The sequence below is a fragment of the Falco punctatus genome (genome assembly GCF_963210335.1).
Source record: "Falco punctatus genome assembly, chromosome: 10".
Classification (NCBI taxonomy): domain Eukaryota; kingdom Metazoa; phylum Chordata; class Aves; order Falconiformes; family Falconidae; genus Falco; species Falco punctatus.
In genome coordinates, this window is record NC_137590.1 from 42,558,141 (window position 1) to 42,629,285 (window position 71,145).

General features: G+C 47.9%; 3 protein-coding genes and 1 long non-coding RNA gene across 4 annotated transcripts; 3 read left to right on the forward strand and 1 right to left on the reverse strand.

Annotated features, from left to right (window-relative positions):
• Positions 1-25,988: 25,988 nt before the first annotated feature.
• Positions 25,989-33,313, forward strand: LOC308071032 (fas-binding factor 1 homolog; the record flags this gene model as incomplete). Its single annotated transcript, XM_080405894.1, has 13 exons — positions 25,989-26,106; positions 26,558-26,638; positions 26,979-27,006; positions 27,712-27,753; positions 28,077-28,167; positions 28,623-28,683; positions 29,215-29,605; positions 30,142-30,222; positions 30,997-31,116; positions 31,973-32,126; positions 32,356-32,489; positions 32,932-33,034; positions 33,175-33,313. Coding segments are annotated over exons 7-13 (873 nt in total), but the record flags the coding sequence as incomplete, so codon positions are not given.
• An 11-nt stretch (positions 33,314-33,324) lies between these two features.
• Positions 33,325-34,645, forward strand: LOC308070413. The gene is made up of 3 exons (XR_013930733.1): positions 33,325-33,570; positions 34,224-34,301; positions 34,598-34,645. It is a non-coding gene; the product is annotated as an uncharacterized lncRNA (long non-coding RNA).
• Positions 34,646-34,655: 10 nt separating this feature from the next.
• LOC308071033 (fas-binding factor 1 homolog) lies at positions 34,656-42,427 on the forward strand (the record flags this gene model as incomplete). Its single annotated transcript, XM_080405895.1, has 16 exons — positions 34,656-34,692; positions 35,405-35,463; positions 36,239-36,283; positions 36,375-36,509; positions 36,712-36,812; positions 37,237-37,443; positions 37,978-38,085; positions 38,393-38,532; positions 38,820-38,938; positions 39,068-39,190; positions 39,547-39,732; positions 40,493-40,669; positions 40,837-40,974; positions 41,076-41,208; positions 41,568-41,686; positions 42,242-42,427. Coding segments are annotated over 16 exons (1,911 nt in total), but the record flags the coding sequence as incomplete, so codon positions are not given.
• A 17,932-nt stretch (positions 42,428-60,359) lies between these two features.
• LOC308070790 (epoxide hydrolase 1-like) lies at positions 60,360-65,102 on the reverse strand. The gene is given in 5 exon segments (XM_080405320.1): positions 60,360-61,545; positions 61,931-62,108; positions 62,112-62,161; positions 62,944-63,124; positions 63,889-65,102. Coding segments are annotated over 5 exon segments (693 nt in total). The 5' UTR covers positions 64,039-65,102; the 3' UTR covers positions 60,360-61,411.
• Positions 65,103-71,145: the final 6,043 nt, after the last annotated feature.

Sequence of the window (71,145 nt, forward strand, 5' to 3'; positions counted from 1 at the left end):
CATAAAGAAACATAAGAATCAAAATGACAAATGGGCTATCCCAACACCAGGAGCTAAATGGGTTTGTTCAGACATCGGAGTAACGCCTTGCCTATCCCTAAACGTGTTTAATCAATCTCAGTTTTGTGTACAGGTGATTATTGTTCCTCGTCTGATCTATCACACCTCTGAGGAGGTGTTACGCCACTTTGAAGGAGTCCTGAATAGACAAAAACGAGAGCCAATTACAGTGGTAACCCTAGCTACACTGCTGATAGCGGGCGGAGTTGGAGCAGGTACAGGCATAGCCTCCCTAGTAAAAGGTCAGGAATTACAAAGTTTGCAGATGGCTGTAGATGAGGATTTAGCAAAAATAGAACAATCTATCCAAAATTTAGCCACTTCAGTAAAGTCTTTATCAGAAGTAGTGCTGCAAAATAGAAGAGGATTAGATCTATTGTTTTTAAAGGAAGGAGGGTTATGTGTAGCTCTTAATGAAGAATGTTGTTCTTTTGCTGACCATACGGGAGTAGTCCAGGACACCATGTCTGAACTCCGGAAAAGGTTAGATCAACGTAAGAAAGATCGTGAGGTGAGCAGGTCATGGTATGAAAACTGGTTTAATGTTTCACCTTGGCTAACTACTTTGTTGTCTGCTTTAGCAGGACCGCTTATTATATTGATTCTGGGACTTATATTTGGGCCTTGTATATTACGCTATATTTTACACTTTATTAGAGAACGATTTGACATAGCTAAATTGCTTATTTTAACTATGAAGTCTAGGGAAAATATAAGAGTGTATCTATTAATGAGGATGAAGATTGTTGCGAATGTGTTATGCCACGTGAAAATTGTGCCTATTGTAATTGTGAGGTATTACCTTGTGAGTGTTATGATAAATGTTGGGATTGTGGAAAAAGGTTTATTTGCAGTGCCGAGAATGAAAGTAGTGTCTAATAAACAATAATAGGATAAAAAGAAAAAGGGGGGATTGTAAGAAACTATGGACTAAGATATTGTTTATTAAGATTTATGTTAAGCATAATGTAAAGACTAGGCGCCAGATATCCAGAATGCCTCTTGTGAAAAATAAGATAACCGCCAGATGTTGCTTGTAAAAGAGAAGATAACCGCCAGACAGAAACAAGACAGACGACCCCATATAAAGATATAGGAGTAAGGGGTTAACACCTCCACTACATCCAGGATGCTGCTTGTAAAAGAGAAGATAACCGCCAGACAGAAACAAGACAGAAGACCCCATATAAAGATATATGAGTAAGGGGTTAACACCTCCACTACTTCATGAACACGAAAGTAAAGTATAAAAAAGGACTGTTTAAACTGCTCAGGGCGGCAGCTGGCGGAGCGCAGACTCCCCTGCCGTCCAGCGCTGTCTTTGCTCATATTCTACTTGCTATAATTAATAAAATTTTAATTGGATTATGATCAATTGTGGTCTCAATTTATAACACATTACATAGCTCTCTCTCTTATCCCAAGGCGTCCAAACCTTACAGTCAGGGCATTCAATTTCTTGTCGCCACCATACATATAATAATTCTTTACACCATATACACTTTAAAACATACAGAGGTTCACATTCACCCCTCGGATGTTCAAGACAATAACCACATACCAACATTTGTAATATACTGAATACAGAAATGTTCTCACATTTCCAGCATAAATGAGTATAACAATTATTAATAACCTTGTAATTATTAATTAAAAGGCCACTTTTCTCCACATTCCAACTTATAAAGCGGCCACCATTTTACAATATTTTATCAATGTTTTTCTATTCACATTTCCACCAGCGGATCCTCCAATATCCCTCCAGTGACTCAAAACACATCCTAACGGGCTTTTCTTTAAAACCCCACCACTCTGTTTTCTTCCCATTTTTCCAGCTTACACTCACAGAACACACTTATCACTTACAGAATTTCTACTTACAAAATGCAACACACAGGTATCTTTCTACAGCAACACCAAGAGCTCACTATTATTATCAAAAATATAGCCAAAATCACAGTAACAATTATCAAAGTCAAATTCCACATTCCATAAATCCGGTAACCAAAATAAGCAACATTGCAGCAAATAAGCTTGAAACAATGAATATTCCATTAACGCCTATACATATTCATTACCTGAACCCGCCTACCCTCGCTTCGTATGCTAATTAGCTTATCAGTCTTTCACGCTTGTGCAGATTCTTCCAAAAATTGTGGGCCGGGGTCTTTAGAATATAACAATTATTAATAACCTTGTAATTATTAATTAAAAGGCCACTTTTCTCCACATTCCAGCTTACACTCACAGAACACACTTACCACTTACAGAATTACTACTTACAAAATGCAACACACAGGTATCTTTCTACAGCAACACCAAGAGCTCACTATTATTATAAAAAATATAGCCAAAATCACAGTAACAATTAGGGTACTGCTTCTCTAATCCCCTGAATTACTATAGTTCTCAGGTCCTGCATATGAGTTCTATGCGCCGGATCCTGATTATCCCAATTAGGTCTTTGGAGTGGCCATTTAATATCTGCTTGGGGTCCCTGGGTTTCCTCGGTAGTAAATAATTGACAAAGGATAGATTGCATCTTATCCCAAGTATAAAGGTTTGGTCCCAAAAATTGATCTAATCTTTCTGCCACTCCGAGTGGGTCCTCAATTAAGTTTCCCATCTCGGTCCTTTTAAAATCTCGTAGGTCAGCCGAATTTAGAGGCACAGAAATATATCCGATCACAGGTTGAGGTCCCCCCATGGGCTTTTCTCTTAGGGGGTATATTTGAGCTGCCCCTTTTTGACTTCCAGTTACGCGTCTAGGAAGAGGGGGAGAGACCCTTGTTCCGACTCTGGTGGGGGAATGGGCGCTCTGGGGACCTCTGCAGGAGCAGGAGGAGGAATGTAAGGAGGGGGGGTTAGAAGGGTTTCGTCTAACTCTCCCTTCTTTTTCTTTTGTTTAGTTTTTTTATTTCATTCAGCGGGTAAAGTCTAGCTCCCGGTTTTTTAGCCACACCTCCACATATTGACTCTCCTCCGGGTTAAGGGGTTTTTTTATTATTAACCCAGAGGTTTAATTGCTGTCTTACCCAATCTTCTTCTGACCCATAGACTGGCCAAAAGACATTTTTTGAAATCTTCTTCCCTCCCCATATCTTAGTACAATATTCTATCACTTTCTGCTTATCTTTCCCTAGGGTTCCAGGGAAATATCTCCAATTGTCCAAGATATATGCCAGAGGGGTATTCTTAGGTACAGTGGGTACCCTTCCCATGGGAGTCGAAGGCTTGCTGCCCTTCGCCCCCATCTTCTGGAATATCCACAAACATACACTCACTCGCTCCCCTTGTTCCTGGCCCAGTCCCTCGCGGGAGATGGGAGACGCAGTACTTAAGAGTCCACACTCGCTTGGTTCAGTATATCGAACCTCTCATTCGTTATATTCCAGGAAACCCAATCCCGCCCGAACGGCAAACCCGCGAACAAATTCGCAATATACTTACGCGTCCTGCGTCTTCGTCCAGACTCCCGTGCACAGAATTTTTATGGGATTTTACCGGTTTCTCCTTTGCTCATTATTCTAGAATTTAGGTTCGTCGGTAAGGTTGGAGTAAGCTGTTGGTCGCGGGGCCGCGAAATGTCGCGGGGCGCCTCCCCGGAGGACCAAAGCCCACTGTTCCTTATCCGAGTCACGGCACCAGAAATTGTTATAAATTGAGACCACAACGGATCATAATCCAATTAAAATTTTATTAATTATAGCAAGTAGAATATGAGCAAAGACAGCGCTGGACGGCAGGGGAGTCTGCGCTCCGCCAACTGCCGCCCTGAGCAGTTTAAACAGTCCTTTTTTATACTTTTTACTTTCGTGTTTATGAAGTAGTGGAGGTGTTAACCCCTTACTCATATATCTTTATATGGGGTTGTCTGTCTTGTTTCTGTCTGGCGGTTATCTTCTCTTTTACAAGCAGCATCCTGGATGTAGTGGAGGTGTTAACCCCTTACTCCTATATCTTTATATGGGGTCGTCTGTCTTGTTTCTGTCTTTCTGTCTGGCGGTTATCTTCTCTTTTACAAGCAGCATCCTGGACATCTGGCGGTTATCTTATTTTTCACAAGAGGCATCCTGGATATCTGGCGCCTAGTCTTTACATTATGCTTAACATAAATCTTAATAAACAATATCCTAGTCCATAGTTTCTTACACTGTTGGATGAAGCATGGAGGGTGTTTAGTAATAGAGAAGAAGAATATCGGCGGGGACAAAGGAAATTGATAGCTGCCATTCAAGAAAAAGGGGAACGGAGAGGTGGCAGGCGAGATTCGTCTCGATTAGAAAAGGATCAGTGCGCTATATGCAGGGGCTTTGGTCATTGGAAAAGGGAATGTCCAGGAACAGGGAAGGGGGTCGGAAAACCTCGGCGAACGTGAAGATAGCCAATGTAATAGAAGACTGACGGGAACCTGGGGAATCTACCCTAGCGGATCCACTGGTTATAATTAAGCTAGGGGAAAAGCAGCAACAAGTGGAGTTTTTGATAGATACAGGAGCAACATATTCGGTTTTGAATCAAGCCTTAATGCCTTTAGGAGATGATTACGTTGTAGCACAGGGAGCAACTGGTCAAAGTGAAAAGGCGTATTTTTGCGAACCTTTAAAGTATAAATTGGGAAAACAATGGGGTATCCACAAGTTCTTATACATGCCCAACTCCCCAAAGGCACTTTTGGGGAGAGATTTGTTGGAACAATTAGGAGCAAAGATCACGTTTGAAAAAGGGGAAATTACTCTGGAGGTAAAGGATCGACAATATACACAGGCATTAAGTCTAGTCCTAACTAGTCTCCCCTCGGAAGGGAAAATTGATGAGGAAATTCTGAACCAAGTGTATCCAGGAGTCTGGGCTACTGATGTGCCTGGAAGAGCGAAAAATGCTCCACCTGTTGAAGTTAAGATAAAGGAAGGTCAACGACCGGTAAGGATTAAACAATATCCTCTAAAGAAAGAGGACAGGGAGGGAATCCGGCCAGTGATAGAAAAATTTTTGCAGCTAGGACTATTAAAGGAATGTGAGTCTGAATTCAATACCCCTATATTACCTATTCAGAAGTACGATGGGTCATATAGGGTGGTTCAAGACTTGCGCGCAGTGAACAGGATTACTGAGGATCTCTACCCAGTCGTGGCAAACCCGTATACCCTACTGACTGCATTGGCACCTGAATTAATCTGGTTTACTGTTCTAGATTTAAGGGATGCTTTCTTTTGCCTCCCTCTCCACGAAGCCAGTCAAAAGTTGTTTGCATTCGAGTGGGAAAATCCTAAAAGTGGTCGAAAGACCCAGCTCACTTGGACGGTGTTGCCGCAAGGATTTAAGAATAGTCCTACCATCTTCGGCAATCAGCTTGCGAGAGACCTGGAATCCTGGGAAGCCCCGTCCGAGAAAGGAAAATCGTTACAGTATGTGGATGACACCCTGATCGCTACCAACACAGAGGAAGATTGTATGGCGTGGACGGTGAGTCTGTTGAATTTCTTAGGGCTTCAAGGATACAGGGTGTCCAAGAAGAAGGCCCAGGTAATGCAGCGTAAAGTGAATTATTTGGGCTATGAGATCAGTGCGGGACAGAGAACTTTGGGGCAGGCCCGCAAAGAGGTGATATGCCAAACTAAAAAACCCCAGACGGTAAAGGAATTGTGAACCTTTCTGGGAATGACAGGGTGGTGTCGATTGTGGATCTACAATTATGGACTGCTTGTTAAACCATTATATGCGCTGACAGCGACTGAGCAGAAACACCTCGAATGGAATAAAGAGGCTGAACAAGCTTTTGAACAACTAAAGAAGGCTCTGATGTCAGCCCCGGCTTTAGGACTCCCGGATGTGGGTAAGCCGTTCCTCCTTTTTTCTCACGAGAAACAGGGCATTGCCCTAGGAATATTGGCACAGGAGCTAGGTCCGTATCGTCGGGCAGTTGGCTACCTCTCTAAACAGTTAGACGCGACTGCAAAGGGCTGGCCTGGATGCCTAAGGGCAGTTGCGGCTGTGATACTAAATATACAGGAAGCCCGAAAATTCACCCTGGGCCAGAAAATGACTGGTTTTGTGTCCCATGCAGTGTCGGCAGTATTGGAAGCAAAGGGTGGACACTGGCTATCTCCACAAAGATTCCTGCGATATCAAGCTGTAATAGTGGAACAGGATGATGTGGAAATCGTGGTTACTAACATTGTCAACCCAGCTTCTTTTCTCAGCGGAAACACAGGAGAACCAGTGCATCATGACTGCTTGGAAACTATTGAAGCGACATACGCAAGTCGCCCAGACTTAAAGGATAGCCCCATAGAAAACGGAGAAAACTGGTTCACAGACGGGAGCAGCTATGTCCTGAATGGCAATCGACACGCAGGATACGCCATCACCACCAGTCAAGAGGTAATAGAGTCAGGACCTTTGCCCATGAACACCTCCGCACAAAAGGCAGAAATAATTGCCCTAACTCGAGCCCTGGAGTTGGCTCAGAGCAAAACTGTAAACATTTACACAGACACAAAATATGCCTTTGGAGTTGTACACGCACATGGAGCAATTTGAAAAGAAAGACGTTTATTGAACTCCCAAGGAAAGAATATCAAACATGCAGAAGAAATTCTGAAGTTACTAGAAGCTGTCCAACTCCCTGAGAAAGTGGCAATTATGCATATTAAGGCACACCAGAAAGTGAGCTCAGATTTGGAAAAAGGGAATGAACTGGCAGACAGAGAGGCAAAACAAGTAGCCAAAACAAAAATAAAAGTAGCAGGGGCTTTAATCCCCGATAGGCATATTTCCCTACAAGATAAACCAAAATACACTAGGGAAGATCAGAAACTTATTTCAGACTTAGAAGGATCATATAATAAAGAGGGATGGGCTTATACCCCACAGGGAAAGTTAATTGTCCCCTCATATTTACTGTGGCACTTAATACAGGAAGAACATAGGAAGAGACATTGGGGAATGGAGGCTCTGTATAAACATCTGATAAAAGATATTGTAGCTAGAAACTTATACACCACAGTGAGACAGGTGACTCAACAGTGTGACCTTTGCCTCCAGACTAATCCAAAGAATACTCCCAAATTAGAAATGGGCCAGATTGGAAAGGGTAATGGGCCTGGACAACAATGGCAGGTTGATTTCACAGAACTTCCAAGAAAAGGGGGGTACCGATATTTGCTGGTATTAACTGATACCTTTTCAGGTTGGCCAGAAGCATTCCCAACCAGAACTGCCAAGGCTCGGGAGGTAACTAAAATACTAATACAAGAAATAATACCGCGTTTTGGGGTTCCAGCAACCATATCCTCTGACAGAGGACCACACTTTGTTTCAAAAATAGTGCAACAAACCAGCCACCATTTAGGTATAGATTGGCAACTTCACACCCCATATCGCCCTCAGTCGAGTGGCCAAGTGGAGAAAATGAACCACTTAATCAAACAGCAAATTGTAAAGTTGGGACAAGAAGCAAACTCGCCATGGCCTCAGTCTCTCCCTTTAGCCCTTTTGTGTATACGGACAAGACCGAGGGCGAGGGAAGGACTGAGCCCTTTTGAAATTCTGTATGGACGCCCCTATGGAATACAAAAGGGGACATCAATGCAAATTGGGGATGAAATTATGACTTCCTATATGGTGGCATTGAGCAAGCAGCTCAATAAAACTGGAAAACATGTAACTGGGACCCGAGGAAGGGGTCTGGATGGGCCTGTACATGATATCCAACCTGGAGATTATGTATATGTAAAGTCTCTTGCAGAAAAAACCTTGAAACCACAGTGGGAAGGACCATACCAAGTACTCCTCACCTCCTTCACAGCAGTCAAAATTAAAGAACAGAATGCCTGGATTCATCATACCCGTGTAAAGAAGTCGCCACAAAAGCTTTGGACATCAGAAATTCAAGGGCCATTAAAGCTCAAGCTAAAAAGATAGGATGTGGGTTAAATTTAATATGATTCTGATAATTTCACAGGTGATAGACACAGCGGCCTGGCGAGAGAACTGGTATGTTCAGGCGATTCAAAACATCACCAAAATTTTAAATAAGACAGATTGTTGGATCTGTACCCAAATGCCAAGACATTCTGGTTATGAGATACCGTTAATAGGCATCCCACTGCCAGTTCCCCTGACGAACCGCCAAGACGGCTCCTTTTGGGGAAATACAATCTGGAGCACAGACCCTCAGGTTAAGTGGGGACGAGAATTAAAAATCACTGTCGAAGAGACCAGCACACTGGGGGATAACTGCCTGGTAAGTTCGGGAAAAGGACTGTTCGTGGGAGAACACCCAAATTGTAACCGAAGTCATACATTAAATATGACAGGTAGAGATTTGGGATTTTTGAAATTGAACTATACCGGTCTCCCGACCCCACGAGGGACAGGGTGGTATTGGTTGTGCGGCACAATGGCTCGTAAAGTCTTGCCCATAGGATGGCGAGGAGCATGCACTCTGGGAGGTCTGGTCCCCAATATTACTATCATTGACGGGTCAACACGACCCCCCATAAGGAAAAAACAGAACATCGTAAATAACCCCCTCATAAACAGACCAACGAGTTTCCACAGTTTTGCGCGATGGTTCATTCCGTTTTTAGGGGTTAGTGAGTTGGAAAAGGCAATAATAAACATCTCAGCTATAATAGAAACAGTGGAAAATAGGACAGTTGATGCTCTCCTGGCACTTCAGAAGGAAGTTACTGACTTATCAAAAATAGTGTCACAGAATTGTATGGCTTTAGATTTTCTATTAGCCTTCCAAGGAGGGGTATGCACTGTGATCAATGTAGATTGTTGCATGTATGCAGATCAAAGCGGGCGAATTACAGAGGACCTCCAAGAAATTAGGAAACAAGTAAATATTCTACATAAAGTGACACAAGATAACACTTCTTGGGGCTTTTCTGAATTATGGGAGAAATTGACATCCTGGTTGCCCAATCTAACATGGTTAAAACAATTATTTGTAATGATCATTGTGATTGTCTTTCTACTTTTAATTATTGGTATAGCTATCCGTTGTGGATTTTGGTGGCTTAAGGGAACTGGAAATTCCTATAGTGAATGGAAGAGAAATCAACTGCGACAAAAATTAGAATCTAATCAATACTTCGAGTCTGAGTAAAAGAATTTACTAATTTCTTTGAAAAGGGGGGACTGAGAGAGAAGGGGTTAAGAGACAGAGTAAAGTTTAACGATTATTATGATAGTCTGCTTAGCTGTTTAGGGTAATGATAGTCTGCTTGGCCGTTTAGGGTAAAGTTTTAACGATTATAATAGTCTGCTTAGCTGTTTGCCAGATCTTACATGGTTTGTTTGGGTGTTGTGATAAGGTATACGGGAGTAAAGAGCCTTATGACCTTATAAGTCCAGCTTTATGACCATATAAGTCAAAAGAACAATTACAACCTTGCAAGAACAAGCCAAAGCCAGTTCTGCGGTTTGGACAAAAACCAGGACGCTACTGAGCCTGCGCCAGATGTGGGGGTAACTAGCAAGACTCGCCTGCCTTCATCCTCAGGACCCCTGACGACCACCACCAGGGGACACTGCGCAAACTCAGTCGAGAAAAAAATATGGAAATAGCTCGCAGAACTAATTTTAATACGAAGCGGGGATAGGTAATGCATATGTATAGGCGCATTACAACACATTATGAATATGTAATGAGATGCCTTATAAAAACAGAGCAAGTTTTCGTGTCAGGCGCACACGGTTTTGGCAGGACTAACCCACCCACCCCCACCCCACCCCCCGTGCTGCCCAGCGCTGAATAAACATACCTACTTTACAATCTTACAGATTGTGGAGTCTGCTTTCCGCGCGTCAGTCTCAGAACAAATCTGAATACTTAAGGAATTAAAACAGATGAGTCGGCCAAAGGAAAATTTAAACATACTTACTTTAACAATGCCAAGGTGTTATTACTAAAGTGCAAGCACTTTGACAGCAGGTATCTTACGAGTGCTGTGCAAAGTGACACAGAAAAGCCTCAAGAAAAATCTACTAGAGTTTGGGTCAATACACTAAATCCCAGCACAATGGTTCAAGGGTAAGGGCACTTTAAAACAGAGTGTGTCCTGAATCACGTTAGGAAGAAGACAAAGAACATATCCTGCTGGGAAGATCATTCATGATTAGGAAAACTCGATCAGGCTACTATAAATTTGTCCCGGGTTAGAAAAGGCCAAGAATCTTTCAAAGGACACTACAAAAAAATAACATTTAAGACAAAAGGCAGTGTAGCAGCAAACGGAATTAAAAGGAGTCCTGGAAAGTAAATCTTTCAGTAATAAGCAAGCAAGGCTAATAACAATCTAGGGCATAGAAAAGATTAGCTCAGCACCAGGATGCACAGCAGACAGGAGAGCAAATTAGTTCCCTCTTACCAAAATGTAAATGGAGGGGGGGGGGGGGGAGGAATTCAGTACTTAGTGTTTCTCTTTATTTTTCCTGCATCTAATTTTTAACTGTTAAGAGAAATAACACAAAAGCTTTATTTTTGCTAATGCCAGGCAACCAGAATCTGGAATTTAAATTAATCCTTTACACACTGCCATCTGGGGATCATTTCTACCAGATCCAACAAGGATACAAGGGATAGGACAAGAGGAAATGGCCTCAGGTTGCCCCAGGGGAGGTTTAGATTGGACATTAGGAAAAAATTCTTCACTGAAAGGGTTGTCAAGGACTGGAACCAGCTGCCCAGGGAAGTTTCAGGGTGGCCTCACCATCCCTGGAGGCATTTCAAAGATGTGTAGATGTGGTGCTCAAGGACACAGTTTAGTGATGGACTTGGCAGTGTCAGGTTAATGGCTGGACTCAATGATCTTAAAGGACTTTTCCAACCTAAATGATTCTATGATTCTATGCTGTTCAAAACGACCTACAGTCTTCCTTCAAAAAAGAGGGGGTATACTGCTGTTTCAATTGTACTGGGTAGGGGTAATCCAGCCTCACAGCACTCTTTAAATTAAAGTTTACAAGCACCGAGATATTCCCCAGTGACTGCACTTTAGCTAGTTTGATATTAAGCTATACATTTTTCTTAACGTGATTAGCAGCATATCTCAAGCTATGTTTGAACATATTCTTAGGTGAATGGGAGATACTACCAGCTTTTCATTAGACAGAACACATGAGTATTTTAAAAAGCCAAGTTCTAACAGAATACACAGCACAAGCATGTGTTTCTGCCAAGATATTTTCTATTAAGCAAATCAAATGCATATGTTCGTTCTCTCCCTCTTCTGTCCATACTTAAAATCCCGGCAAATTTGCAGAACAGCGCAAAGAGCAAGGTGTTAGAACTTACAGAGAAGTCCCACAACTGCTCTCGCACACGCAAAGCTACGTGCTTACCTTTGCACTCCCATTTGTTACACAACACACTTTGGTGCCTGGGAATTTGATTGATTTAGATTCGCCCTGACAGAAGGAAGCCTTTTTTTTTAACCGTTTGACCTTGTTTCACTTCTAACTGGAAGATCAGTCCTGCCAGGAAGGAGAGGTGAAACCTCACGACAGCTAGAGGGTGAATAATCTCTCTTCAAACTCTCAAACTCTGCGTATGAAGTTTCCTTTACAATTTGTACTCCACCGGGCTATTAAAGATGTACGAAAAGCACAGCAAGAAATCAAGCCGCCCGTCAGTACAGAAGGTGCCAGCAGCTCCTCCTCGTTTCGCGAAAATCCAGCCCTCACACTGAGGCTGCGAGACCAAATCCTGTGCAGCTGGAAGCAGCAGCGAGCCCTGGCCCCGGGGAAGGGCAGCTCAGCACCCTGCAAGGACGAGGCGCATCGCTCCGCTCCCCGCCACCCCGGGATGCCACACAGCCCCGACGCCGGGCAGCGGCGGCAGCACGGGCTCGCTGACGGTAACGGCGACCCTCCTGCCTCCCCCGAACGCGTAACGAGAGGCGAAAGCACCGTCCGGGCCGGCGGGCAAAGCACCTGGAGCCGCATCTCCCACCCCGGCAGGCCCGCCACCCGCCGGGCCGCCACCCCCCTCGCACCCAGACGGGGGGCGAGCCCCGGGAAGGGACATGTCGCACCGGGACGTCGCGCAGCCCCGCCGAGCGCCGAGGCCGGCCGGGGCTGGCAGTGACCGTCTCCTCGGGACCTGATGCTGCCGTCGAACGGCCGGATCCCATCGCCCGCCGTGCAACGGATCGAGCACCCGCACGGCCGAGGGACCAGGCACGCGTCTCTGCGGGGACGGGAGCTGGGGGGCAAACCCACAAAGCTAGCACAGCTCGTCGCGACAGGAAAATACTTTATACACCTGGAAAAACCGTTTACGATGACCTTTAGTCACACTTAATCCTCACTGGGTCTTACGAGCCTCGTCCCCATTTAAAGGCACAGCGGTCTTAACTTTCACTCAAGTGTTCATGCACAGTTCAAGTCATTTCTGTTTGGTCCCATTAACCAACTGGTTCTCCTTGAGCTTACCTTATGCCCCAGCTTGACCCATGGCGTCTGTTCCCCCTCCCGAGGCCGTGTGCTGCCAAGCGCCTGCAACACGCTCTGTCCTCCGGACCCTCTCCTGTGCTTCGCTGCAGACACATCTTTTCTCTACGTCGCCACTTAAGGCGCAGAGCTGCCTTCTGCTGACCACCGATGTGCAAGCCGTCGGTCCGCAGCGCCTCCCGGGGCGCCGGGGGCTGCCTGCGGCGCGGCGCGGCGCGGGGCCGGGGGCGGCTCTGCGGGGGCTGCCTGCGGCTGAGGCGGAGCCGCGAGTGCGGAGCCGCAGCGCAGCCCCCGGGCTCGCCCCCTGCGGAGGGCTGCCCGCTCCCTTCCCTGCGCGCTCCCCGGCGCTCGCCGCCTCGCTCCGGCCTCTCCCGGAAAGGGGGTCCGGTCTCCGGCTGGCAAACGCCTGCCCCGAGCCGGGCACGGCCAGCGCCGCCGTCGCAGGAGCGTGCCGGGGCGAGGGGCGGCGGCGAAACGTCTCGAACCTCGGCAGCGACAGCCCCGACCGCGCGGAGACCCGGCAGCGAGCCCGGGCCCCCCGCGGGAGGCGGCTCCGGCTGACCGGCACCTTCACGCCGCACTCGCGGCCTCTGCCGCGGCCGTTCCCGTCCTCCGCAACCGCTCGGGGGGCGCCCGTCACCCGCAGCTCCCCCGGCTCGCCCGCGCCGCTCCCGCAGCCGCCCCCGGGCAGGGCGGGGGGTGACGGCGGAGCCCTCCCCGGCTGCCGTGCGGGGTCTGCGGCCCGGGCACAGCGGCCCCGCCGGCGCACCCCGCAGCGAGCGCACCGCGGCGCGGGGGGGCGGGGGGCGGCCACCGGGTTCCAGCCGCCGGCTGTCCCCGAGGGAGGGGCGGGCGGGGTCGCTCCAGCCCGCGGCACCGCCTGCCGGACCGCCCGCCGGCCGGGAGGGGTGTCCCCCCGCCCCGGGTGGCCCCCCGCCCCCCGAGCCGCCCCCCTCTCGCAGCCCGGGCTGCTGCCGAGCTCCTCTGCCGAGAGCCCGAGGGAGATCGCTGCCCCCCGGGGCCCGGTGCCCACCCGGGGCTGGAAAAGCGCAGCCCGCTGCAGCGTGCTTACAGGCACCGGGGGCTGGGGGCTGCCTCTGCCTGCCTGTGCGGGTATGCACACCGCATAACCTAGCGCTGACCCGAACTGCATGCACACGTGTGTGCGGTGGGCATGCCCGCTCGGCACGCGTGTGCCCACTGGAACACACTTCCTTGGCCGCAGCCGGGGCGGGGGCTGCAGCAGCCTCCCCTCTCTCCTGGGCTGGTACTGTAATAAGTAACTCAAGGTAATTTGCTGATCGACCAAGGCAAGCAAGAGGAACGAACCCGTTGTGGTGGTCTTAAGAACTTCCTGTTTAACAAGAAGAGACATGTCCACAATGTGATCTTGCTACACCAAACATGGGAACGTCCTGTCTGGCAAGAAACCACCACAACAGAAGCAGCAGAGGGGCTACTGAGGGTGTCAGAAGTGACCTCGGGGAAGAGAAAAAGAGCTGCTCAGCTTGCTTGAATTTGCGCGCCGTTGGTGGAGCAGGAGACTCCCCGGCCGCCCAGCGCTGTTTTGCTTACTTGTCGCTTGCTTTAATAAATCACATTTTCTAATTGGCCAGTCTCTGGCATTTCATTGGACAGCTAAACTATAACAATTTTGGTGCCGTGACTCGGATAAGGGCAATCTGGCCTGAGGTCCGTGGCAGGGGAGGCGCCCCGCTGGATAAGCGGCCCTTGTCGGGGTGCTTCTACGCCAAATCCTTTACCGACGAACCTCAAATGTGACAGTGAGCAAATAAAACCGGTTACCCCGTAATCTTTGTGCACGAAGCCCGAATGAAGACGCAGGACGCGTGAGTATAGGCCAGTTAACCGTTCGGTTGGGGTTGGGTATCCTGAAGCGGGCTTGTGTGAGACGCCCAGGGAGGGCGAAGTGAGTGCGGACCCTCAGTAGTGCGGTTTCCAGACCCCGCGAGGGGCTGCGCCACGAACCAGGGGAAGCGAGTGCGTGAGTGAAAGAAGGCGCCTCGGAAGACGGGACAGAGGAAAAGCAAAGCCCTGTGATCCCATGGGTGGTTCTGGGGTCCAGATTAGGCTCCCACAGATACCACCGGAGAGTCCGCTAGGAGTAACGATAAAATTTTGGGATGCGTACCCTTCTAGGCAGGGTAAGAGTAAAGTAAGATTGATACACTACTGTATGGAAGTTTGAGGTGGGAAACAAATTAGGGGCAACCACCTCTACTGACCGGTCTTCGGGGCATCTGAAGACTGGATATGCCAGGCTTTGAATATATATGTGAATTCAAAAGACCCCTTTTGCCTGGAGGAAAGTGAGTATGCTTCCTTATGGGTAGGGTCTGAAACTAGGGCCCTCGTGTTCCCGTTAAAAGAAAACAAGGGGGGAAAAAGAAGAAGAATAGAAGTGAGGATGAGATCCCTACCTCTCCCCCTCCGTATACACCTCCACCGCCCTCCTCCCCCCCAGCTCTTACCACCTCCCTCACTCCCCTCCCGCTGCTATCTAGACCCTGTGAAAGTGTTAAAGTATTGGGGCGAGTTTGTACAAAGCCCCGTACCCCCTCGAAGGTGCGGCTGAGTCACGCTGGATGCACGGCAGGGTGTTTGCTGTTTGCCTGCGAAGGCTGATATGTAATAACACAGACTTAAAGCAACAAGTAGCAGATGTGCATTCAGGGTAAGAAAGAGTTAAAACAGAAGTGCTGCTGCAGAGGCAGGCTTGTGTAACCTGCAGAGCAGGAAGAGCATCTCCTGCCCCGAATCCTCCTGATGGTGGGGAGGAGGGGGTTGCTGTTGCTGACGATTGAGCAGAAGGACCTGACAATGTCACCCCGAGTGCTGCAGCATTTGCAGCACAACAGGACCGGTAACGGCCCCTCTAGGGCAGGCAGCGGGTCTGAGGAGAGTAAAGGTGAACCTCTGATGGGGAAATTTAGATGTTTGAAAGTCAGTTGTGAATAGGACTGGATAAAGGTTTGAGTTGATTTTTACTAAGGTAATCGTGATGTAGAAAAGTTGGTGAATACAAAACCAACTTATTTGGTGTTAAACTTCAGTGAAAAGAATTTGTTACAGTTGTGGGAGCTGCTGGCCACCAGGAAAATATCCTGAAACCTTTAAAGTACAAACTAAGAAAACAAATAAGAATGCCAAATTCACCAAAATCTTTGTTGGGAAGAGATTTATTAGAACATCTAGACGTTTAAAGAAGGGGAAATGAATCCAAAAGTTAAAAATGATCAATTAACTAAAATGTTGAGCTTATCTTTAATTCAACAGAAAAGTGGAAGAGAAGACCTCCCTGAAGTAAAAGAAATCTTTAACCAGGTATATCTGAAAGTAAATTCCAAGTAAAGGGAAAAATGCTTTCCCTGTTACAGTAAAAATGATAAACAGGAGGCCTGCCTAGTTCAGGTAAAACAATATCCCTTGGTCAGCAAGGCTGTGGGGAATACTGCATAAAAAAAACTAAAATAAAATACACTCTGTAGTAGTTCTACTAATGTAAATCTGTGTTTTACCATGACTGTGACTTGTTATGGGATGCGCAGATGAAACTCTGCATTGACAACAAAGTACAAGGAATAAGGTTGGTCAAGTGCCTCCTACCACAATCAAGGGCAAGACTGGGTTGGCCTCTGTGTTTGCCACCAAGAAGGATCTTGAGCTCTGCTGCTGGCTGCAACCCAGTAGGCGTTGAGCGGTGGGGACATATGCCATGCCAGACCTTGATGTGAGGAATGGCCCCCTCTGTTATAAGAGGGTTGTCCAGGAAAGAAGAACATAAGATGGCCCATTAAGGCACTGATTTGGAAATTGGAAACCGCCTGGCCGACCATGAAGCCATACAAGTAGCAGAAGAGGTAGGAAAGAAGGAATTAACCTTAATACCAGATGGTAAAATCCAAACTGTAAGTACAGATCAAGAGCCAAATTATTCTAAAGAAAACTTAAAGGTAATTCAGGATATGAATGATAAAATAAATAAGTGGACTTATTTGAGGGATGGTCGTATAGTGGTACCATCCAATTTAATATGGACCACAGCCGTAATAGAACATAATAAGATGTATTGGGGAGCTGATAATTTATATAAAAGTCTAAATCAGAAATTGATAGGGCAGAAATTGTTTACTGTAATAAAACAGGTGACTCAGCCAACGTGAAATGTGTTTGAAAATTAGCCAGGGCAACAGTAGCAAGTTGATTTTTCCAGACTCCCAAGAATTGAGGGGGTACTGATATTTATTAAATGAATGGACACCCCAACGTATCATACAGTATTATGGACCTGCAACTTGGAATCCTAATGAACTTATTAACGGCGCTCGAGAACCTATCTACAATCTGAATCATATCATTCGTCTACAGGCTGTCTTGGAAATTATTATTAATCAAACAGCTAAAGCTTTTGATGTTAAATGCAATTTATCAACACAGGATGGTTCTGGACTACCTGCTAGCCAAAGAAAGAGGTGTTTGTGATAAAGTAAATGTTTCCAATTGTTGTTTGAAAAGTGATGACAATGGTGAGGTAGTTAAACAAATCACATCAGAGACAGGGAAGTTAGCCCATGTTCCCATCGGAACTTGGAAAGACGAATATTGACTTGTTTTCCTGGCTTCTCGGGAGCCCCTGGGTAAAACGAATCCTATTTTATTTGTTATGTGGATTAGCCACCTTATTGTTTTTGCCATGTGCTGTTCCATGTTTTATAAGATTAATTCAACACGTTATAACTAACATGCAATTTGCTATTATGGTTTCACCCGATGGCGTTAAACAAATGCGAGTAGTATGACAAAATGTACACACAAAATAACATTTTAATAGCCAACAAGAATTTGGAAACAATTGACTCTTAACAATTCAGATAACAATGTAAGCTGAGTAAAAAAAAAAAATAGAATAGCAACAAAAACAAGCGCCAGGAACGCAAAGACGAGGATATGGAAATGCCTTTTATACTTTTTCACCTCCGCCATAAGTTCTTGACGTGAGACAACAGAAAAACGCACCCTCTGCCTAAACAGCAACAGGAAAAAAAAAAAAAAAAAATATATATAAAATTTTGATCTTCTTTCTAATGAACCATGTTATAAATTGAGACCACAATGGATCATAATCCAATTAAAATTTTATTAATTATAGCAAGTAGAATATGAGCAAAACAGCGCTGGACGACAGGGGAGTCTGCGCTCCGCCAACTGCCGTCCTGAGCAGTTTAAACAGTCCTTTTTTATACTTTTTACTTTCGTGTTTATGAAGTAGTGGAGGTGTTAACCCCTTACTCATATATCTTTATATGGGGTTGTCTGTCTTGTTTCTGTCTGGCGGTTATCTTCTCTTTTACAAGCAGCATCCTGGATGTAGTGGAGGTGTTAACCCCTTACTCCTATATCTTTATATGGGGTCGTCTGTCTTGTTTCTGTCTGGCGGTTATCTTCTCTTTTACAAGCAGCATCCTGGACATCTGGCGGTTATCTTATTTTTCACAAGAGGCATCCTGGATATCTGGTGCCTAGTCTTTACATTATGCTTAACATAAATCTTAATAAACAATATCCTAGTCCATAGTTTCTTACAATCCCCCCTTTTTCTTTTTATCCTATTATTGTTTATTAGACGCTACTTTCATTCTCGGCACTGCAAATAAACCTTTTTCCACAATCCCAACATTTATCATAACACTCACAAGGTAATACGTCACAATTACAATAGGCGTAGTTGGGTAATACATATAATAATAACATACAAAACCAAAACTTAAAAATAACACTTTTTCTTAACACATTCTTTTTTTTTTTTTTTTTTTTTTTTAATGCGTCACTATCATGGCTAGACTATAGGGATTTCGCATGCGCGGTCTTTCCAGATTTTTCCAGCACATTCTGTGGGGCTTTAAAATCGCGCATGCGCATGTTCAAAGGTATACACGGACCATTCGCGTGATCAACAATGGCTACTGCGTGCCCAGATGAAGTCCCAAACCCCTTTCCCGAGCTTACCACTCCGGTAAGTCTGTTAATGGTAACATTCATGGCACTATGGCCAAATGACAGGTCCCAGTTTTCAATGTAAGGTTTTTTCACCACCAGACCACCACGTCACCTGCCAGAGAAGAAAGGTCTAGAGTGGACATTTCGCCCTCTGAACATTCTGTAAGGTGAGTGTTCTCAAAACGTTTAACCTATATGGTTCATTAGAAAGAAGATCAAAATTTTATATATATATTTTTTTTTTTTTTTTTTTCCTGTTGCTGTTTAGGCAGAGGGTGCGTTTTTCTGTTGTCTCACGTCAAGAACTTATGGCGGAGGTGAAAAAGTATAAAAGGCGTTTCCATATCGTCGTCTTTGCGTTCCTGGCGCTTGTTTTTATTGCTATTCTATTTTTTTTTTTACTCAGCTTACATTATTATCTGAATTGTTAAGAGTTAATTGTTTCCAAATTCTTGTTGGCTATTAAAATGTTATTTTGTGTGTACATTTTGTCATACTACTCGCATTTGTTTAACGCCATCGGGTGAAACCATAATAGCAAATTGCATGTTAGTTATAACGTGTTGAGTTAATCTTATAAACATGGAACAACACATGGCAAAAACAATAAGGTGGCTAATCCACATAACAAATAAAATAGGATTCGTTTTACCCAGGGGCTCCCGAGAAGCCAGGAAAACAAGTCAATATTCGTCTTTCCAAGTTCAGACGGGAACATGGGCTAACTTCCCTGTCTCTGATGTGGTTTGTTTAACTACCTCACCATTGTCATCACTTTTCAAACAACAATTGGAGACATTTACTTTACCACAAACACCTCTTTCTTTGGCTAGCAGGTAGTCCAGAACCATCCTGTGTTGATAAATTGCATTTAACATCAAAAGCTTTAGCTGTTTGATTAATAATAATTTCCAAGACAGCCTGTAGACGAATGATATGATTCAGATTGTAGATAGGTTCTCGAGCGCCGTTAATAAGTTCATTAGGATTCCAAGTTGCAGGTTTATAATACTGTATGATACGTTGGGGTGTCCATTCATTTAATAAATATTGGTACCCCCTCAATTCTTGGGAGTCTGGAAAAATCAACTTGCCACTGTTGCCCTGGCTAATTTTCAAACACATTTCACAATGCTGAGTCACCTGTTTTATTACAGTAAACAATTTCTGCCCTATCAATTTCTGATTTAGACTTTTATATAAATTATCAGCTCCCCAATGCATCTTATTATGTTCTATTACGGCTGTGGTCCATATTAAATTGGATGGTACCACTATACGACCATCCCTCAAATAAGTTAGAATAATTTGGCTCCTGATCTGTACTTACAGTTTGGATTTTACCATCTGGTATTAAGGATAATTCCTCTTTTCCTACCTCCTCTGCTACTTGTATGGCTTCATGGTCGGCCAGGCGGTTTCCAATTTCCAAATCAGTGCCTTAATGGGCCATCTTATGTTCTTCTTTCCTGGACAACCCTCTTATAACAGAGGGGGCCATTCCTCACATCAAGGTCTGGCATGGCATATGTCCCCACCGCTCAACGCCTACTGGGTTTCAGCCAGCAGCAGAGCTCAAGATCCTTCTTGGTGGCAAACACAGAGGCCAACCCAGTCTTGCCCTTGATTGTGGTAGGAGGCACTTGACCAGCCTTATTCCTTGTACTTTGTTGTCAATGCAGAGTTTCATCTGCGCATCCCATAACAAGTCACAGTCATGGTAAAACACAGATTTACATTAGTAGAACTACTACAGAGTGTATTTTATTTTAGTTTTTTTTATGCAGTATTCCCCACAGCCTTGCTGACCAAGGGATATTGTTTTACCTGAACTAGGCAGGCCTCCTGTTTATCATTTTTACTGTAACAGGGAAAGCATTTTTCCCTTTACTTGGAATTTACTTTCAGATATACCTGGTTAAAGATTTCTTTTACTTCAGGGAGGTCTTCTCTTCCACTTTTCTGTTGAATTAAAGATAAGCTCAACATTTTAGTTAATTGATCATTTTTAACTTTTGGATTCATTTCCCCTTCTTTAAACGTCTAGATGTTCTAATAAATCTCTTCCCAACAAAGATTTTGGTGAATTTGGCATTCTTATTCGTTTTCTTAGTTTGTACTTTAAAGGTTTCAGGATATTTTCCTGGTGGCCAGCAGCTCCCACAACTGTAACAAATTCTTTTCACTGAAGTTTAACACCAAATAAGTTGGTTTTGTATTCACCAACTTTTCTACATCACGATTACCTTAGTAAAAATCAACTCGAACCTTTATCCAGTCCTATTCACAACTAACTTTCAAACATCTAAATTTCCCCATCAGAGATTCACCTTTACTCTCCTCAGACCCGCTGCCTGCCCTAGAGGGGCCGTTACCGGTCCTGTTGTGCTGCAAATGCTGCAGCACTCGGGGTGACATTGTCAGGTCCTTCTGCTCAATCGTCAGCAACAGCAACCCCCTCCTCCCCACCAGCAGAAGGGTTCGGGGCAGGAGATGCTGTTCCTGCTCTGCTCTGCAGGTTACACAAGCCTGCCTCTGCAGCAGCACTTCTGTTTTAACTCTTTCTTACCCTGAATGCAAATCTGCTGCTTGTTGCTTTAAGTCTGTGTTATTACATATCAGCCTTTGCAGGCAAATAGCAAACACCCTGCCATGCGTCCAGCGTGACTCAGCCGCACCTTCGAGGGGATACGGGGCTTTGTACAAACTCACCCCAATACTTTAACACTTTCACAGGGTTTTTTTACTCTCCACCCCCCCCCGGCTTCAGATCTTACATACATTAGCACAAGTTTTTTTATCTTACAACGTGTTTCATTCTGGTTGCTCCATAGAAGGAACCACAACCTCCCCTCTGATCCTTTTCCATTGCTAATATTAAGGGATCTTGTGGAGCTAGGTTAATACCACACTCTTTTGCCACTCTGGGTGATTCCTCAGAGTGAAAAACATACCAGCATACATTACTTCATCCCATTTTTCCTCTCGCCTTAAAAATAACATTAATTTTAGCAAAACATTATAATTCAGTGTGCCGTTTAAGGGCCATTTTCTCTGTCCCCTAACTTATACAGGGGCCACCACTGATTGCAGTACTTAGCCAAAGTTCTCTTATTCACGCTTCCCCCAGCTGCCCCCCCATTTCCTTCCAGTGACCTTTCTTACTATTATCTCAATTGCTATCCCAGCCACAGAGACTCTAATTTCACTTATAGCTCTCTCTCTTATCCCAAGGCGTCCAAACCTTACAGTCAGGGCGTTCAATTTCTTGTCGCCACCATACATATAATAATTCTTTACACCATATACACTTTAAAACATACAGAGGTTCACATTCACCCCTCGGATGTTCAAGACAATAACCACATACCAACATTTGTAATATACTGAATACAGAAATGTTCTCACATTTCCAGCATAAATGAGTATAACAATTATTAATAACCTTGTAATTATTAATTAAAAGGCCACTTTTCTCCACATTCCAGCTTATAAAGCGGCCACCATTTTACAATATTTTATCAATGTTTTCCTATTCACATTTCCACCAGCGGATCCTCCAATATCCCTCCAGTGACTCAAAACACATCCTAACGGGCTTTTCTTTAAAATCCCACCACTCTGTTTTCTTCCCATTTTTCCAGCTTACACTCACAGAACACACTTATCACTTACAGAATTACTACTTACAAAATGCAACACACAGGTATCTTTCTACAGCAACACCAAGAGCTCACTATTATTATCAAAAATATAGCCAAAATCACAGTAACAATTATCAAAGTCAAATTCCACATTCCATAAATCCGGTAACCAAAATAAGCAACACTGCAGCAAATAAGCTTGAAACAATGAATATTCCATTAACGCCTATACATATTCATTACCTGAACCCGCCTACCCTCGCTTCGTATGCTAATTAGCTTATCAGTCTTTCACGCTTGTGCAGATTCTTCCAAAAATTGTGGGCCGGGGTCTTTAGAATATAACAATTATTAATAACCTTGTAATTATTAATTAAAAGGCCACTTTTCTCCACATTCCAGCTTACACTCACAGAACACACTTATCACTTACAGAATTACTACTTACAAAATGCAACACACAGGTATCTTTCTACAGCAACACCAAGAGCTCACTATTATTATAAAAAATATAGCCAAAATCACAGTAACAATTAGGGTACTGCTTCTCTAATCCCCTGAATTACTATAGTTCTCAGGTCCTGCATATGAGTTCTATGCGCCGGATCCTGATTATCCCAATTAGGTCTTTGGAGTGGCCATTTAATATCTGCTTGGGGTCCCTGGGTTTCCTCGGTAGTAAATAATTGACAAAGGATAGATTGCATCTTATTCCAAGTATAAAGGTTTGGTCCCAGAAATTGATCTAATCTTTCTGCCACTCCGAGTGGGTCCTCAATTAAGTTTCCCATCTCGGTCCTTTTAAAATCTCGTAGGTCAGCCGAATTTAGAGGCACAGAAATATATCCGATCACAGGTTGAGGTCCCCCCATGGGCTTTTCTCTTAGGGGGTATATTTGAGCTGCCCCTTTTTGACTTCCAGTTACGCGTCTAGGAAGAGGGGGAGAGACCCTTGTTCCGACTCTGGTGGGGGAGTGGGCGCTCTGGGGACCTCTGCAGGAGCAGGAGGAGGAATGTAAGGAGGGGGGGTTAGAAGGGTTTCATCTAACTCTCCCTTCTTTTTCTTTTGTTTAGTTTTTTTATTTCATTCAGCGGGTAAAATCTAGCTCCCGGTTTTTTAGCCACACCTCCGCATATTGACTCTCCTCCGGGTTAAGGGTTTTTTTTTATTATTAACCCAGAGGTTTAATTGCTGTCTTACCCAATCTTCTTCTGACCCACAGACTGGCCAAAAGACATTTTTAGAAATCTTCTTCCCTCCCCATATCTTAGTACAATATTCTATCACTTTCTGCTTATCTTTCCCTAGGGTTCCAGGGAAATATCTCCAATTGTCCAAGATATATGCCAGAGGGGTATTCTTAGGTACAGTGGGTACCCTTCCCATGGGAGTCGAAGGCTTGCTGCCCTTCGCCCCCATCTTCTGGAATATCCACAAACATACACTCACTCGCTCCCCTTGTTCCTGGCCCAGTCCCTCGCGGGAGATGGGAAACGCAGTACTTAAGAGTCCACACTCGCTTGGTTCAGTATATCAAACCTCTCACTCGTTATATTCCAGGAAACCCAATCCCGCCCGAACGGCAAACCTTGCGAACAAATTCACAATATACTTACGCGTCCTGCGTCTTCGTCCGGACTCCCGTGCACAGAATTTTTATGGGATTTTACCGGTTTCTCCTTTGCTCATTATTCTAGAATTTAGGTTCGTCGGTAAGGTTGGAGTAAGCTGTTGGTCGCGGGGCCGCGAAATGTCACGGGGCGCCTCCCCGGAGGACCAAAGCCCACTGTTCCTTATCCGAGTCATGGCACCAGAAATTGTTATAAATTGAGACCACAATGGATCATAATCCAATTAAAATTTTATTAATTATAGCAAGTAGAATATGAGCAAAACAGCGCTGGACGACAGGGGAGTCTGCGCTCCGCCAACTGCCGTCCTGAGCAGTTTAAACAGTCCCTTTTTATACTTTTTACTTTCGTGTTTATGAAGTAGTGGAGGTGTTAACCCCTTACTCATATATCTTTATATGGGGTTGTCTGTCTTGTTTCTGTCTGGCGGTTATCTTCTCTTTTACAAGCAGCATCCTGGACATCTGGCGGTTATCTTATTTTTCACAAGAGGCATCCTGGATATCTGGTGCCTAGTCTTTACATTATGCTTTACATAAATCTTAATAAACAATATCCTAGTCCATAGTTTCTTACAAACCATATAGGTTAAACGTTTTGAGAACACTCACCTTACAGAATGTTCAGAGGGCGAAATGTCCACTCTAGACCCTTCTTCTCTGGCAGGTGACATGGTGGTCTGGTGGTAAGAAAACCTTACATTGAAAACTGGGACCTGTCATTTGGCCATAGTGCCATAAATGTTACCATTAACAGACTTACCGGAGTGGTAAGCTCGGGAAATGGGTTTGGGACTTCATCTGGGCACGCAGTAGCCATTGTTGATCACGCGAATGGTCCGTGTATACCTTTGAACATGCGCATGCGCGATTTTAAAGCCCCACAGAATGTGTTGGAAAAATCTGGAAAGACCGCGCATGCGAAATCCCTATAGTCTAGCCATGATAGTGACACATGTTAAAAAAAAAAAAAAAAAGGGAATGTGTTAAGAAAAAGTGTTATTTTTAAGTTTTGGTTTTGTATGTTATTATTATATGTATTACCCAACTATGCCTAATGTAATTGTGACGTATTACCTTGTGAGTGTTACGATAAATGTTGGGATTGTGGAAAAAGGTTTACTTGCAGTGCCGAGAATGAAAGTAGCGTCTAATAAACAATAGGATAAAAAGAAAAAGGGGGGATTGTGAGAAACTATGGACTAGGGTATTGTTTATTAAGATTTATGTTAAGCTCAATAGGATAAAAAGAAAAAGGGGGGATTGTGAGGAACTATGGACTAGGGTATTGTTTATTAAGATTTATGTTAAGCTCAATGTAAAGTTTAGGCAACAAAATATATGAAAACGCTTATGCAAACAGCTACCAGACACTGCTTGTGAAAGATAAGATAACCGCCAGATGTCCAGGAACCGACAGAAACAAGACAGACAACCCCACATAAGGATATATGAGTGAAGGGTCAATACCTCCACTACTTCATGAACACGGGTAAAGATGTATAAAAAGGGACTGTTTGAACTGCTCAGGGCGGCAGTTGGCGGAGCACAGACTCCCCTGCCGTCCAGCGCTGTTTTTGCTCATATTCTACTTGCTATAATTAATAAAATGTTAATTGGATTATGATCCGTTGTGGTCTCAATTTATAACAACGGGGGGCTGCCGGGGTCTCCTGTGCCCAGCCTGCTGTGCTCCACAGGGGGCTGGGCGCTGGGTGCCCCATGGCGGGGCTGGGGGCTGTAATCCCCCGGTGCCTGGCCTGGGGCTGGCTCCTTGTGCTCCCGCTGGTGCCCGGGGGTCTCGAAAGGAGGGCTGGCGTTGCTCCTTGTTGGCGCCAATTAACAACAATTAAACACCAGGCCAGGGCGTTAAAGCCCCGCTTTGTGCCAGGGCACGTGCTGGGGGTGGCCGGGGGCACCGCAGCCGCTCTCAGCCCCTCGTGCGGGGGGTGCAGCGCTGGGGGCACCCCCAGCTCCGGGGGCCCGGCGGGGACTACACATCCCATCGTCCCGCGGGGGGGAGGGGCCGGGCCGGGCCGGGCCGTGCCGGGTGAGCCGCGGCCTTCCGGGGGCGGGTGTCCGGCGTGCTACCGGTGCGGGCTGGGGGGCTGCGGGCTCGGGGGGCTGGGGGTGAGGGGGCTGCGGGTTCGGGGGGCTGCGGGCTCGGCCCTGGGGGGCTGCGGGCTCGGGGTCTGGCGGGCGCTGGCGCGGGGCGCCGGGGTCAGGGGGCAGCGGGCGCCATGGCAACGGGATGCGCAGAGGCGGAGCCGGGGGGCGGTTGAGCGGTAAGTGGGGGGCTCCGCGCCTCCGGGCCGCGCACCCCTCGCCTCCAGCAGCGCTTTGCTTGTCCCAGGTCCCCGCGGGTGCCCCGGACCCAAGGGGGGGTGGGTGGGGGGGTTTCCCTCCCTCTGCCCCTGGCTGCTCCGCAGGCTCTGGGCTAAGCGGGACCCCCCGGGCTGTGCTGGGGTCGGGGGCGGCCGGAACCTTCACCCTCCCTGGTTCCCTGGGGGGGGTGTGATGTCCCCCCCGGGCTGCAGGAGCACGAAGCCGGTTTGGGGAGCGGGGGGGGGGTGTTTTTCAGACTCAAATGGAGCCTTGTTGAGAGGGGCTCGGGGGGTGGGCGCGGCGCGGAGCCAGCCTGGCAGGCTGCAGCCCCCCGAGCCGGAGAGGGACATCTCTGTGGGAGAGGTGCCTCCGGCCGTGGTGGCACATCGGGGAACCCTCCTCTCCCTTCAGGCAGGAGGTTGGTGTGGATGTGACCAGTGGTGCCGGGTCCCCCTGCAACGTGGAAGAAGAATCCGTAAACGGACGCTGATGGTGAGCGTGGCCCTGCGGTGCGGGGCTGAGGCGGGGCTGGGAAATCCGGATCTGATGCTCTGGCAGCTCTGCCTGGAGGCAGAAGTGGTCCCAAGGGCTGGAGGGTCCTGCCCAGCTGGCAGTCGGGAGGGGCTGTGCTCACCCGTGTCTCTGAAGTTGGAAATACCTTTGTAGTTCTGCATTTCACGTGTCATTTCCCAAACAGCACGGGCAGGAGGAGGGCCTCGCTGCTGTTTATGGGATGCTCTGGAGAAACCTGCCTCTGGCTTTAGTGTGTTTTGAGAAAGTCCAGGACAGACTTGCTTCATTTTCTAATGAGGGAATTTTTCTTTCTCCCCAGGCTACAAAACCCAAGAAAAGTTTAAGAGGTACGTACATATGCTGCAGGCTTTCCTTTTGCTGTCCGTAGGTGCTTCGATCTGCTGGGAATGCCTGGGGCAGGGGGGGGGGGACACACTCTCAGGTGGCAGTCCTGGCTACTGAAATGTTTCATGATCCTTGTCTGAAAGCTGCAGATGGTTGAGTGCATCATCATGTCGTTCCTGAACCAGAAATTTTCACCTGCCTCTCACATCAAGCGGATTTGTTTATTGAGGTCCCACATTCCTTTCTTGTGGGCTTTCCCAAATTCAGGGGAGAATATAAGCATTTGTTTCAGTTCTTCCCATCACCTTATCCCTGTTTGGAGGGATACTGTTTGGAGGCCTCTTGCAGCCCCTGATACTGAAGCAGTGCTTTTGGGGTTGCCCAGGGACTCGAGATCCTGCGGGGTGAGAGCTCACAGGTTAAGTGCTGCTTGTGGCCAGTGACTAACTGAATACAAAGCAGCTGGTTCATTTGATAAAGATACCCCATTTCTGGCTAAGTGAAGCTAAATTTTTTATCCACAAAATACTGATCAGGTCCTGGCAGTTCTCTCTAGACTGACAAGGAAGGCCTGACGCTGATGATGCTTAAGACCAAAACTTTATTCTAGCAGATTTCCAAAGAGCAAGCCATACTGAAACTGGGAGCTTTCCTATGCCTGCTTGGTGAGCTCACCTGCCTCAACAGCTTAATTTGTCTCATTTCAGGCTCCATCGATGATGTGCTTGGTGACCTCCTGGGCTATGATGGTAAAACGAACCTTCTTCTCAGCTGAAAGGGCAGCGTCCTTCTATTCTTACTCCCCTCCTGGGAGCAGGAGGTGCTGGTGCAACAGCCATTGATCTGCAAGGGGGCTCCAGCTGTGAGGAGGGGATGGAGCAGGGAGCAGGGCTTCTCGGAGTCAGAGGCCATTGAATAGGCTGGACATCAGCTTTTGGGGAGGCAAAGTGAAGTTCACCTCTGATTAAAAGCCTCTGTGGCCCCGGGGTAGACAGCAGATCCCCCTTTGGAGTGCCTAGGTCAGGAATATGCCCGTGTCCATCATCCTCATCTCTCCCTGTCTTGTTTCCAGATGAAACCTCTGTTAAATCTGCCAAAGCTTCCCAGCCGGCTGTGGGCAGCAGTAGGAGAGCCCAGGACACTGGCTTGCAGGCCAGAAAGAAGTGAGTGCCTTTCAGACACAGCCTCTCCTGTGAGAGATCTCACTTGAAGATCTCTTTGTCCTCCCCAAATCCTTCTGATCTGCCCCATCCTTGGCTTTTCCACCTCCCTCCCTGCCCCAACAGTGATTGCCTGGGAAGGCGAGTTATCTTCTGTGATGCCTTTGGGAACTGGGAGCCCAGAGCCCGAAGCTTTCCAGCAAGAGTTGGGTGTCCCCCAGCCTTGTACATCTTCTGTAAATCTGCTTTGTAACAGTTGCTTAAATAGAGCAGTCCCAGCACTGCCGTCCTTTATCCCAGTGCTATTTTAGCCTCATTTTCTGCGTTGTACGATGCGGCTGGTGTGGCAGCCCTGTGTGGTCTCCTCTGCCTCCCGCTGCCTGGCCTGGCTTGGCTGTCCCTGGACACACTGGCCGAGCTCACGTGTGGTGCTGCTAACCCCCGGGCTTGTGTCATAGGTCCATTTTAGAAGATGATTTCTTCGACAGACTCCCTGCGAAGGACATAAATTCTGCAGAGGTGAGTCCAAGGTTCAGGAAAGAGCCTGGGAGTCCCGAGGGCTGGGGCTGAGCCGGGCCAAGGTTGCGGCGGTATCACCCCAGCCAGGTCAGCAGTGGCGTGCCAGCGATGAGCTGTGATGTCTGGCTGAAGAGGTAACCCCTCTCCAGCATCCCAGTGGGGTGGGGAAGACAGGACAGGGCGGGGGTGGTGGTGGAAGAAGGGCTTCCTGGTGCCTTGGGTGAGATGGAGCAAAGCTGGGGGGCACGTGCTGCTGCAGCCCAGCCTTCCTGCGTGCACTTTGGGTAAAGTGTTGTAGGAAGGACCTTCACCCAGAGCAACGGCCTTGGGTTTTCCTGATGCTTCTCCTAGAGGCAGCAGGATCTCAGCAAAGGAATTGGGGCACAGGGGGTTTCCAGAGAGGAGGACACCAGGAGGAGTTGGGCATGTATTCTTCTATCTCATAAAACGGATATCAAGGGATATGGGGTAAGGGGTGAGGAGTTTCCAAAAATCTCTTCCCCTCTGATGTCTCCCCTCCCTGGCATGCAGGGATCCAGTGTCTCCGACACAGACCCACAAGCTGTGCTGCAGACCCTGAAGGCAAGTCCTTAAATCCCCTCCATCTCCATCCATCCCCTCCATCTCCATCCATCCCCTCCATCTCCATCCATCCCCTCCATCTCCATCCATCCCCTCCATCTCCGCCCCAGCGCGCTGCCATGGCCTCCAGCACCAGCCTCCGAAGGGAGAAGCAGCTCTCACCCTGCTCCCCATCCTTGTCCTCTTGCTTTCCAGGATATGGACGACATGGAAGCTGATCTCCTGGGAATCCCGAAACCCAGTTCTGGGCCAGGGAAGGCAACTGTGAAAGGTCCTGGGAAATGTGACTTCTTGGGAGGAGGAGTAAAAAAAACAGGGAAGCTGGTAGCTCCTGAGGAAGGTAAAAAGGAGATTCTGCTATTCTTTTCACACCCTGATTGTAAACGAGCAGGGATATTTTCCTATCCTTATCTGGGATACGGAGCAAAAAGTGGATTTGTTCCCTAAAATGCTTTTCCTGGTTGCTTTTTGCAGGAGTGTTATTCTGGCCATGTGTTATCCCTTAGGAGATCCCTGGACGTCACTCACACCAGCAGCCGCTGCCACCTCCCACCAAACACCACTCGGCTGTTCCCTGGGGCGGTGCAAAGTGTTTCTGGTGGGGAGCCCCCTGCTCTGGGGGCAAGGAGAGCCAGAGGAGCTGCATTTCAGATCTGCCAGCCCCTAAAGTGCCCTGATCTTCCCCTGGCCCTTTTCTCCTCTGCTTGCAAGGAGACCCCTCCGGAGAGATGTGCACCTGGCAGGGCTGTGGGGGGGTCTGTCCATCACAGCGGGTGCTTTTAGGGGGCTGCCACCCAAAAAGCGACCCTTAGCTAGGGTGGGACCGGGGCATTTCTGCAGTACCTTGTCTCTGAGAGCCGTGGCCTCTCTTTCTAGGAGAGAAAGTGCCTGCGATGGAAAAGAAGGCGCTCTCATCCCCTGCCGCTCCCCGACACAACAAGAAATTTAACTTTGAAGGTGGGATCTCACTTCACGCGGCTGCGGGGGGGCGCTGGGGGCTCTGCCCGTGCTCTTTGCCTCCTCGGTTAGCTGGAGGCTTGACTGGTTAATAAGATACGGAGTCCTTCACCCCTATGATGCTAGTGCAAATGTAATCCTTCAGAGGTGACCAAAGGGAAAAAAACCTCTGCATTCGAGGCCCTCCCCAGGACAGGACTGGGGGGTGATTCCTGGGGGCATTTGCATTTTTATATGTGCTTTGGTTTTTAATGATTGTAACACTTGGGAGCCCCTGTGTCAGGGGGGGTTCTGTCCAGCTTCTGAACAGGGGAGTGGTTTCCTGGCACAGCTGAAATCTGGTTCTCAAAGCCTGTGCTTTAACAAAGATCAGGATCTGTTAAAATCTGTTAAAAAAAAAAAAAAAAAAAACAAAAACCCTAATGGGCTTTAGGTGATTTAGGTGGCCTTTCTCCCCTTTTTCTTTGCCTAAGCTGTGTTCAGGCATTAAAGCACCCAAATTTTTGAGTTATTTTCTTCCGGGAGGATGAAAACGTGGAAAAACTGAACGGAAATCTAAGTCTTTGAGTGTTTGAAGTTCACGGAGACTCAAGGGTATCCCAGGTCCCTGCAGGACCCGCGCTCATGGCTTTGGGCAGATACACTCTGCTGTCCCCACGTGCACGTTGTGGGGAACAGTGGCTGGCGTAGTGCAGAGCTCTTCTTCTAAATAACGTTGCGTTTGTTTGTTTGTTTTGTTATTCTCTTTTCCTGTACCTGCTGGGTAATTCCCAGATTTAGATGATCCTTTGGCAGGACTTTTGTCTGATGAGGAGCAGGATGCTCCCAAGAAACCAGCTCCAACAGGTGCTAAAAGCAGCTCTGAGGAAAAACCAGAACAGAGCAAAGAGAAAGGTAAGTGGGGTTGCTCAGTGCATCCTCTTTGTATTACATAAATCAGCAGCATGGATTAGTCTGTGTGAGATCCAAAATGATTACATTGAAAGCCACCTAGTCCTACCTCTTATTAGCCAGTAACGTAATTTATAGAGCAGCTTGGTAACAGGGTTAATTGTGCCACAGCTCACCAAGTGCTTGATACTTGCAGTGCGCCGCAGATTATGGAGCTGAGCTTTCCTTTCCAGGAATGGAGGCTCTGATCTTACCTTTGACCTCATCCAGCCCGTTCTGCACGCATTGCCAAATGAGAACAAATTTTCTGGGTCAGGATTTGCGTGTCTGAGAGCAGCACCAGTCCGTGCCACACCACAACTGGGGCACCTCTGGGTGGGATCCAGCTGTGGCTGTGTTACAGGCACTTGTCCCTCTTGTTCCTGCAGCAGGGATGCTAATGGGTCTGAGGGTCCCCTAAAATCACCTTTCACCCTGATAAATCTACTCTGGATGCAAGTAGCAGCTGGTGGGTTAGGGCAAGGTCTAAGGTGTGTTGGTAGAGAGGGACTTTAGGCAAAAGGGGACAGGAATTATCTGACTGGAAACTTTCAAAGCTAAAGAAGCTCCTGGCGTTATCCAGAGCTGGAAACCCCAGTGTCAGTGGCACCCAGCAGTGTCCCAGCAGTGGATGCATGGCTGCAGACCAGGCAGTAGTGCATTGCCGCTGTGTTACTTGCTGTGAGATCTGTTCGCTGATCTTAAAAATTACTTTTTAAATGGTCCTGAGAGATAAGAGCAGGCAGGGATGCTTTGATCTCCTGTTTAAAAAAAAAAAAAGCCCTGATCAAACCTTTACCATGTGTGATCCCATCCACAGAGCCACCTCCACCCCAGATGCCCCTGCACACCGTGGCCCCGGTCCAGAGGAGGGCTGAGCTCACTTTTGAAGATACTGATGACGACCTGATGCATGCGCTGGGACTTGGCAGTGGCTCAAAAGGAGCTGAGAAGCAGGGAAAGAAGGCAGAAAAGTAAGGGCAATGAAGAGGCAGTGAGAGTAAAGCAGGGGATGGCTTGTGCGTTGGGATGGTGCCAGCATGCTGTGGGGGGGGGGATGCTGGAGCTTCTGCCTGTGGGTCCCAGAAAGGGGCAAGAGCAGCCTCGTTTCACAGAGAAGAGCCAGAGCACCCTGGCAAGGCTGTGTGACAAGAAACAGCCCTGCCTCCCAGGGAAACCTATCTGCCACTGTGTCACCAACAGAGAGGTGCTCCGGCCAGCCCGCTCCAAGCTGGATGAGTTGCTGGGACGAAATTCCGTGGCCAAAATCCTGGAACAGCCAGGCACAGGAGAGCGCAGAGAGTTCAAACTGGATAAGAAGTACCAAAAGCAGCCAGGTGAGCGTGGCCAGGGATGCTGGGAAGGTCTGCAGAGGTGATGGCGTTGGCTTGGGAGGGCGAGATTGATTTCTAATGTCCTTGAAGGGGAAATACCCTTTCTGTAGTGGTCAGCAGGGTGGCTAATGGGCTCCCAGTCAGCTCTGGGGCAAAGGTGACTGATGCAAAAGTGTTGTACCCTGCCTTCGAGGCAGCCTGGGGGCATTTGCACAGCAGCTGTAACTCAGTTGCCTTTGGACATGGACTGATTCTCAGCAAAGCAACTTTTCCCAGCCACGTGGAGGAGACACGTTGCTTGCAGGTTTCCAGGGAAGATGTTTCCAGCTGTGTCTTCCCAGAGGCAGCAATCGCAGTGGGAATTGCAGGGGAGGAGGAGGAGGGCTGGTGTCTTTGCAAACAGCCGCTCCTCTAGGCGCTGACTCAAGGCTGCTTGTCTGAACAGAGAAGGAAGACGGCTGGGACAAGGAGGATTTTGTCTTTGGAGCGTACCAGCCGACGGTGGCCTCCATGCCCAAGGGCCAGCCGGCGAGGAGGCAGCCTGTGAGGTATTGTGCTCTGCGTGTGGAGCTCCAGCCAGCAGCCACGCTGCCCCCGCGGCAGAGCGGGCAGGGTCCCCGGGCAGGGTCCCCGGGCAGGGTCCCCGGGGTCCTCTCACAGGCACATATGTGACTGCTTCTCCTTGCAGCAGGTTTCCAGCCGAGAACAGCAGCGAACCAAAACCAGAACCCCGCTCCAAATCTCCTCCTTCAGCCAGGCACAGCCCTGTGCGGAGCAGCCGGACTCGAGGTGACTGGCTGGGCTTGAAAGATGAGGATTTTATGGATGCAAAGCCAACATCTGCAGCAAAAGCCAATCCTGCAGTGAGCTACCCCAGCCCTGGCACAGCCCAGCAGCCCGGCCCCACCAGCCAGCTCCCGGCTGCAGAGGCAGCGCTGGCTAAACCTGACCCGCTGGAGGAAGACAACTGGCTGAGCGCTGCCTTGTCTCGCAAGAAAGCCCAAGCACAGGCGAAGGCTCAGGAGCAAAGTGCCAAGCCCTTGGAGTCCCCAGAAGGAGGGCTGGATCCCCACGCTCCTGTCAGGTAAAAGCACAGCTGGTGGCCACAGGGCTCCCATCATGCAGCTGCTCCAACAGGACGTCTCAGAAATCCTCTGCTCGGATTTAAGAAATCCATTTTAAGTGCTCTCTTGCCTCGGGTTGGGTTAATAACGCAGAGGTTTCTCCCACTGGTGCAGCCTGCAGGGCCATCGCACCTCTGGGCTCTCCTTCTAGTCATGGCTGAGATTGCACGTGCTGCCCCAGGTCCTGTGGGATTGTCCTGGATCAGCATACCCCCACGAGCTCCACGCATGCTCCTCATTCCTGCCTTCTTTCCCCTTCGTTCCTCCTAGTTCCAGGAAAACCACCTCCTCCAGCTGAGTTGGCACAGACAGGTTCAGGCTTGTGCCATTGGGATGGGACTCAGAAGTGAATTGCAGAGAAGCAGCCGCGTGTGTCGTGGGCAGGGGCATGTTGCCCAGGGGAAGGGGGTGGATGCAGCAAGGAGGAACTGGTGTTCCTCCAGAGATGGAGGTTCTGAGGTGTCTTTGCTCCCTCTGAAGCCAACAGGTTGAATCCTGCCGCAGCTGAGTGGGATAGGTTTTCACCTGCAAGGCAGGAACTGGTGTTGAGGGAAAGGATCTTGTCTTTCCTTGCCTCCTGGGCTCTCCCCCATGGGATGTTTTTTGCTTGCAGCCAGCCAGCCAGCCCCACAGGAGCACCGCAGCAGGCAGCTGTCCCGCAGGACCAGGCAGCGAGTGCAGATGGCTCCAGGTGAGGCCTCCTTCACCTTTCAGACACCTCCACAAGGGAGAATTCCTGTGGGAAGCGGCTGCATGTGTAGGTGGGGGAGCGGGGAGGGCTGGTAGCCAGCCGTGACCACTTTGGTCTGGGACCTGTGTAACCGGGAAGGAAGGCAGCGCTGAAGGATCGTCGGGCCCTTGCCTGTTCGATCGCAGTGCGACAGCCAAGCTTTAAACTTGCAAAAATGCCAAGCGGGATAATGTCTGCGTGCCTCTCCCTGCGCTGTGACACTGCTGTGCGTCACTTGTGTCTCTGTGCCCACGCAGGCAGCCGGTCCCCTGGCTCAGCACCACGAAACAAGCCTCGGTTCAACCATTGGATCCTGCGAAGGGGCATCCCTCCAGAAATGCCGGTGCCTTGGGTGCGTTTCCTGTGGTTGTACGGTTCGGGCAGCAGAGATTTGTACAGTTTGGTATGCGGAGAAGGGTCTCCCTGCCCTGAAAAAAACCCAAAACCAACCCCCCAAAAAAAGGCAGGAACCACAGCACTTCCCTTGGCCACATGAATGCTGCCCAGGCTTTGACCAGCCATTGTCGGAGCAGGTTGCTGAGCTGCAGGATCCCACCATCCCCATGTCAGCTGGTGTGCTGGGGCACACTGAGCTCCGCAGTGCTGCCTTTGGGGTTTCGGAAGGCTGTGAGGGACTCGCTTTGCCGGAGCAATGGGTGTGCATAAGTTCACGCTGCCCCATCTGTCTTCCCTTTGCTGCCCCCACACTTGTCCCACCAGTGCTATGTGCTGGAAAGACCCCCTTCTGCTCTGGGCTGTGGCTGTGCGCCGGTTCAGAGGCCGCTGAAAGTGGCTTAGGGGACCCAGTCTCCTCCCTAGGTGATGGAGATGGAGGAGGAGCTGTGCTTTGTCCCTTGATTTACTCTGCAGAGCAGAGTCCCACCGTTGTGTGTGGAGTGGGGATGCAGACACGGACAAGCCTGTCTGACCCTCTGCCCTCATTGCCAGCTCCCAGAGCGGAGCGCGACCCTCATCGCTGTGCCCAGGAGACCCAGGCCCTCATCCTGCTGGGAGGGGATGGTTCCCATTGCTATATTCAAATCATGGACTTGTCCAATTTTCAGCCTCTACAGGCTCATTCCCAGGAAAGCAGGAGGCACCAGGCCCTGCCCCGCTCACTCAGGTAGGTGTGCTGGGTCCGTGCCCCGAGCGGTGCAGGATCAGGGCAGCGATCGCGAGCCCTCCGCTGCCGACTCGCCGCCATCCCGCTCTGTCCGTGCTCCCTCGGCCTGAGGAAGGATGTGCCCCACTTTGCATCTCTGGGAAGCCGTGTCCATGGAGGCAAAGAGTTTGGAGCTCCCCGAGGTGCCACAAGTTGCGTTTATCAGGCCAAAGCATGGGTGCTATGGATGCTTTGTAAATCATGTGTGTTTATAGCCCTGCATGGCCTGAGCAGCATTTACACAGTTCCCCAGGCATATATACATATTATATTAACTAGACAACAGAGGCTCCAGGTGATAAAGGACTTTTTCTTCAGTTGATTTTCCCCAGTATAGTGTTGAAGATGCTCTGAGATTATTTCTAGACAACTGAAGGAGAATTGAAGCCTTTCACAGAGAAGGCAGCTCTTGCTTGGTCTTTGAAGCCTCTCCTTCTCATCCAGCTGGGCTCCTCGCCCTGCCCTGGTGGTGGGACACATGTTGTCTCCCAGAGGGCTTGTGGTCTCAGCCTTGATTCTGCCCCCAGAGAAGGAAGAGCGCAGCATGCTTGTGTCTGGGGTGGGGGCTGCCGAGTGTCACCTGGGGAGAAGGGACCCACGCCAGCACGGGGATTGGGCTGGGGAGGGGGTGGGGGTGGTACTGCAGTAGGCTGGAGATGGATCGCCGTTTCCAGGCTAGGAGGAGATGTTCTCCCCAGGGCTTTACCTCCCTGAGAGCATCCCTGTGTCTCCGCAGGTTCCTGCACCCAGGGCACATGTCCAGGCTGCCCCGCAGCTGCAGGTAAGGCAGGTGCCTTCTTTTGGAGGCTGATGGCCGCACCACAAAGCCACTGATCCTGAAGGGCCTCGATCTTCTCTCTCCATCCTTGTAGGCAGAGTTCTCAGCCCCGGGCTTGCAGCATGAGACGAGGCAGGGGGCTCCCGCAGCCCAGCTCCATGAGGATGCATCAGGCTGCCAGGCAGCGCTGCTGAGCGCCCAGGCCCGTGTGGCAGAGCTGGAGAGCCAGGTGAGCCCCATTGCCTGCTGAATGGGGGACCACGGGTGACCCAGAGGGAGGAGAAGGAGCCATATCCTGTCCCAATAGCATCAGGGTGACAGGGGAGAGAGGTGAAACCTCCCTGTTCAGAGACGCCTATGGCCACCAAGTGCTGCTGTGGGAGTTCTGTCCCCAGGGCAGCACAAGGACTTTCTCTCCGGGTGCCTGGCAGGTCCGAATGCTGGAGCTGGAGCAGACACAGCACAAACTGTTGCTGGAAAATCTCCAGCAGCGGCACCAGGAGGAACTGAATCTCCTTGAGAGCACCCACAGGTACCAGCCTCTCACCTGTGCTTCCCTCCTCGCCTACAGCTCTGTCTCTCCTGGGGTGGGAGTGCTGGGATGCTTCCCAAATCCGCCCCTGGGGCAGGTGGGCGCAGAGCCATGTCGATGTGGACGTGGTGGGGGCAGAGAGCAGCCCCACAGGTGAGCCAACATGGGAGTCCACTCTCACCACCACTGTCCCCTGGGTGACAAGGAGGAGGGGCTGGTCCCATTGCCAGCGCACCCCCAACCAGGCAGCACAGTGGGCAGTAGCAGGAGGGTTCAAGGCTCAGGTCTGCGTGTTTCGCCATGCACACAGCAACACTGATCTGCTCGCAAACCCCTGTGTGCGCTCTGCGGGGGGGGGGGGGGGGGAGTGCTGGGTATTGCTGTGGAAGCAACACTTCTTCCTGGCTGTGACCTCTCGGGGCAGGAACCAGGTGAAGGTGGTGGAGGACACCTACGGGCAGCGGGAGGAGAGGCTGCGGCTGGAGAAGGAGCAGCTGATGGCTCAGCTCCTGCTGCAGAGCCAGGATGCGGAGCGGGCACGGGCAGAGCTGCTGGCGCAGCACCAGCAGCGCCTGGCCACGCTGGAGCAGCAGAACAAGCTGGAGATGGAGCGTCTGCAAGAGCTGCAGAGGTGAGAGTGGCACGAGTGGCACACACGTGTGGCTGGTACCCACAGTCTCAGCGAAGGAACCAGGGAGTGGTTTGGGGACATGGTGAAAGGAGAAACCAGACTCCAGAAGCACTGGGTTGTGGGCAGCTTGGTGCCTTTTGGAACGGGGATTTGCTTTGTAGGTGGACACAGGGAGATCTGACTGGAGACGTGGTTTCAGAGTGAATGCATTGTATTTTGAAAGATGCTGAACCCAATGTTTTATCTTCCCCCAAATCTCTTTTATTCAGGTCAGTGAGTTCAGTGAGTCACTGATGTCCACATAGTTTGGGTCAATGACAAATCAGTTTTTGGTAGAGGAGCTCATAACCCCAAAATTGGGCCCATCCCAAATGTGGATGCCTGTCGGTGGAATGCCCCAGGACAGACCCCCATGCCAGCTCAGCTCCTGGCACCTGATTCTCAGCCCCACAACCAAGCCTCTCCCACAATGCCTATCATGGGGAGCACTGGTTTGTGCCAGCCTGTGGCAGGCTCCTTCCCCGTGTCCCGCAGGGTGTCTGTCCAGGAGATGCGCAAAGACCACGAAGAGCAGCTCCAGCGGCTGAAGCGGCTGAAAGACCAGGAGATCGATGCAGTGACCAGCGCCACATCGTACACCAGGTACTGACAGTTGTGTTCCCACATTGGTCCCTGGCCACAGCATTCCCTGTCCTACACGAACCAGGCTTGGACCATGGCAACAGGGGCCATCCCCTCTCCCACCCACTGCCTGCGGGGATGCTGAGCTGTGTAATACCCGTCAGTGCCCCCCGGAAGCAGGAGCTGCATCTTCCTACTGCTCTGCTGTGACCCAGAGAGGTTCAGGGCAGGGCTGCCCGGCCTTTGGGCCACCAAATATCCCCCTCTCCATTGCGGTGAGATGAAGTGTGTCCCACAGGGGTGACCCTCCCCTCACTTCTCTCTGCAGGTCTCTGAATGGCATCATCGAGCGGATGGAGAAGTTCTCCAGCAACTTGCATGACCTCTCGCGAAAGGTGGAGGCCACACACCACACCACCTCCCAGGAGCTGGCCATGGGGGTACGGCAGCGGGACGAGCAGCTCAAGGGTATGTCTGCTGTTCCTCTGTGCCGGAACGGCTGCGGGGTCTCCACCGGAGCTGGGGGTACCCAGAAAACAAGGAGAAGTTGCTCTGAGTCAGCCAGAGGCTGGGAGCTGAGGCTGGCAAAGCCTTGCCTGCCTTGGTCACTGGACATCTCGGGGTCTTCCCTTTACAAAGCAGTGTCCTGGGGATGTGCCAGGGGTGATGAGCACAAACACACAGTTTTTCTGTGAACATGGTGTGGATAGAAGGGAAGAACTTCCCGCCTCATGCTGCTCGTGCCTCTCCCCAAGTGCTCCAGGACAGGCTATCGCAGCAGCAGAGGGACATGAAGGAGGAGCGGAGCCGACTCCAGGAGGTGATCGCTAAAATGGAGGCCAGGCTGAGTGAGCAGACTCGGCTGCTGGAGCAGGTGAGCCCACACTGTGTCCTCTGCCCGGGTCGGCCCTCCTGTCTGGGTATGGGGTATGTGTCTCACCAACTGGAGGTTCCTGGCCTGGAGGTTGTGAATAGCATCTGTCACCTCTGTGTCTGAACGCAGGAGCGATGGAGGGCAACGGCAGAGCAATCCAAAGTGGAATTACTGCAGCACTCACTGGAGGAGCAGCGGCGAGTCATGACCCAGCAGCTGTCCATGGAGCGAGCAGAGCTGGAGAGGGCGAAGGTGAGGTGGGGCAGACATCTCCAGGGCTGCACTGCATTGTGTGGTGGAGGCAAGAGCTGGGTGCTGGGCTGCAGCATCCTTCTGCAGCTCTCTGCCTCCTCAGCCTCACACAGGGGGAATCGCAGTCAGGCCAGCCCTCTGGCTCACGGATGCAGGAGGCCGCGGTGTGTGCGCATGGCACGTGCTGGTTCTTGAGGAACACGGGACCAGAGCTCACGGTGACAGGGTTCACACCAGGCACCGTGGGCTTGAACCAGCCCCTAGATGTTGCACGGCAGAGATGGGTTAAAGGAGAAAAATCCTGTGGCGAATGGGACTTAGTGCTTCTTCTCTCCCTCTCTGGCAACGCTCCCCAGAGTGCTCTGCTGGAAGAGCAGAAGTCCGTGATGCAGAAGTGCTCGCAGGAGCAACGGAAGCTGGCAGCCGAGTGGGCTGAATTTCACACCCAGCAGCAGCTGAGGAAGGAGCAGATGGAGCGCAACATGGACCGAGCCCTGAAGATGGACTCACAGAGAGAGGGCACCATCATGAGCCTGGCCAAGGTACCACAGTAGAGCCCCTCTCCATGGCCTCCAGCACCACCTGGCAGCTCACGGATGGGTCCTGCCCACCGGGGAGATGTTCAGCCCTGCCTTCAGGTGTTTAAAACAAGTTTTAAGAGACATCACTGCGGTGGTGAGAATCGGGCTGTTCCAGGAGCAGCCTCCACCAGCCTGTTTTAGATGTTGACTGAAGCATCAGTCACCTCTGTCTCTCCCCTTTGCCTGTGAGGAGTTTGGGCAGCCAGACCAGGCACAGCCGCCTCCATTGTAAGTCTGGTGAGAGGAAACCCCCATGGTGGGTTAAACAGAACCTCCCCATGCCATGGGGACATGTTTGGAGCCAGTTCTCCCCCCTGGAGCTGTCCAGAGGAGATGTGTGGCACAGACTGTGGCAGGGCTGCATTTCTGAGGGCTACCAGGGTGGAAAATAACCATTCAGGCTGGGTGTTTCCACTGCTGACAAACTGCCAAGCCTTGAGCATGTTTTAGAGTGTGTAGCATGGGTGAGGGGCTCCGTCCTTTCTGGGGAAGGAGTGTGTGTGTGTGTGTGTGCCTGTACAATCCCAGCTCTGCCAACCCTGGTGCCCAAGGGTGGGTGGATGAGAGCATTGGTTGGGTACCTGGTGGTGTTGCTCTGCACCCCAAACTGGCAAACACAAGAAGGAAAACAGGGGCAGATCTCTCCCATCACTTGGGGGGACATGAGATAGTGTCCAGGATAGGGCAGGTAGTGCATTGATTTTCCCCATGCCCATCCTAGGAGCAGGCAGAGCTGAAGATCTGGAGCCATGAGCTGAAAACCAGGGAGGAGCAGCTGGTGAGGGACAGGGAGCTGCTGGACAAGTCCTGGCAGGAGCTGAGGCTGGAGAAGGAGAAGGTGGACAGGGCCACACTGCGCATCCAGCAGCAGGAGGAGCAGATTAAAAGCACGACCAAGGTAAGTGAAGCATCTGCGCTGCAATTCACAGCTGGGGTTTCACATCCCTCCTTGAGTGCTGAATCCCAGCGCTGTCCTGGGAGGGGAACAGGGGGTGCACAAAGGAGCCCTGCCCCAGGGCAGCGAGGGTCCCTGTCCCCAGCCTCCTCAGCTGCTCTGCCTTGCAGCTCTCATCCCAGAAGTACAAGGAAGGGGAGCAAGCCCTGCAAGAGGCGTGCAGGATAGAGTCCGAGCACCAGAGGAGGCTGCAGGTCATGGAGCAGCAGCTGGAGCAGCTGAAGCAGCAGGAACAGCGTCTTCACGAGGCAAAGACTCCCTTGCCTTTCCTTCTTGGCCTGGGGCCGCTGTGCCAAGGGCCTGAACCTTTGCCAACAGTTTCTCTCTCTTTCTCCCGGGGATGGGGCAGGAGCGGCTGAGCATGGCTCGCCAGAGGAGACAGCTCGAACAGATACGTGAGGAACTGCCCACCAACTCTGCGATGCTGCTGAACACAAACCAGGGCCTCAGTGCCCCTAGGAGAGGCCTCTCCAGCACACCGTGTAAGGCTTCCTGCACGCTGCTGGGGGAGGGGGGGGACGGGACATGCTGGGGGCCAGTTGCACTTGTATTCCACTTCTCAGGAGGCTTGGGATGTTCCTGGGGGCTCATCACACACTCAGATGTGAGTTGGCCTCCTCACATCCTCTGAAGGAGCTCAGCAGAGACCTCTGAGCCAGGGCAGTGCCAGGAGGGGGCAGAGGGGGCAGGAAGGGAGAGGCAGGTGGATTAAAGGCCGTTTGCAGTGGGAGGTTGGGGAGGACCCTGCTGCAGGGACATGCAGGCAGCAAAAAAAGGGACACTTGTCCGTCTGCTGTTCCTCTAACGGCAGCGGTACCACACGGTTGGGCTCTTGTTCCAGGTTTTCCACTTCCCACCAGCGCGCTCCCTTGGCATAGCCCAGGGGGTAGCAGGGACACTGGGGCTGGCCCCACCGAGCTCTACGCCACATTGTTGCTGCTGAAGCACAGGGCCCAGCAGGTGAGGTGGTGGGAAACCAGGGCTGGAAAGGGCTTCAGACCAGCTGGGTGGGAGCAGGGCTGGGTGAAGCCTGGGTTGAGCCTGACGGCCACAGGGTGGGTGTGAGATCGTTGCTGGGCTGGGTGGGCTCGCAGAAGCCGTGGGCACCTAGAAGAGTGATACCAGCAGCAAGGGTTGGTGCGTCCTCACGGCTTGTTTCAGGCTGGTTGATAACATCCTTGGCTTGATGGCGTTGCCCCATCCCTGGGTGGCAGAAGCCAGCTCTGCTGGGCTCTGGCTTCATGATGTCCCCATCCTCAGCCCCCTCCTTCCCTGCTGGGTCCTTCCCCAGGCAGGGATGCTCTTTGAGCCTTCCTCTGTGGGCCTCACTCGGTGTGAGGTTATGGGCTCTGTGGGGAGCCCATACACCCCAGGGGCTACCACAGATGGGTACCTGCCCGCTGCTCGCCGCACGGAGGAGGGTTTGGGATACTCCCATCACTCGTGAGCAGCACCCTGGCCTGTGACCCCATTTCTGTGGCACTCTGATATCCGTGCCATCTATCCCTCTCTTAGGACCATGATTTCTTAGAGAAGGAGCAGTTCTTCCTGGACACCCTGAAGAAAGCAACCTACAACACTTCATCTCTGTCAGGCTGAGGAGGTGGCATCCCCACGCACCCCAAGGGATGGCTGTGCCTGTCCCCGCAGGAGGCTGCTGTGGAGGAAAATAAACAATAAATAATCCCAGTTCTCTGCTGAGGAAGTGTCCTCTTTAAAAGCAACCTCGGAGTGTTCAGAGCGTGAAATCCATCCCTGGGCTGGGAAGTCTGGCCTCCATCCCTCAGGGCCAGTGTCCCTGGCCACCTGGCAGGCACTGCTGGGAGGCAGTGGCCACCGTGGGTGTGAGAAACTATGGACTAGGGTATTGTTTATTAAGATTTATGTTAAGCTCAATGTAAAGTTTAGGCAACAAAATATATGAAAACGCTTATGCAAACAGCTACCAGACACTGCTTGTGAAAGATAAGATAACCGCCAGATGTCCAGGATGCCTCTTGTGAAAGATAAGATAACCGCCAGATGTCCAGGAACCGACAGAAACAAGACAGACAACCCCACATAAGGATATATGAGTGAAGGGTCAATACCTCCACTACTTCATGAACACGGGTAAAGATGTATAAAAAGGGACTGTTTGAACTGCTCAGGGCGGCAGTTGGTGGAGCGCAGACTCCCCTGCCGTCCAGCGCTGTCTTTGCTCATATTCTACTTGCTATAATTAATAAAATTTTAATTGGATTATGATCCGTTGTGGTCTCAATTTATAACAATTTCTGGTGCCGTGACTCGGATAAGGAACAGTGGGCTTTGGTCCTCCGGGGAGGCGCCCCGCGACATTTCGCGGCCCCGCGACCAACAGCTTACTCCAACCTTACCGACGAACCTAAATTCTAGAATAATGAGCAAAGGAGAAACCGGTAAAATCCCATAAAAATTCTGTGCACGAGAGTCCGGACGAAGATGCAGGACGCGTAAGTATATTGCGAATTTGTTCGCAAGGTTTGCCGTTCGGGCGGGATTGGGTTTCCTGGAATATAACGAGTGAGAGGTTCGATATACTGAACCAAGCGAGTGCGGACTCTTAAGTACTGCGTCTCCCATCTCCCGCGAGGGACTGGGCCAGGAAAAAGGGGAGCGAGTGAGTGTATGTTTGTGGATATTCCAGAAGATGGGGGCGAAGGGCAGCAAGCCTTCGACTCCCATGGGAAGGGTACCCACTGTACCTAAGAATACCCCTCTGGCATATATCTTGGACAATTGGAGATATTTCCCTGGAACCCTAGGGAAAGATAAGCAGAAAGTGATAGAATATTGTACTAAGATATGGGGAGGGAAGAAGATTTCTAAAAATGTCTTTTGGCCAGTCTATGGGTCAGAAGAAGATTGGGTAAGACAGCAATTAAACCTCTGGGTTAATAATAAAAAAAAAAACACTTAACCCGGAGGAGAGTCAATATGCGGAGGTGTGGCTAAAAAACCGGGAGCTAGACTTTACCTGCTGAATGAAATAAAAAAACTAAACAAAAGAAAAAGAAGGGAGAGTTAGACGAAACCCTTCTAACCCCCCCTCCTTACATTCCTCCTCCTGCTCCTGCAGAGGTCCCCAGAGCGCCCACTCCCCCACCAGAGTCGGAACAAGGGTCTCCCCCTCTTCCTAAACGCGTAACTAGAAGTCAAAAAGGGGCAGCTCAAATATACCCCCTAAGAGAAAAGCCCATGGGGGGGGACCTCAACCTGTGATCGGATATATTTCTGTGCCTCTAAATTCGGCTGACCTATGAGATTTTAAAAGGACCGAGATGGGACACTTAATTGAGGACCCACTCGGAGTGGCAGAAAGATTAGATCAATTTCTGGGACCAAACCTTTATACTTGGGATAAGATGCAATCTATCCTTTGTCAATTATTTACTACCGAGGAAACCCAGGGACCCCAAGCAGATATTAAATGGCCACTCCAAAGACCTAATTGGGATAATCAGGATCCGGCGCATAGAACTCACATGCAGGACCTGAGAACTATAGTAATTCAGGGGATTAGAGAAGCAGTACCCCGTGGCCAGAATATCAATAAAGCATTTAATGAAATGCAAAAGAAAGATGAGAGCCCCACTGAGTGGCTGGAACGACTGAGGAAAGCCCTTCAGCTGTACTCTGGGGTAAATCCAGACAACCCTTTAGGGCAAGCGCTCCTCAAAACTCAGTTTGTGGCAAAATCATGGGAAAAACTTTAGCGGAACACTTCAGCAGGAGAGGACAGATAAGGGTGAAAGAAATAATTAAGCAAGAAAAGCAGATGGCCAGCAAGGGCATAAATTACCTTAGACTGATAAGAACACTGCAAATGAGCAAAAGGTGAAAAGTACACCATGAGGAAGACCTACAGCCTTCCTCCCATAGACCACTGCACACATTCTAAAGACCCCGGCCCACAATTTTTGGAAGAATCTGCGCAAGCGTGAAAGACTGATAAGCTAATTAGCATACGAAGCGAGGGTAGGCGGGTTCAGGTAATGAATATGTATAGGCGTTAATGGAATATTCATTGTTTCAAGCTTATTTGCTGCAGTGTTGCTTATTTTGGTTACCGGATTTATGGAATGTGGAATTTGACTTTGATAATTGTTACTGTGATTTTGGCTATATTTTTGATAATAATAGTGAGCTCTTGGTGTTGCTGTAGAAAGATACCTGTGTGTTGCATTTTGTAAGTAGTAATTCTGTAAGTGATAAGTGTGTTCTGTGAGTGTAAGCTGGGAAAAATGGGAGGAAAGCAGAGTGGTGGGATTTTAAAGAAAAATCCGCTAGGGTGTGTTTTGAGTCACTGGAAGGATATTGGAGGATCCGCTGGTGGAAATGTGAATAGGAAAACATTGATAAAATATTGTAATCAATGGTGGCCGCTTTATAAGCTGGAATGTGGAGAAAAGTGGCCTTTTAATTAATAATTACAAGGTTATTAATAATTGTTATACTCATTTATGCTGGAAATGTGAGAACATTTCTGTATTCAGTATATTACAAATGTTGGTATGTGGTTATTGTCTTGAACATCCGAGGGGTGAATGTGAACCTCTGTATGTTTTAAAGTGTATATGGTGTAAAGAATTATTATATGTATGGTGGCGACAAGAAATTGAACGCCCTGACTGTAAGGTTTGGACGCCTTGGGATAAGAGAGAGAGCTGTAAGTGAAATTAGAGTCTCTGTGGCTGGGATAGCGATTGAGATAATAGTAAGAAAGGTCACTGGAAGGAAATGGGGGGGGCAGCTGGGGGAAGCGTGAATAAGAGAACTTTGGCTAAGTACTGCAATCAGTGGTGGCCCCTGTATAAGTTAGGGGACAGAAAAAATGGCCCTTAAACGGCACACTGAATTATAATGTTTTGCTAAAATTAATGTTATTTTTAAGGCGAGAGGAAAAATGGGATGAAGTAATGTATGCTGGTATGTTTTTCACTCTGAGGAATCACCCAGAGTGGCAAAAGAGTGTGGTATTAACCTAGCTCCACAAGATCCCTTAATATTAGCAATGGAAAAGGATCAGAGGGGAGGTTGTGGTTCCTTCTATGGAGCAACCAGAATGAAACACGTTGTAAGATAAAAAAACTTGTGCTAATGTATGTAAGATCTGAAGCCGGGGGGGGGTGTGTGGGGTGTGGAGAGTAAAAAAACCCTGTGAAAGTGTTAAAGTATTGGGGTGAGTTTGTACAAAGCCCCGTACCCCCTCGAAGGGGCGGCTGAGTCACGCTGGACGCATGGCAGGGTGTTTGCTGTTTGCCTGCGAAGGCTGATATGTAATAACACAGACTTAAAGCAACAAGTAGCAGATGTGCATTCAGGGTAAGAAAGAGTTAAAACAGAAGTGCTGCTGCAGAGGCAGGCTTGTGTAACCTGCAGAGCAGGAAGAGCATCTCCTGCCCCGAACCCTTCTGCTGGTGGGGAGGAGGGGGTTGCTGTTGCTGACGATTGAGCAGAAGGACCTGACAATGTCACCCCGATTGCTGCAGCATTTGCAGCACAATAGGACCGGTAACGGCCCCTCTAGGGCAGGCAGCGGGTCTGAGGAGAGTAAAGGTGAATCTCTGATGGGGAAATTTAGATGTTTGAAAGTCAGTTGTGAATAGGACTGGATAAAGGTTCGAGTTGATTTTTACTAAGGTAATCGTGATGTAGAAAAGTTGGTGAATACAAAACCAACTTATTTGGTGTTAAACCTCAGTGAAAAGAATTTGTTACAGTTGTGGGAGCTGCTGGCCACCAGGAAAACATCCTGAAACCTTTAAAGTACAAACTAAGAAAACAAGTAAGAATGCCAAATTCACCAAAATCTTTAAGTGGAAAAGAAATCTTTAACCAGGCATATCTGGAAATAAATTCCAGGTAAGGAAAAAATGCTTTCCCTGTTACAGTAAAAATGATAAGGGGAAGGTCTGCCTAGTTCAGGTAAAACAATATCCCTTGCTCAGCAAGGCTATGGGGAATATTGGCAGAAAAACTCAAATAAAATACACTCTGTAGCAGTTCTACTAATGTAAATCTGTGTGTTTTACCATGACGGTGACTTGTTATGGGATGTGCAGATGACACTCTGCAGCAGCAGAGGAGGTAGGAAAGAAGGAATTATCCTTAATACCAGATGGTAAAATCCAAACTGTAAGTACAGATCAGGAGCCAAACTATTCTAATGATTCTCGATTACCTGCTAGCCGAAGAAGGAAGTGTTTGTGGTAAATTAAATGTTTCCAATTGTTATTTGAAAATTGATGGCAATGGTGAGGGAGTTAAACAAATCACATCAGAGACAGGGAAGTTAGCCCATGTTCCATCCGAACTCGGAAAGACTGGAATATTGACTTGTTTTCCTGGCTTCTCGGGAGCCCCTGGGTAAAACGAATCCTATTTTGTTATGTGGTTTAGCCACCTTATTGTTTTTGCCATGTGCTGTTCCATGTTTTATAAGATTAATTCAACACGTTGTAACTAACATGCAATTTGCTATTATGATTTCACCCAATGGCATTAAACAAATTCTAGTAGTACGCCGAAATGTACAGTCGACAATACAGATTATATAGTTAACACAATAACAATTTAACAGCAAACAGGAATCTGGGAATAATTAACTATTAACAATTCATACAACAATGTAGGCTGATGAAGAATACAAGTAGAATAGCAGAGAAAACAACCATCAGAAACGCACAGACGGGGATGTGGTAACATCTTTTATACTTTTCCACCTCCGCCGTAAGTTCTTGACGTGTGACAGCAGAAAAACGCACCCTCTGCCTAAACAACGAGGAAAAAAAAAAAAAAGGGGGGGTTTGATTCCCCTTTATAATGAACCATACAGGTTAGACGTTTAAAAAACACTCACCTTACGGGATGTTCAGAGGGGGAAATGCGCACTCCAGACCCTTCCTCCCTGACAGGTGACGTGGCGGTCTGATGGTGAGAAAACATTGCATTGAAAGCAAGGACCTGTCATTTGGCCATAGTGCCATAAATGTTACCATTAACAAACTTACCAGAGTGGTAAGCTCGGGAAATGGGTCCAAGACTTCATCTGGACACTCAGCAGCCATCTTTCATCGTGTATGCCTTTGAACATGCGCATGCGCAATTTTAAACCCCACAGAATGTACTGGAACAATCTGGAAAGACCGCGCATGCGAAATCCCTGTAGTCTAGCCATGGTAGTGACGCATATATGTATATATATATATATATATATATAAAATGCTTAAAGAAACTATAGTATTTATAGTTCATTTATTACTTAAGTGGAATGTATAGTTATAAGTGTTGTTTTTAGGTTTTGTTTTTGTAGGTTATTATTATATGTATTACCCAACCCTTTTGATTTATTTTGAAAACCATGTGTTAGATATAAAGTAAATTCAATGAATCATTTGACAACCAGTAAACAACAAATAACAATTTCTTAACAAACATGAACTAGAAGTTGAATAACAGAATAACAGTCCAGCAAAGTCTCATGTGAGGTGGAAAACAGGCTTCTTCACTCGTGAGTCCAGCACGGTCCTGAATAATGTCGGGGTGGTAACTCCATCTGTTCCCTCCACGATAGTCTGTCTCTGGTCCTTGGTATTTTTCTTCACGAGGTAATGAAAATGAACAGAAACAAATAACAAGTCACATGGTAACTGCTGGAGGTCAACAGTTTTCTTTTGTTTATATAACAGTCTCTCGCACTCTGCTTTGGTATCCCATGGGTTCCACTTCTCGGGGCGGATTGCGAGGAAGAGATCGCACTCTTCTGTACCGGCGTGACCAAAAACACTCACAAAAGCACATACTGATGGTTACTGTAGTCACGATGGGACAAAGGCTGAACAGCAAAACCGTACAGACTGTGTCGTCTCCTGCTCCCATCTTTTCCAAAATGATAAGGATTGTTTGTGGCAAGACAAACGAATTGGTCCGTGACCCTCCTGGTCAAGATTCAGGCTAACGCCCTGACCAAAACTGCACAATGAAAATGCATGCGCAGCCTAACCTTAAAGGGGCATGAAAATTTACCCCTTTAAATGCCCACCTCTTGGCTCTTGATTCTTAACCCCCACAAACAAACCTTATATATGCTAAGAAATGTTTTATTGTGCTTTGTTATGTCATCCTGTTATGATAATGTTTTGAAATTAGCTTATGACATGTTTGAGTTTTGAGTTGTTAGCTAACGTTTGTTAGGGATTTATAGTTCTTGTTAGTCATTTGTAGTTATTGCCTGTTATTGTTTATTGATAATGGTAAATGGGTTTAATGCTTAGATAAAGATTGTTAACCTCCTTTGTATAGTTGGCAGAATCTTTTCTCTGTCTCTATCTATGCCACCCACGGAGCAGCAATGTTGAGCCACGGGGCGGTGTGAAGGACGTTATTGGGACATCGCTATCTGTCTCACCATTGCTGGCTGACCGCAAAACAACACAGAGACGGAGATACCCGAATCACCCAGAATAGGAGATGTCCGGGGAATACCCTGCTTAAAACACCCCACTTCCAGACATGTATGTTGGGTTGTTTGCCGATGTCTAAATTGTAATAGAGATTGGTCCTGTGTTTCATTTAAGAGACAACCTTACTGTATGAAATGTCACAATGATTCGATACGTACCAGGGGACCAGAGGATCAAGTGGAAATTCGTAAATTATTTTGTGGATGGGAACTGTCAGTACCTGAACTTTGGGAAGTACATGAAACAGACTGGTACAGAGTTTTAAGAAGTGTACTATAAGATTCGCCTGGAAACGGACACAACAACCAAACAGGTGGAAATATATTTAAGAGATAACTAACTCTTTAGACCTTGGAAATTATTGACAGGATAACAGCAAAATTCCCCTCAAGACTACCTGCTGCTGCCGAGAAGATACTGATATCCCGTTGCTCTCTGCAAAAGAGTAGACGAGGAAGGCAGAGAGGTACTGAACAGTGGGGAAATGAAAGCTAGTATCCTATTAATGGTATTGATTACCATGACTTTAAAAAAAAACAAAAAAAAATGAGCATTACCCTTCAATTGGACCTTAGGTTGATGGGAAGATTCAATAGAAGTTCGGTACAACGTGACAGCCGGATCCCCAAAATTCCAAGTTAAATTGGAAGATTTAGTCTTTTATGAACTAGACCCACCCGGTCGATGAGAAAGAACAATAAAACCTTTTTATCTCTGCCCCAGTTCGAATCCAGGGAAAAGCTATTGCAATTTCCCTAATCACTATTACTGTGCATACTGGGGATGTGAAACCATAGCTTCAAACTGGGACGTAGCCATTAAAAATAGATTCTTAACTATAACATGGGGACCCGGAGGATGCAATCCGCCAGCTCCTAGCTGGGATAGACACGTAGAGGACCCCCATCTTGGCAACTGTAAGCTTGTTATGTACTAGAAATCCTGCAGCCTAATGACCACGGATGGCTATTAGGACGAACCTGGGGAATAAGATATTGGGAACCTGGAGCTGCTAGAGGGGTCTCTTCTATCTAGTTCCCCCAGTCTCTCCCCAAAAGGCAAGTAGTCCTGCTCCTGGCAAAGTTTGATGGCCCTCCACTGAACTCGCTCACGGATGAAAGACCACTCTCTCTTGCACTGGGGCCTCAAAATTATACCCAGGGAGCTGGACACAACCCAGGGACTGCCAGGTAGCAGCGTACAATCCCCTCCCTCAGTCCCCTGGCTATGCTGCTCTTCATACAGCCCAGGACACCGTTAACCTTCTCAGCCGGCAGGGCACCCTGCTGGCTCATTCTCAGCTCGCTTTCTGCCAAGACCCTCTGGCTATTCCCAGCAAAGCAGCTCTCCAGCCAGGCAGCTCCAGCACGTGCTGTAGCAAACGGTTGTTCCTCCTACTCTCCTTCCACGAAGGTACGCTTACCAGACTTCTTCTGTCACTTCACCAATGTTCACTCAGGTCACAAACAGAAAAATGCAGGCAGCTTCCTACCATGCAATTTGATATGCGCCATCACTCCCATCATGTAACATGGACACCACAATTTTGCTTAGAAGATAAGACTTAGATGTGGATGCAGGAGAGCTGTGACACCTCCCCTGTGCACAGCACAGGCTGAATGACCAGCTTTTCTGGTCAACTGTATCTGCCTGAAAACTGGATATTTACTGCAGGTCGATACTTGAGCGTATTCAGGCGAGGGAACAGCTGGGGAAATGGTAGGTGAAGAACTAATTGCTTAGTGAAAAGGCTGCTTATTCCGTCTGACGTGCGGAATTAAACTCTGTAACTCGGGGTAAGTTATAAAGCGGGGTGTTTATTGCGGTGCCGGGTGCAAGGGGGGTCGCTCCTCCTAACTTGCACACGTAGTTTTACTCACGATACTTATTTACACAGTGAAGTTGGTTAGTTCTGCCCAAAGCCTACACCTACGAGATAATTATGGGTTAGTTGCCTTCTCGCTGCAGTTTAAAGGTAGAGTTCATTTTAAATTTCCTCCCCATGCTCCCCGGGCGGGGGGGTTCACTCTCTTCGGGGGGCCATTTGAGTAGGAGGTCAGGATCTCCCCCACCACAGTGATTGTACCCCGGTGTCCTTGAGCCTTACCCCTTCAGCAGCCCGTTTTCTTCCAGCAGCTCGCAGGCCCCTGCCAGAGGCTCCGTATTCACAGGCCGGTGGGGCTCAGCTCCCCCTGCCCTGGCTGCCCCCCGAGGCGCTGAGCGGGCGAGCCCCAGCCCCTCTCTGCAGGCAGGGAGGCTCCTGCCCGCCTGCCGGTGGCTGCTGGCCCCGGGGCGGCTCCTGCCTGCAGCCCGGCTTTCGGGGGGCACCGCGCTGTCTGGGGTCGGGGGGGCACAGCCCTGAGCGCTACAGCTTGCCTACCGGCAGGCAGAGCCGCTCGGCGTTAAGGCCAGCGTAGTTTTTGCGTGTGTTTGGTCGTGATTTGGCTTCCGGAGAATAATGCTTTTGAGGTATGATGGCATGAAATCATGATTGAAACAGAGCAGGCATCTGCAGGAGAAATACCAGCTTGGGTGTAAGTCGGTGAACTGTATTGCCTCTCCCCAGCATTACCGTTGTTCGTTGTTGGAGGGAAATCGGTCGTGCCAGAGGTATTGTTAGAGTTTACCTGTCCAATGAAATGCCAGAGACTGGCCAATTAGAAAATGTGATTTATTAAAGCAAGCGACAAGTAAGCAAAACAGCGCTGGGCGGCCGGGGAGTCTCCTGCTCCACCAACGGCGCGCAAATTCAAGCAAGCTGAGCAAATTCAAGCAAGCTCTTTCGCTCACTCTTTGTTGCGGATGTCTTCAGTGAGCTGAAGGCTCTCCCTGTCATGGGCACTGTTGTTATGCTCCAAGGACACCGTGATTGTGGTGTTGATTGGTTCCGGCCCAAGCTCAACTATAAAGTGCCGACTCGAGGGAGGAAACTAGCTGTTAACTTGTCCTGCGATGGAGACATCAACAGAAGTGCCTCGGCTCCTCAGCATGTGACCTCTACTTGGGAGGACTATGTCTGGTTTCAAGCACCAGCGGCGCTCAAAGGCTTTCACGAATGACCCACACTCTGTAGAACTTTAATGGAATATCGAATAACCTTTGGTGCCGCTTTAAGCGATAACTTTATCAAATACAACTGTGTATTCTTGTCTGTCTGGATCCTTTATTCAGGGCGTCTACTACCTTCCTGTAGTTGAACCGTGTCCATCTGTTTTCATCTCCTGAATGGCTGTTGAAAGCAATTACCCTTTAAGGCACAGCTGCACAAAGATACAGTGATTCTTTGGGGACCTGAGTTATGGTACAGGAGACTAATTGGCGCGTTGGGAGTAAAACTTTCCTGCTGTGTACTTGCTGAACTGGCAAATACTGGATAAACCTTTTCCCTCCCGAGTTTTAATGCGGCCATTACTAAATTAGCTGATTGCTTGGGACTCTCTCTGGGTAATGTACATGACTAATTAATACACTTGGCCTTTACTAAAAAGGCTATAGCCATTCTTACCCGTAAAAGGAGACCTTTGTAGTCTGATCAGGCTTGAGTGAGTACTCGAGTGTTTGCCTATCTATTTGATAAAATTAGACTTCTCTATAACTCAATTTCAGTTACTTAATAACCCAAACAAAGAGTGGGACTTCTGAGTAATTGGGAGGTCTTGTACTGGTGACAAAAAGAGATTGATTGGCCCTGTGGAAGTGGGGAAGCACGTCTTCCTATTTTTTTACTAACCTTTAGCCCAACAGCCTTGACGGTCAGTTAGATATACAGTTAGAACTAAAAGCAAGCGGTTTCTGCTCTAACCCTCTTCAGAGGAAGTAGGACTGCGGCGAATGAAGAGACGGGACGCAGCTTGATGCAAGCAAATGTCAACTTATTGTACAGAAGCATGAGGTTTTATACACTTTCAGAAGCTGCGCGTTTGAAACAGATTGGTTCTTGAAGCTAAGCCTTGCATACTAGGCAATCCCCGATTGGTGGTTAGCTGCCATCAATTAACAGCAAGGTGTTACCTTTCCTTGGCGCCATCCATCTCCCACTCCCCTGTGCTCTGCAAACATGCCTCATCATGTTAATTGTTGTCTAGACAAGCTCGAGCACATTCCCCTCAGCAAACGGATTGCCACGCATGGTCCTAGTTTCCAGACCGCTCCTGCATCTCCCCCTTCCTGTTGCACAAAAAGAACCTTTGAAACCGAACGAGTAAAAACAAGGTATAAGTAATAGAACAAATAAAAAACCAACTGAGACATATTATCAGTGTCAAAATAACCCGCTGTCTCTGTTCCGTACAATTTGACAATTGCCCCTTTTTGTTTTTGAACAGCTAGGACCAGGTTTGCCATGTTCTGCAGGGCCCTTGCAAACATGACAGCAACCAAGGTAATAGCAAACAAACAATACTGCCAGTTGAGTGAATGGATGCCAAAAAAGGCTGACATCTTCTCAGATTTTGATACCATGTTGCTGCAATGGGGCGCCTAAAATCCCCGCAGCACATACCATCCAAATCCTCACAGCCATGTCCTTGAACCAACAACAAAAAGCAGTGGCAATTTTGACTCACATGCTTAACTGCCTACCAAACAAGGTGATTTAACTCTTTAATGCTTTCCCTGCTGTTACTCCGGATAAGAGAAGAACCGCTGCGACACGTTCCCATCATAGCCTCCTACTACATTAGCATCTACAGAAAGACAATGATCGACATTCAAAGTGTAAACAGTATCATCTTCTTTTGGATTAACATTATACATAGGTGGAAGGGCACACCAAACAAGAACTGGTTCAGTCAAAAAGTTCGAAACATAGTGTGCCTTCTCTGAACATACCTCTGGGGTCATTCCCTTCGTTCCCTCTTTTTTTATGCAAAGAGAAACACTTCCACCAAAACAGAGAAGCCCCTATTTACATCTCTGAGCCCGGACACAAACCGCAGCTGTATGCGCCACCAGGCTCAGGGCAGGAATCATTCATGCCGTTGCACAGCTATGTATCTCTACAAGCATGCAGACACCTATTAAACACTAGATAACCATGTTTATCTTTCCTATTCTCCTTCACAATACCTAGCTGTTTCTCCCATTAGTTTCCAGCCCGCTCCTGCATAGGACTCCTGCCCCAATATGCTAGCTTGTTCTCACTTAAGACAACAACAATAAAAGTTAGTTTCTTGCTTGCTTTTACTTCTAAGTCTTAGACTCTTCAATGTTTATGAAATGTGAAGAGGCGGTGAGGCGAGTGTGATCAAGTTCAGCACTATCTTTACTTGTCAAACTCCTGTTCAAAGTCAGAAGGTATTACTTGGGAGCAGAACTTGAGCCCTTTCTTCTGGCCTGGTGTCTAGTGCAGAATGGGAGAAGGAGGGAGGGTGAGAAACACTTGAGAGCTTTGAACAGTGTGTCAAAACTAGGTGTCTGCTGGACTTAACCTTCAGTCAGCTACTTAGAAGTGTCTGTAATGTAGTGAGCTTAACAGCTCCAAACAGCCCTATCCCATTTGAAGAGAAACTCGAGCCTACTGGTAGCAAGGTTGCTTGCAGCTTCTTGCTAGCAAAAATTGCACGATGGTGTGATAAGAATCGTTTGAAATGAGGGTAAAGGTTGAAGTAACCTGCTACACTTGGTGCATATTTTAACTTTACCATTTGGAATGGAATGATAAAGAACGAAGAGGAAATTAAGTTGGTATTTTTGAGCTTGGAGCACACTAGGAATGCTGTCTCTGCCCTGTTATCCATTAAACATCTGTTTACATAGTGTAGTAGCTGCTAAAGCTAGCCGTAGGGGGAAAACCTGTTAGAATGAAGAAAGCTGCCTTGTGTGCAGCTGCCCACTTGAATATGTAATTCCTGGTCTCTTGAATGAAACATAACTTGAACGTAGGAGTGTTTGTGCTCAGGAGATCAAAACCCTTTACACTTCCACCAAAGCTGCTTGTGATGCATATTTCAGACGCTAGCACTCGAGTGTTTAAAGAAGCTTTTAAACAGAAGCCTTCGTTCTAAGGATCAAGGGGCTGGTTTCTTTCTACTCTCTTCCCCAGATGAGTGCAGTGTTACTGCAGTAAACCGTTCATGTATTCTGTTACACTTGAACTATGAGTGCAGCAATGATACGGTGCCGGGAGTGAAAGAAGACAAGTTGCTTATTTTGGGGTTTTTTCTTTTATTCTTTAGAAAAGCTTTAGAGCTTCATTAACAATTTTAGTACTGTAATGATTATCAAAATGAAATGTTGTTTTCTCTATGTGATTACATTGGATTTATTTGATCCCTCAAAGTAAAGGTTCTGCTGGTGGCAGAACAACTTGCTTCTGTTCTATATATGTATCTAAAGTGCATGTTCACAGCTGTTCCACCTTTCTGACAAAGTGCATGATGTCTTGTGCCAGAAGCTTTGGTTCCTCAAAGGCAGCAAAATGCCCTCCACGTGGCATGTAAGAGTAAGTGATGATGTTCTTGAAGACCTCCTTTGCCCAGACCCGTGGTGTATGTACTAGCTCCTGAGGAAAAAGCTGCAGTCCCTGTGGGAACATACACTGCAAACCTAGAGGACATTAACTAAGTGCCTTTTTGAAAAAAGTCCTGGGGAAATTCTATAAAAACCTCCTGACTCTAGTAATTGCCACAGTCAGCTGGCAGAGCTTCACCGCAGCGACACATTTTGTGGTTTGTACTCTGCTGAAAAGCTTTGCTTGTATTTGAGTCTCCTTGAGTATGAGAATATTATACCCAAAAACGTAAAGTAGAGCCAACTTCGCACACGGTTCAATCTTGAAACGTTTCCTATTTTTAAACTTACCTTGTTTTACAGTTTTGCGATAAATGGCAAGACGCATCACCTCTTTGTGACAGTCAGAAATGAGCCTGCTCAAGTTTACTTTAGAATTTATAGTACCAGCGTAACGAATGAGTTGAGGAAAGGTAAGCTGGCTCGGTCTACAAAGGAAAAGACTCTTCTATTTGTTTGTGTGATCAATCACATGGAATTCCGTTCTGCAGCATTTTCTGGTCAGCCTCTCTTATAGTCATCTTAAAGTCAGTGGCTGTTAGAAGGTGCTTGGTTTGTTAGAAGGTACTGCTCTCCAGATTGCTTCCCCAAGTTTGTGCTTAACACTTGCAGTCGTTAGTTTTATCCACCACTAAGCCGTATGCTTCCTAATTCAGTTTAAACGTCTCTCTTGGAAATGCTCCTGATTTTCTGTTTTGTTTTAACTGAACTGAGCCAGAGATCACATTTGTTTGGTGACTAAGTATATAGACCTGTAGTTTGAACACAAGACTGAATATAGTTTGATATGTCCGCTGCATTGTCTTGGCTACAAGCTACTTTGTGTGAATTACAGGTTCAAAAGAAAAATGACTCAACTATTTTTATCAAAAGAAAATAAGAACTTAGATTATTTTTTTTAACAACTTAAGTTTGCTGTTTTAAAGTAATCTAAATGTTTATACAGGCAAACGTGGTTCAATCTCATTTGCAAATCTTTCTTACACCTACCACTTCATTACCTGGCATCACCTGTTAGACCAGGGTCCTTGGAGATGTTCTCCTTGTAGAATCGCATTGAGGACACAATGGAGGATGTCACGCAATAAATCATCACATTGGCCAAAAGCTCATCAAGAGTGTATTTGCTATTGATAGAAAAAGATGAAGACGTTTCATTGGAAGCTGTTTCTCAATACGCTATATTGGGCTCATGCCCTGAAGAACAGTTGTTCTTGTTCTCCACTTGTTTTCAAGCAGCAAATTAATTGGCACCCATGTGCCCAGAGCAAAACTGCCCGGTGCTGAAGCAGTAGTTTGCAGGCAGTCTGCTGTGAGTTTACACTACTACTTGTCATGTGTAACCTTTCATGCTCAAAATTCAGCTTTGGCCAGTCTTTTACCTATCTCCTCATTAGTTACCATTGCTCATTCTTTTAATGAGTCCTCTCATGGAAGAGCACCTGTTTTCTTACCTTTCCAAGCCTCCATCATCTTTATGCAGAAATGATTTATCTCTCCAGGTAGAGAATTTTTCCAATATATATGCAGCAAGCCCCCCAGGGGAGTCATTCAGTCCACAACCTAATTCAAGAGAAGAAGAGAACCATTGCAGTTGCCTGGCATTGCAAATACTTCAGTGGGAGTTAAACTGGACTTACATCAATTCTTCAGAGTTTTCTATGAGAATTCAGTAAAGAGTGCGTTTTACTAGCCCTGGTAGTACTTTATTCTTGAAAAGTTCACCCCAATGGAATTTTGGCTATAACTGACAGCACTATAAAGTTGAGCAATTCCTATACAAAAGAAAATAGGAGTTAAGAAAATCCTCTGGGCTTCTTGGTAATGTGTGGCAGAAAGAGCAAATTCAGATGTAAAGGGATTACACTCTGAAAAGAAATTTCAGATAAACTGTTTGGGAGCACTGTCCTGCTTAGGATGGCTAACTGGGACCCTGAGTGCTGTTCACTTTCTATGTAATTTAAACAACAGTGGAGTGTTGTGTATCTGCTATCTGCTCCTGCCTTTGGGGAATGCTAACAAACATTATAAACACAGCATATTATATCTGTGTTTTAACCTGTAAAACGGGTGGGGATTACTTCAGCAGTGGTAGAGCTTGCCTTGGGAAAATTCCTGTACCACACTCTAGGCTGTAGTTTTACAGTATCCTTAGAATTGCCTACTCTCAAGTGTATTTTAGTGTGACTTTAGCACTGAATGACTGCGTAGAAGATGATGCACAATGTGATTTCAATTTAATAGTGGACATAGTTAATGCAAAGTAAGTTTGTGCATTGGCACAACAGTTTCCCTGTGCTGTCAGGCCTAAAGTGATTTGCTACACATCAAAGTCATGTAAATGCTTTGACCAGCAAAGGTAGGGCAGGCTAAAATGTGCCAGCTAACATATGACCCATCTGGAGGTGAGCATTTTCTGAGCTGAAAGCTGTCTCCGAATCACTGTATTCAACTTTCATGGACTGGATGCTCAGAAATACCAGTCTTGTTTGCAGCTTACTAATGATTCAACCTGTACACATCTTAGGTACCACAGCTTCTGGTGAGTGAAAATACTGTAGCTTTGCTTTAAACCTGCCTAATGAGAACTAAACTGATAATATAGATATTTTTTGAGACTAAGCAGGGAATATGTATTTTTTCCCCCTATTTATTTTCTGCCTTTCACAGTGTGCTACAAAATCCCTGCTCTTCTTTTTTTCCAGGTTAAAGAGTCCTAGACTACGTACAGTGCTTGTAGGGAAGCTGCTTGGTCACTTTAGGGTTCTTTTTCTCCCCTTCTTGTATTCTTTTGATTATAAAATATATTAATGAAACAGGGGTGGAACAGATTCTAAATATCATGGATTTAGTGTTTTGTCTTACTCTCTTTTTGCTTTCTTTAAGAGTTTGTAAGATTCTCTTAAAGTCTGAGCTGGCTGACGTTTCAAAGCACTGTCCTTGACTCTTGGATTCTCTCACATAGCAGCAACCAAACTAGAGCCCATTGTGATTTTCTTCCTCTGCTTAAATTGCTTTGGTCTTTGTTGACATCAGTTTTTATTGGCCAGTTTAATCAACCAGTCACTTAACTGCAGAGAGTTACCAAACCATTTATCTTTAGATTAAACCAAACCCTGGATAGGTGTCAGATTTTCACTTAACCATTAACTTTTATCTGTAGAGAAATTAAGATCATATTGAAAGGTACGGGTGCCAGCACAGATTTTTGTGATACTCTCTCTCCCCTGGAACTTGCTTACTTATTTATATTCATGAATTCTCATGTTAACTAGTTATTAACCCATGAACTTTATCTTTTTCTTAAGGCAGTTTAATGTCTTTAAGAACACTGGGGGAAGGAACCTCAACAAAAATTTTTTTGGAAATTAAATATGTTCCATTACTAGATCCACAGCTTCTTGATCCTGCCAGAGCTCTGATATTTGAAGCGTGATTTCCCTGTGATATTATCACCTGTAAATGAATTCTCCTTTTAAAAACATTTCTGATAGTTTTCTGATCAGACACTAGACATACTGGTCTTTGTTTTTCTGGGGGCTGTCTTCATTGTTTGGCTTTTGAAAAGAAAACCCCAAAAACCCCAACCTGGTATCTGGTTTGTCTCCTTTTATTTCTCTGATATTGCAATCAGTTCAAGCAACAGACTAGGCATTAGCTGACGTTTCACTTTGAGTTTCCTCTTTTCCAGTTAAATGCCAGGATGGGGTGCTATTCCTTCTATGGTCTCCGTACCTGACGCCAGTCTGAGACAACTCTGCTGTCTTTCCTGATGAGGGTTTATTTCAATAAAGGAATACCCCATAATCTTTGATAATATTATACAAATAAATCATGTAACTTTTCTGAGATGGCCATACCTTTCTTCAGACTCCTTATCTACTGGTCCCACTACATCATGCTTCTGGCTTCAGGCATTATGGCTGTGTCTACCTTTCTGCAAGTTTCACATTGCACTTGCTTATGGTATTTTTCTTGTTTTCATCCACATTTATTTCTAGAAGCTTCAATGTCAGGGTCCTGTGCTTTACTTTAAGAGGCTTTTTGCAAAGGGTTTCTTTGCCATAGAGAAGTGGTATGCCATTTAACAGACCTTGAAAAGTGATATTTGTAGTCTCCGTCTTTCTTTAAGCGGTTCCTTTTCACTTCCTTTTACACAGCTCTTGTCCCCATGTCTTGCATTCAGTCACCAGAATTCATTGCTTCTCAAACATGGTTGGCTTTTGTTCAACTATGTGTTTATACGCCTTAAGCAGTCAGTATACAAAGTTCATAGAGATATAGAGAAGGTTCATTACCTGCAGTGTCTGGTTTGGTGGCTTGGATGTGTAAGTATCCAGACTCTCGCAATAGTTCATGTATATTCTTCTGGATGAAAGGATACATACGTCGAACATCTTCCCTAGTAAAGCCTATGAGCCATGGTATATAAGCCCCAAGCATCACGGAAATCATCCTTCTCAAACCTTCTCTGCCAGCGAAGATAAGATTCACAGATCTGAAATCAAGTTAATGAATAGAAGGTTAAATCAAGCCATTTTCTGTTTCCAAATTTTCTAGAAAATAAGTCTGACGGGAGCTGTAATAGAAGCATTTCACTAAGCCAAATACATAAGCCCTTCACATTTATCGTGATTTCCAAAAAAAATTTGGGAGAGTTAAAAATGGTACAGCTGGTGCCATCTCCATCCAGGAAAGTCCTATACTTCGTGGTACTGATCAGCTGCTGAAAGGCTGAGCTCCTTCCTTTTCTCCCTGCCAATTTTAAATTTATCTCCTTCCTGATTTAGAATGATGATCCTTGAGGTCTCAAATCAAAATGCAGCAGAGCTTACTTCCATGCCTAGTGAAAGAGAAGCCAAACAGCACTCCATTTTTCTCTGTACAACTCTTCCCTAGATAAGGGAGGCCAACAGCATCCTGGCTTGTGTCAGAAATTGCGTGGCCAGCAGGACAAGGGCAGTGATGCTGTACCCAGCACTGGTGTGGCTGCACCTCGAATACTGTGTTCGGTTTTGGGCCTCTCACTACAAGAAAGATGTGTCCAAAGAAGAGCAACGGAGCTGGTGAAGGGTCTAGAGAACAAGTCCTATGAGAAACAGCTGAGGCAACTGGGCTTGTTTAGTCTGGAGGAAAGGGGGCTTGGGGGAGACCTTCTTGCTCTCTAAAACTACAGGAAAGGAGGTTGTAACAAGGTGGGTGTTGGTCACTTTTTCCCAGGTAACAAGTGAGAGGATGAGAGGAAATGGCCTCAAGTCGTGCCAGGGGAGGTTCAGATGGGATATTAGGAAAAATTTCTTCACTAAAAGGGTTGCCAAGCATTGGAACAGGCTGCCCAGGGAAGTGGTAGAGGTATTTAAAAGGTGTGTAGATGTGGCACTTAGGGACCTGGTTTAGCAGTGGACTTGGCAGTGTTAGGTTTATGGTTGGACTCAATGATCTTCAAGGTCTTTTCCAACCTAAATGCTTCTATGATTCTATGAAATTTAGAAAGCGTGAGAATGCAAATACCACTGTCAATGCAAAGCACGTGAATATGACTGAATGCACAGGGGTGGGGATACCCCTGGAGAAAACAAAGCAGAAGGCGATGAGAGGCAGGGCAAACAGAAGGCAGGACCCGGACCGTGGAGCCAGAAGGTAGGGTAAGAACTGGAGAAACCTTCTCTGCACTGATTCCCTTTGCTACTCACTGTGGCAGCATCTGGGCCATGTTTGTGGTAATAAGAGATCCCCAGTCTTCTCCCTGTAGGTAGTATTCTTTGGAGCCCAATCTATTCATCAGCTTATGAAATTTCCGAGCAGTTGCTTTGCTGTCAAAGCCTGCAGGTAAAGAGAAACAGAGGAAACCTGTTTGTCTTGGTGTATCATCCCCTGGCCAAAGATCATGGTCTGACAGAGGCACATGAGTATGCTGCTGTGTAAAGGCACAGTGTGCTATGCTGCTCTGCCTTGCTCCTTGGCAATACAGTGAACACAAGATGGAAATTCAGTGGAAAGTGGATAAAGTGGATAAAGTGGAAAGCAGACCTGGTTTCCAGCTACCATTACCTTCCAGATCTCCACAGCCAGCCCCAGAGCCTCAGCCACATGGGTGTTAGTGCAGAGCCAAGCATCTGCATTCACAAACTGCATTCCCTGGTGAGGGCCAGGGATGACTGAGGCTCCAAGAACCTGGCAATTCCAACAGCGCCTTTTCATCGCTCACCTTTCTGGTGTGGTGCCTCAGAGAAGCCATATCCTGGGATGGATGGGCAGATGACCTCAAACACCATGTCACCCTCATTCAGGCCATGCTCAGCTGGCTCTGTGAGTAGAGCGATGGTCTTGTAGAACTCGTAGAAGGAGCCAGGCCAGCCGTGGACCATCAGCAGAGGTTGAGCAGCTCAACTGTGAGGGACATAGGAGGGCTTCACGTGGATAAAATGGATATCAATCCCTGCCACACATCCAGACAGATAAATTAAAGCCTTAGTTCCATCACAGTTTCTGTTCCAAACTCTGAAGAAGGAGGGTGGCAAAACTGTGATTAGCATTCACAGCAGAAGGTACACAATCAACCCATGGCAAGAAGATGCCTAGCTGAAAGGACATGCCTGGTATTTTACCTGTGTCTCATCTTTTACTTACAGACAGAGGTATTGATCCCAGTCCCAGTTACTGGGGTCACAGGAGACTGAGCATCCACCTCCTGAGAAATTGGTCTTACAGTATATAAGTACAGCTGCACTTCAATGAATAGCATAATGCAGCTAAGACACGTGCAAAAACATGACTAAATTACAAAATGTGTGGGTGATAAAAAGAGAAACATGGAAAAAGTAAGCGCAGGATATAAGTTTAACCTGCAGATCACTTATCTAAAGTCTGGCTAACCTCACCTGGCTAAACTGGGTGGTGGTGGTGGATATTCCAACCTCAGGGCCTGGGTAAATTTTACAGTTTTCAAAGGTGGCTTCAAGGCAATAGCAGAAGAAAACCTCGTTGTTATTTAGTGCAGGTTCAGAGCCAGATGAAGCCCATCTTCAAGCAGATCTAATCTTATCACCACTGTGCAATGATCTTAATCTATAGAGGGTTACTAATAACATAGCCTCCACTACTGATCCTTCATTAAGCTGTTATGCACACTGTTGTCTTAATAGAGTAACCTCTTAAAGCCCCCCATTCTCTCTGTGCATTTCAGAGTGAGACCTGCTCAAGCCACAGAGACCCCCTCACCTTCAATGGTGGTTCGGAAATGGGGATATTTGTTCAGGATTTCCACTTGCTTGCGCCGGTCAAACGGGTTCCTCCAGTAGGCCACCACCTTCTGCAGGTAGCTGGAGGTGAAGCCGTAGCGGAAGGCAGCCCCTTCCAGCTGCGGTGTGTAGCGGGCCTGCTCCAGGCGGCGATGCAGGTCCTGCGGACAGGAGCTCTTGCAAGGCTGGCCAGATGCCTGCATGTGCCCTATGCTAAGGCAGGCATGAACAGGCTCTCCTGGCTCCACCGGCTTCTGTGTCTCTCTCTGGGACACCACAAGCCCTCCTGAAGCAGTGCCATACTCTGTATAACTTCCTGAATCATTTATATGGAGAATATATTTCTCTACAGGTTAGCAGTTCCCCTAGGGCACCCAGGAGTAGTGGGTTCTACGCTTGCCTTACTGCTAACTCGCTTTAGGGTTTTGGGCACTAGGAACTTGCCAGCACTGCCAGCTGAGAGAAGAATAAGCAGCTCAGCCTGTGCTACCGACTGCTAGTTGGCCAGATAATTAGTGACAGGCTTGTAGGGACAGAAGGAAGGACCCCATCCTTCTTCACCCTTCCAACCCTGTCCTCTGCGGAAGCCCCTCAGTCCTGCCCTACTGGTGCCTTTGCTATCCCGGTGCCCTCCCACCCCATTCCACCACTGCAGACCTGCTGTCAAATTCTGCTGCTCAAAGCATGGCCTTTCTGCAGGAGCAGCCCCAGGTTGCATTGAGAGTCTGTGGTCTCAGAAAGCGTAAAGACATTGCAGTGAATCTGAGCTCAAATCCCATTCATAAAGGGCAGTGAGCCAGAGCATCATCTAACGGACCTGCGCTGGCTATTGCCCCCAAGGCATCACCTCAAAGCAGTAAGGTGGGTGATGAACTGGCTCCACCTCGCAGCTTTCTGCCCCTCCTTACCTCCCAGGCACGGGCACCTCAATTTCTTTGTCAGATGTTTCAGTCTTGAAGGGACAGATACTTTCATCTTCTTTCCCTTTTAGAGGTCTTTCATCTGAGCCCCACCATCCATTGCCCATTTCAATAGTCTTGATCTTGTGTCTAGACCTCAGCCAGTAAACCAGCATCCCTCCAACGCCCAGAGCGGCCACAGGGACCAGGACTGCATTCCTCTGAGAACATTCGAATGACCTGGGGAGGCATAAAATTGTTTGCGCCCAACAGAAGTGTCAAGGGTAAAGGGACTATGCTGAGGCTTGTAGTCACATTGGTTGGACATGAGTAACAAACCCCATGCAGTCAGCAGGGGCTGGGTGTTTCTGTTATTTTTGAAGATCGCAGGCAGGATTTGTGGCAGGGTTACATCTACCAGTGTTTCTTAGGGACCTTAAGCCTTTGCTGATCAGGACTTGTTAATCACAAGGCTTCTCTGTCCCTCTCCTTATGTACCAGGTGTGCCCTGGGAGACAAGGATCAGTAGGATCTGGATCTATCTGTTTTAAGGCAGGTACTGAAGTGAATGGGATAGTAGCACCTGGACAGCTTCAGGAATAAAAACTGCACAGAGTGGGCTGAGGAGCAGAGACAAGAGTTTTCAGCTGCTGGAGACAGCTGGATGTGCTAGACATGCCCCTTGACTGTGCTACATACATAGCTCCCCTACAGATTCAGTCATCTTTTAGGGCAACGCTAGCCCTCCACCATAGCTGTCCATAGGTAAAGGTCTCAACTTGTCTGTCTGGTGCCTCTTTTTCTTACCTAGACAGCAAAGTTTCAGACTTTCTTGAGGTGTGGGAGCTAAGGCGCCAGAGCTGGATTTAACAGACAGACAGCAATGTTTTAAAACCGTTCAAACCCTTCAGCAATCAGTCCTAAATGTAGTGTCCCTTCCCATCCCCCTGACCTGTGCCTCAAGCTCTCCAGCTTCCCTTGGGGATTAGCAGAGCTGTCTGGGGCTATTGCAGGGGGCTCAAAGAAGACTGTGAATGAAGATTTTTTGTCATACAGGGTATGGAAGGGACTATGCTGTGCCCCAGCCCAGGTGCTAATAAAAAGTGAACTCCTCAGCACAGAGCAGCTATTTCACTTACCTGATCCGGGACAAGGTGCCATCCCTAGAAAATGGGGGTGGGGGTGGGGTGGGAAAGATTCTTGGTCTGATAGTGTTGTCTGAATGGTACCATCCCTTGGGGATGGTGTAAGGAACATCCCCTGCCAGCACCATTTACCGTGCAGCCATGGGATCACAAGCTGTTCAGCTGGCTGGCAACAGAGACAGTGTTTCTGGGCTGTGTTTTAGCTAGATAGTTTGTCACCATAATATTCCCGCCTTCAGCACAATTTAGATAAAAGGCACTGAACAACTGGGTAGGTGTCCTTGCGGTGTTTCATCCTACAGAGGGCTGTGTTACTTCAGCCAAGTAAATAGTTTATTTTGGCAGCTGTGTAGCGATAGGTGCCCAGCCTTGGCAGGGGACTTCCAAGCTCAAGGGTTACTCTGCTGCCAGCCACGTGGTACTCATCCTGCCCAGGGCTGGCATGAGGAGCAGCTTGTGGGACCCTTCCCTGTTCAGGTTCAGTGAGCTGCTGTACCTTTGCTATTTCCAACTACTCCTGACTGGATACCAAGCTTTTAGGTCTCATCTGCCCGCAAGAAAAAGGAAACATCCTCGTTGGTTCTCTTTTAGCCTGGTAGATTCTCTTGCAAGAAAAGCAGAATCTAAAATCTACCAAAAAGTTAGAAGCAACAGAGAAAGTCTTGTTACTCTGCAGCTAGATGAGGAAGCTGTTTGGTGTCATAATTACGATGCCTTGAGACAAAAAAAAATTAAAAAGGACAGGAAACTCCATGAAAAACCAAGTCCACTGGGTGTTTCCTGTTGCCTGGTACCCTTTCCCACTGCTACCTGTGATGCAGAACACAGTGCCTGTACTGGACACCCCAGCAGTAGTGAAGGCAATTGGGTAATTGATCTCTGAGACAGTCTATGTGATTTTTAAGGAAGTATCTCCTGAAACCACTCCCAGACAAAGAAGACCAAGAGCTCCTAAGAGTAAACAGTGTCAGCCTCCACCTCCCTGGAGGCTGAGTAGCTTATGCAACAAGTAATAACAACCCCCTGCACTTATATCCTGGAGTTTAGTGAGTCAGAGGCACGAAACCAGTTAGCACGGCAACAGCACAAACTCGGCACTGCTAACAAAGCAAGCATGTCCCAGAAACAGCTCTCTGAGTGGCACAGAACAAGGCTCAGTCTTATAAAACCTCCTCCCTACCCATGCTCAGGAAAGCTCAGCTGCATGCTCCCACCCACCGATGGCCTGGTGGACCCCACCGGGCCTTTCTCCTGCCCCAACCCTGGGGACCCCTGTTTAGAGTCCCTCCTCCCTGTGCCAAAGAGATCTCACCAGGCGTTTGGAAGCATCTCCTGCCACATGTCCGCTCCTCCTCGCCTAGCCACAGCTCCCAGCGAAACAACCCAGGTGTCTCCTCTGCTGGCTTTCTCTTCCGCAGCGACACTCTCCTGGTGACAATGCAAGCTACATCAACCATCAGTGCCACCTATTGCCTAAACGTGCGCTTGCAAATCAAGTTCAGCAAGAGACAAATGCCAGGTCCTGCACGGGGAGGGAACAGCTCCGTGCATCAGCACAGGCTGGACGCCAGATGCATAGAAAGCAGCTCTGCAGAGCCTGGCCTGAGGTCCTCAGCTGAGCCTGAGTCAACAAGGTGCAGCAAAGGCCGGTGCGTACAGGGCTAGATAGCAAGCGTGTTAGCCAGCAGGCTGAGCGAGGTGATCCTTCGCTCTCTTCAGCACTTGTGGGGCCACATCTGGAGTGCCATGTCCAGTGCTGGCCTTGCTGGCAGAGGAAGGGCTGGAGTGAGGCTGCCCACCCTCGGTGGTCAGGGCCACCAGGCTGCTGGGGGGCTGGAGCCATGTGGTGTACCAGGAGAGACAGAGAGACCTGGGCTTGTTCAGCCTGGAGGAGAGAAGGCAAAGGGTGGGGTCTTACTGCTGTCTGCATCTACCTAGTGGAGAGTGTAGGAAAAATGGACCAAGAACAAAAGGCAATGGACGCAAATTGCAAGAAGGGAAATTCTGGTTAGATGTGAGGAAAAATTAGTTCACCATGGAGGTATTCAGACACTGGGACAGGGGCCCAGAGAGGATGTGGGATCTCCATCCTTAGAGGCAATCAAAATTTGACAGGAACAAGGCACTGAGCAACCTGATCTACCTGAACCTGCTCTGAGCAGAAGCTGCGATGAGCTGACCTCCATGTGTCCCTTCTGACCTGTGCATTGTGTGGCTCTATTCCATGTGCACCTGTGATCGGCAGCAGCCCAAACAAAAAAGGAAAAGTTGCTTTTCATTTTCCACAGAAATCAATGCTTTGTTTTAGCTCATTTTTAGACTTCATTTCCTTCATGGTTAGTAAAATCTTACTAGGTAAAGGCTTCTCTTTCCTAAATTGTGTCCTTGCTGTGCTTCAGTCCAGGAATAACTACATCTTACTGTGAGAGAAAATGATTCCTATCTCCATGCAACGCTCTAAGCGAAGTACCATCACCAGTGAGCTCTGTGATGGTTAGGTCTCATACCGTGACTTCATATGCAGCCACTGTGCCATCAAAAAAGAGTCATCAGGAAGAAAAGCTTGTAAATCCTTCATTTGGTCAAAGTTCAGTTTATTGCTACACCACAGCTATTTCTGGTTACATCCGTCTGGGATTACTTAGCTTTAAGGTTCTATTTCCCAAACAAAACCAGCTCTTTTGAGGCCTCTTGGAAGATGATATCCCTGATTGCAGAGGGACTATAGTCAGCAGACAAGAGAATTATTAGCAACAAGGGGAAAGAACTACAACCCATGTGGAAGGTAGCTGAGGACCCTGTAAAGAGCCAGGTTGAGGTACTGCAGGCTGTGATGTCGTCAGTAGACAAAAGAGACCTCGAGGAAATTCTGTTTCTTACTTAGCACTGGGAAAAAGCATAAAGGCTGGTGGAGGAAGGACTGGCTTAAACAGCTGTGAGTGAATTTATCTATACCAGGAATGTGGGAGAAGAGCCAGCAGAGCTAGTTACAGCTACAAAGAAAAGACAGAAGTTGCTGCTTTCTGTATAAAAAGCTTGGGAAAGTCAGAATGGCTTTTACTTAAGATACAAGGTGACACACCAAGGCCACTAATACCCTGAGGCTAAAAGGCAACACCTCACCGCCACCTTCACCCCCGATAAATCTGGAACAGCTGGGATGCCAGGATCCCGTCTACTGAAATGCAGGGGATGTGCAGGAGTTTTGTGTGAGTGCTGGTGAGCAGAGATCAAAGGGTTCCCAGAGGAAATTCCGTCCTGGGATGCAGCAGCAGTGGAAAGCAAGGGGTTTTTCCCCTCCTCTCTTACAACCTCTCGAGGCCAAAATGCACAAATTCAGGCAGAAACTGCTTGCTGGAGACAGCAAGGCTGCCTCCCACGAGATTTTGATGCATGTCTCATAAATGGAAAGGGGAATCCCACAGGAAAGGACCTGCAAAAATGTCTCAGAGCATCTCCCTGCATTGGGGCAGGATCCCTTATTCTTAATGACAGATGTCTTAGCAAACCCATTTTTAAAAAGCCCCTTCGGAGCACTATTAGAAAAAATTCTGCCTCTGTCCCAGTGCTGTGCTTTTGCTGGTTCAGCTGCTACTCTGGCATGGGAAAAAAAAACACAAACCAACCCAAAAGGAGAGAGAATAAAATTTGATACACTGAATCTCACTATTGCACCTCTGTCTAAACTTCCAAATGTCTAAACTTCCCACAGTCCCTGTGCGACAGGCATCATTTTATAAAGGGATTTCATATGTTCCCATTGCACAAATCACATACTAACAGAAAGCTTGTTTCCTATGCTTTTCTCTTGCTCTTGTCACTGATCTGCAGGATCACCCCTGCAGCAATGATAGAAAATACAGACATGGAAATGTTACCGTAATGTATTTTTTCAGATGGTTTAACAGCTGGATACAAGCAGGAGGAGCCAAACACAACACAACCTGCCAGCTCTCCCAGACCCGTTTGCTACTGCTGGTACAGTGTGACCTGCTGCTGGAGAAAGCACCCAAAGGCCAAGCAGTAGTTCTGCAAACACTGGGTGCCCTCTTGTGGGAAAGAGGAGCTCGCAGCACCAGTAATAACACTTTTTTTTTGTGTATTTGGGCTTTTTTCTATTTTGGACTTTATGTGTTTCTCGTTGCCAGTTTCACGTAATCATAATCCAAGCCTCATCAATGCCATTAATACTGAAACCTGAAACACAGGGAGGAAAGCTGGTGACTTCTCATTATGAAATGGGCTATTGAACAGGGGTAAGAATGGAGCACAAAACCTTTGAACGTAGCTCTTTTATAGCTTGAGATGCTGTGGCAACTTGGAAATTATTATTCTGACCTTTAGAGCCGTTGCAAGGCCCTTGCTGGGATTTATGGCCCCAACTGTAATGCACTGCCCTTCACAGAATCATAGATTCATGGAATTGTTGAGGTTGGAAAAGACCTTTTAAGATCATCAAGCCATCATCTTACAGCATGAAGGCATTGCTGCGTAATTTTCCTTTTGCATGCACAAGATCAGGTTCACTGTCTTAAGCATTACTAGAAAGCAAATGGTGCTCATTAACAGGGGATCTTTGTGAATATGGTCTCCTGACTTATACCAGGGACCAGCTCTCTTCTTTTTTTCTGGTCGGTGGCCACTACCAGTGAGCTGCTGGCCAGTGATGTTGCAGGGCAGGACAACTGGAAGCTTCAGATCTCTCCTGTGCTCTTCCAGGTTCCCGAAACCCTGCTTGCCCCATGGCATCACTCTGTCTTTGAACGTTATGTTCTTCCTTTGCTTTTAAGGAAGGTCCTAAGGCTAACAAGGATTTCATGTGTTATGCCGGATCTTTGCTCCTACAGGCCAAAGACACTGAATGCTGTATTTCCCTGCATGACTTCTGAAGGAAAATGGTCCCCGTGGTCCAACAGGTCCAAGCTGGGACTGTCCATGCACATGCAACTCTTTCCAACTGGTATTGTATGAAAAAAGCCATGCCCAGAGATGGGATTAGATGGGAAAAATTGGAGATCTTACCACGTGTGGCTGTGTCCTTGGGGTTAAGGGAAAGCCCCCAGCACATCACCCTACTTGCAATGGACAAGCAAAGTTTTCACCTTTCCAGTGAGGTCTCAGGACATTCAGCTGGTTGGTGGGAGATTTGTTGGGTACCAAAGTCGACTCTGGCACTGAATGGCAGGCTCTGTGCTCAGCCTCAGTGATCCCGTCCCTGGAGGAAACACTGAGCTCCTAAGCACCTCCAAGCTGTTAGTTCCTGAATCTTACTAACAAGAGCCAGCTCAAACATCTGAGAGCCGACGGCAGCAACACCTTGCTCCTGCCCTCACCGGTAGCCAGTCCATGAGGCCTCTGTGCTGCTCCATGGTATATTACATAAAAGTCGGATTGCAGGAGCAATGAACAGCTTGGGAGAGCCCAGGACAATCTCTCCAACCTCTTCCTCCCCCTCCACAAATGCTCCTTTCTTGCGCAGAAAGCCCATTCTCATTTCTGAATATACCTTCCCCCTAACATCTCTTTAGTCCTCTGCTCTGCACTGTATGCTGAAGAGAAGTTACTGTTTTCCCAGCTGGAAATGGCCCCTTCTCTGTCTCCCTTATTGTCGGAAGACCTCACAAATGTTTCACTGCTACCTCCGGCAAGGACTGGCCCCTTCTGTTGCTAATTAGGGAGCTAAGAGGTTCCTCCAGGCACTTCCCAGTGAAACTGAGCCCATGAAATGAATGGCAGGCAACATCTCTGGGGGTGGGGAGCAAAATTACACAACCGCTGCTTGGAAATAGGCAGTTTGTTACGCGTGCTGGTTTTAGAGACTCAGCAACATTAAAAACAAAAGCAACTTTCAAATCCAAACCAGTGTATTTAGGTCACTGATACCCCAGGGATAATCTTGGGGATATTGGTGATGGGAGGCAGGCAGCAGGCTCTGGAAGCTTGTGCTCAGAGCCTGGATGCACAAAATGTGATAGCTCCTGCATGTGTGCCAGGCCATGGACTGAAAGTCGGGTGTACAAGACCTTTCTGTGCTCTAGGATATGGGTACTGCTGTACTGCATGCTAGGAGTGTTAATCCTGGAACGTAATGTGAAGGATAGCCCTTTTGGGCTTGGACACACTGTGGAGTTTTGGTAG